Raw genomic sequence first — 72,089 nt, forward strand, 5'->3', positions numbered from 1 at the left:
CTACAATACTTTGTGCTTCTCTTTTGTCTTCTTATATGACAAATCCTTGATTAGGTAGATTGCTTGAGGAACTATAGTAGAGAATGGGATTTCCTGAGTCTGAAAGGGTGAATTTCTATAAGGATGCAAATACTTGAATGGAATTCCTATGAAGAATTTTATGTCACACACTCATTGGGATCATGACTCTATATGGGTGTCTCTTATGCTTAAAATGAGCTAAATTTGCTACATGTGGATATCTCATGATGCAAAGGAAAACCATACAAATAATTATTGAGTTGAATTTTCAATTGTTGAAATGCATGTTTATTTGGAGAAATTAATATCTCTTATTCAAACAAAGGTTAATGATTACATATGAAAATGTTTATCACATGTATGTTTTATCAGTTTCTTCATGTAGGTACTAGGTAAAATGCCACAAGTATGGAGGTGGCCAAACTATGAAGAAAAAATGACATTGCTAAAGCATTAGGAAGAAAAATGACACAAAATATGGTGTTCTTATACAAGAAAAATTATGTTGGTGCAATTGGAAGGAATAATATCACAAACTATTGCAAAGAATAAATGACACACGGAATAATGTGCTATTGAGGACAACACCTAAAATACTGTGAACATCGAGGATGATGTTCCTTTAAGGGGGAGAGTATTGTTACAACCCATCCTTTAAACCCCCAATATATATTTTATTTGTAATTATTTGTGTTAATGATGCATATATGGACATGTAAATTTAACTTAGTTAAAAGACCCAAAAATTATAATAATATTTTAAATAAAAATTGATGAAGAAGTGGATCCTTGATACAAACCATGACAGGCCAATGGAGGGGAGGGAAGCCAACAAAGGTGAGTACCATTGGCAAAACAAATATTTGGTTGAGCCAAATATTCATAAAGTGTAACATTTTCAACTTTCCCAAGAAAATATCTAATGGGAAGGACATGATAGTAACTTTCATATTTATGGATGTACTTAGGTTATACCCTAATTGTCTTATCCAAAGTGATGGATAGAGTAATATTAAAAGGCTTTTTGGGTCCATCCAAAATCTTTTTATTTGACCATGAATAATATTTTTGACACAAAAATCCATCAAAGAATAAATCTTCAAAAGAAGAGAAACCTCTGAATGAAGGGGGGGAATTGAGACTATAACTCATGGAGGTGCAAGAGATAGAGAAGAGAAGTATGCAGAGACAAAATAGTTTTTTCACCAATGAGTAGGATTGAAGGAGTATCTCATGTGGAAAGACAACTTATGAACCAAAGGAACCCATGGAAAAATAAATAGAGACAGATGAGGGTCTAAGACTGACTCTGAATAAAAGGTACCATAAAACATTCTTAGACATAGCAACTTGTTTACAACTATGATTCATCTATTTTTGTGAGATAAGTCAATGTTGAAGTATTTAATTGGAGTTAGAGGGCTAAGGATCATTAAGGAATCAATCTGCTAAGAAATAGAAGCACTGAGAAAAGGGAAGTTTTGAGAATTGTTGGATTAGATAAGGACTACATTTATGTTGAGTAGGACTATTGTGGCCATAATAGAAATGAAATAGGCCACGACTCAATTGGTTTAAATATACTATAATTATTTCTATGTGGAATAAGTAAAATGACCTTCATCATTACACCACTAGTAACCAGAGAGAGAAATTTTCCCTCCAAGTGCTTATTGTGTAGGCAACTAAGAAACCACCCAAAGAATTTGGGTTGGCATTAGGCTTAGTAAGACTTCAATAGAATTGGTAATATTTATTAATGAAGGACAATGGACTTCATGAAACCTTCCTATAATGATTTAGTGAGAACTTCCCTCACTACTTCATGATATGTATCGGGGGTGGCCAAATACAAAGAATAAAATAGAAAATTGATTTGATGGTGGGGTGGAACATGGATCACCATTCATCAATTGTAGGAAAACATTAATCTTAATTAGATAAGTTCCCTTGTGGAATTTAAACTAGTAATGTAAATCATATTTAATGAAACATAAATTGTGTTGATAAATTATGCATATTTATGTGATTTCATAGTGAATGGACATCTTGGTATATGTGATACATGTTTACTATATGAGATGGTAAATTTGGATATGATGCCTATGTAATATTCATATGGCTACTTTTTTATTTTAGTGTGCTATTATGAATTATTTTAATTATTTTTAGCATGGGGATGATAGATACTTAGTTATGGTTATCTTTAAATTTTATAGTTGTAATAATCCTATATGCTAGTAAGATGTTATGGCTGAGAAGGAGGGGTTGTTAACCCCTTAGTCTCATGGATAACTAGGATGGCTCGGGTTTTCTAATAATCTTATTGAGTCTCAAAGAAGTGAGATTTGATTACTCTAGGAAAGAAAGGGATGTTATACATTTGTTATTTATGATCAGAGGGTTTTATTGATGATGTTTACCTAGATGCAAAAGTAAAAGCCTTGAATGTAAAGTGGGGACTTAAAGGAAGGAGTCTTAATAAAACATATGAGGAAAAGTATTAAGGAGTTCACTAAAGAACTATTGAATTGGTGGAAATTTTGTTAAATGGATTGGAGTGGGATTATATGGCCTTTTAAGTGATTTATTTTTTCCTTACTATGGTAGTTGTGGGATTGAAAAACTATGTTCTATCCCTGCTTTATTTGTTGATCAATTGAAGGGTATCCCTTACTAGGATAAGAAGTATTGAAGGGATTAAATTGGGGGAGACAATAAACGCGGTCTTCCTTTGACTCCTTAGACGAAAATATTGGTAAATGTCTATGACATGAATGATTTTTGTATGCCTTTAAGGTAATTTAAGACCTTTGTAGCTTCAAGAGTCTGTTAGAAAAACTTCTCCCTCATTAAACTTTCAATCCTAAAGAGTAGGATGAAAAAATCTATTGGAATCCTACAAATATCCTTAAGTAAATTTTAGCATTAATTTTGGAATTTGGTGATTGGGGGTCTTTATCCCCAACCCCTAGTCACATGGACCAATAGGAACCATGAGTGGGAGCTTAGCCACAAGTGGCATTATGTGCAAAGATCATTAAATAGACTAGAATCAAGCCATCAAAGCCAATTCTTAAGTTCTCTCGGTGGTTGATGGCCTAATTAATAGAGTCATTAGTTGACAACCCCATTCTCATACTTTTCATTGGTTCAAATCCATTAACCAAACCAACCTCAATATTTCAACATCATTTCTTAGTTATCCTAGTGGTGGGTGAACTAGTTAACATAAACCTCAATTGAAAGATACAAATAGTTTTATTTTATCAAGTGTTAAAGGTGTGATCCTAATTCTATTAAGAGACGTAGAAGGTGTCAATTGAATATGTCAAGTGATAAGATTGAGGATCTAGATTTCATTAATATTTAAGTTATGTTAAGAGTTACAAATGGTGCAAGTGAGATATGTCATGTGACAAGACTAGGGATCTGGAGTCTAAGAATATCTAGATATCTAGTCATGTGAAAGAATTTCATAAATTGCATTTAAAAAAATAACATGGATGTGATATACATTTAATGGAGGAATCAGAAGTAGTGGAGCCCTGCACTGAGGAACCTTAACATTAAGGTTGTTGGGGATTTAGAGATCCATAAAGGCTACAAAGCTATACTTTTGGGATAACCTATATGCCAAATGCTAGCATAGCAGGCCACAAGGAGAATATGTGGAGTCCACATGAGCACTCCAAATACTATTGGTAGTGATGAGCCTTTCAATTACCACCTAGTTACTTTACATAATTGAGAATTTGTGTATTTAATTTTTAATCTGATGTTCGTATGGAACTTGCAAATGTTGTGCGCCATATAGGCTAATACAATTTGTTAATTGGAAGTGAGGTTGTAGTACTAATTAAGTATGACATAGTTGGACATTAATTTTTTCTCAGAGTTCATTGGACCACACTTTGCAAGGATTTAAATATCACACTTAACACTTGTAGGAATTGAAATATCACTCATCCAGGAATTGATTGAGTAACTACAACACTTTTATAGAAAGGTAAATCACTCTTTGTTGGAAAGTAAACACATAAACAAACAAATAAATCACTCGGTTGGAAAGAAAAGAAATAGGAAAGAAAGTAAATCACTCTAATACTAAGTAAATAGGTGACGTGATCAAGCTAACTACTCATTCTTAAAATCTGCAACTAAAATGATCATGAACTGATATAATAATCCATCATTGGCAGTTGTAATATAGGAGATATAATTCAACATGTTGAATCAATAATTTGGGAAAACATGATGAATTTCTACTTAAATTGATCAATACACACAACTTTATAAGATAGAGTAAATAACTTAATGAGTTGTAGCAGAACTAATAATTATGAAACAGGATAAATGCTTAATGAGTGGTGGAAAAACTATTAATTAGAAAATAGAGTAAATTCTTAGTGAGTTGCATCAACATGAATAATTAGGAAACATAGTATGTAATCATATTAACTAAACTATAATTGAAATGATAAACTAACTAAACTAAAATATAGGAAATGTTAGACTAAGGATGGGGCCCTACCTCCTTGGGCAAAGAACCGATTAAAGTTGCAAGAGAACACTTGTACTATCAACACATTGCATACACAAGAAATTAAATAGGAACCAACCAAAATTTTTATTAAGAATAATCAGAATTACAATAGCTTTTTCTTCACTTGCTTCGTATCCCTCCATTGTCTTTATACAATGTTTCAATCTCTTAAATTTATCATAAAATCGAGGGATAACCATGAGAACCTTTAATTCTGAATTTGTTCTCCTATGCTACAACAACATAACCAAAATATGGAAAACTCAAACATATATTGACTCACTCAGACACTGCGACATGAAGGAATTGTTTTCAAATATATTGTGGTCAAGCTCTCCACATTGGAAAACCAACTACCTTTTGTCCTTTCCTCTATTAGGTAATCTGATGGTTGACCCCTCCATTGGGAAACTAGCAGTGGTAGTTGTGCACCTAGTAGTTGATTGCAGTAGTGCTACTACAACTATCCATAGGGTTGTAGTAGGTAAGAAGTTGCAGTTATTGCTTATATGGTTGGTGTGATGAGGTGTTGTAGCATAAATAGGTGTCTTGCAACATCAATACTCCAACATGTTACAACATCAATACTCAACCAATGAATGGACACACTAACAAACCTTAAACCTTAATGTTCAAATGTATATGTGAAAAAGGGTGAAATGACATCTTCTTTTTTTTAAACCATGGTGAACTTGTTGGACTAATCACAAGGGGCCAAAGATGTTATCCAATAGGATTTGAAAGTGGGTGGAGGGGATAACATCCCATTGTGCCAACGACTCACTTATCCCATGAAGAGACACATTATTATATAACACTAATTTAAAGTTTAGTTTTGATGGGACACCACCTTTCCCCCTTTTCAAAAAAATGTTTAAACCAAACAAACTAATTTATAAATTGATTAATTTAATTTCTAAACAACCTATTATAACTAAGAATAATTAAAAAGTAATTAAAAAATAAATAAGAATAAATAGAGACAACTATTTTTTTATTATATCTCAATTAAATATAGTGTACATTAAAGAGGAGACTTATAGTATAAGAAGGAAAATGACAATATCACTATTAATAGCACAATCACATTAATAAATATGGTTGATATAGACCATAGATGTCAACTTAATATAAAGTTTAACATCTTGTATATAAGAATTACGCATCATTATAAATTCAATAATATTTTCAATTAAAACATATATATATATATATATATATATATATATATATATATATATATATATATATATATATATATATATATATATATATATATATATATATATCTATAGAAACATATCAACAAAAGATAGAAAGATTATTATTATTATTACTATTATTATCCAATTTTAAGGTCACATCCAAGCTAGACACCGAATTGGCATACATACTCTACCCCCTCTGGTTTTGAACTTGTGACCTCTTAGGAGGAAACACATGCTCTTAATCATTAGGCCCACTCAAGTTGTATCAAAAGGATAACACAACTAATGCATTGAAATTTTTTTTTGAAAGATTTCAATAAAAGTTGTGATGGTCGAAATACATAAAACAAATACATATATCATCTATCATTCATGTTTTTTGTATTCATATTTCTCATTGTCTTCATGAATAGATTGTTTCAAGATTTTTGTTAGTACATATCATATTGAAGATGAGATATTCTTAAGAAAAATATATATATCTCCAAACTTGTTGGGTGGATTTTTGTATGCAGCCTCCGGTCTCAATAAGAACCTCAACCTCAGTAATTAGGGTTTCTTCTAAATGATTTACCTATCACAAAGATGGCCTATCTTAATTTTCCACCTTTCCTAATGTCGCACAATCTCTCCATATTCAGGCACAGATGATTCAATCACATGCTTTACAAAAACATAAAAGTCATAGTTCAATAGTAAAAAACTTAGAAACCGGGTGTTAAATTCGTTATTACCAAATTGGGAATGCCCTATCTGTAAATCAATGGAAAGAAACAATGGATTAGATGAACGTTCAAAGATTGTACATATCTAGAGTTTCTCGTGTCGCCTTATCCCACAAAATTCAGAGGTTGTCTCGAAAATATAATTCATACTCTTTCTTAGAGTAATATTAACATCATACATCATTCCAAGAGAAATGTTAACATTGAAACAAAATCAAATGGTCAACCACATTAATAAATGATTACATTGAAATGAAACCAAATGATCAAATTCCAATCAAGTTAATGGTGATTTAACATATGGATAAATAAATCATATTTAAATTTAATAGGTTATTATTGGGTTTGAAATTGAAAATTTGGTCAAATAATTTTCATATCATTGGTTAGATGAAAAATATTCTTTTGAAATAAAATCTTGTCCACTCATTTATTTATATATCAAATTCCTCAAGCCTAATTCCAATATAAACCACGCCTAAATCTTAATGAACTACACTTACAAAACCATACAATTCACTTGAACACACTATCAATAACACTTTTGTTTTATTGGCAAGAGGTTATGGTGAAGGGGAAGTAGGGATCTGATCATGATAATGATGGAAAATCCCACTACTTCCCAAATAATGGTGGAGTGGATTGATGGGTTTGACCCTCAAAAATATAGTAGGGCGATCTCGTCGATGTTGAAGCCACAGTCAAATATGCCTGAGGCGACCCCTTCTCTGTTTAAGCAACTGCCAAAGTAGCTAGGTTATAAAATTATCAAATGCAAAAAAATCTTGTGAATAATAACCAAAACCCTAGTTATGGTTTCCTCCTCCCATATTAAATTCATATGAAGTCGTGTAGAAGAGTAGTAACTCTGATATGCCATTATCATATGAGTGTTTTTTGTGAGGATATAGGGTTTTTTTATCTTAACAATTCAAAGAACATACTGAAAATGAGTATGAAGGTTTTCCAATGCACTGGATACAATGTATTGTGCGTGAGTATAAGTGGCCACTATAGATTTTAATTGTATATTCAAACTGCAGATTGTGATATGCTAAAACAATTGACTTGAATATACTCTACTCATCAACAGAAACAAAAATTGATCGATGAAATCACAAAGTAGAAAAGAAAGAATTTCAATCACACATAACACAATAATTTATAACTAATTTAACTGAATTTAACTCACTTAAACTGAATTAAATAATTACAACTCAATAAAAACTCAACTTGGGCCCCTAAAATTTAGGGATCACTCTACATGACTCTAGATAGACTCCCTGTTGCACGTGAGAACACCCTAGGGTCTTGGGTTGAGAACCCAAACAGAGCAAAGGGAAAACCACAACAAGAAATGCTTATGAAATCAACCTAAATGCTTATTCTACTGAACTGTGTAAGAGTGTCCTTACCCAGAAGTCCTATGTTTGAGTAGATCCCTCAAGGTGCAAACCCTCAACTTCTCTTGATGTCTTCGAAACCTGAAAATTATTCAAATGAAACATATACAATAGTAGAAACATAAACCCTGCCAAGTCGGCGAAAGAGATTAGAAAGAAACTGTTCTCTGAGGTGGGCATACCCATGCTCAGAAATAGTAAAGCATGTCCGCATATCAAGTACAAAAGCAGATCCAATATGCATACAAGTATAAAGGAACTGGAAATACATAATAAAATCATCTGATAATAATCAAGAAAGTACATGTCTGAATATCACACATAAATAGATGATCAATGATGCTGAAGTATGAAGCTGATCATTGAAGTCAAGAAACTGATCCAAATAGTACCAAGTGAACATGATGGAATAAACAGTACTACACTGCAACTTAGGTGCCAACATATAAGACATAATTATAATGAACTACAATATATAAGGTGGATGGTATCAACTAGCAGAAACAAGATCAACTGACAAGTGAACAAAGACATGCTGATGCAAAACCGAGGGGTTCGCCAATAATGATGATGAGAGTCAAGGTACCTAGTAAAATATAACAAGTGCAAATAAATGAGTTGTAGTCGAACACTTGGAAGAATCTATCAATCAAGAGACAATGATGTTTTCCCAATATCGATAGCGAAGGAATCTGCCACTAATGACTGCAAACCCTAAGCTACTGCTAAATGGACTCTAGATCTCTTTCCTAGAGCAATGAGTTGAAGTCGATAGGAAAATATCTGCTAGAAGGAAGGCACTACGGCATCCTTCATCAATCTAGCGTGAGGGTAACCTGTAGGCCAATAATGTGGAAGGAATTGAACGAACAAAGATGTAGTAACCCAACCGAAGCACGTTTTCAGCTTACACAAGATGCGGCTAGCGCACGATAGAAACCCTCTGAACCAATCAATAATGAAAGTTGACACAGAGGTGAGGAATCCATCAATAGGGTCAAATGGAAACAAGGCACTGCATGAATCCCAATGTGTGGTAATAAAAGCTGATGTCGAACACAAGGGAAACCACTCAGTCAAAGACCCATGATACTGATTGATGCTGAGCACAAGGTGACCTATCAATAATGAAAATAGGGCCAGGGTGCGGCTCTAGATCTGCCCTCAGAGCAATTTTTTGTAGTCAATAAGAGCAAGGTCTGCCTGCAATAATTCAATGGAGACCTTCTCAAACCGGCATGAGAAAAGGACCAATATAGCTGATGCGATAACAAACATGATGCTGACAACTAGGGATGGCTGAAAAAATAGTTCAAGAGACACCGCAGAGAGGTCGACTCACGTTTACTTCCCTTGAACAAAATCATAACTCAATTTTGACTACATGGCAGCATATGATAACTTTGTATAAGTTCGTCATGTAGGAGGCATAAGCAAAATCTCCATATGATTGGAAGAGGTAACCAATCGGAGGAGTACTGACTCAATAACAAGGTTAAGGCTCTCCTAAGTCAAACTAAAGCACATCCAAATGGAGGAAAATACTTACTTTTGAGTGCTTTGTTCAAGGGCGACACAACTGACTCTCGCTACCATCAAATTTGGAAATAATGTCCCATTCCCACTCTTTTGTGGAATATATAATTTTTTTGTCTTTTTCTTTTATACGAAGCTTGAAAAAGAACAAAATAATTCTATAGTACAATGGAAAGAATGAGTGTCAAAAAAATAGATGCTCTAGTCCCTGGGAGGGGAACCTTCCTATGCTCAATGCAAGGTGTTGAAACTGGTCAAGGACACTCAAAGGAATGTTCTTTCCATGGGTAAAAGGGTGCGTCAAGTCGCAGAGGCTAAGTGATTTCAAGGTTGATTTTGCAGAAGACATGGTCGAAAAGTGGCTTAAACACGAGTCCAAGTGAAGTCAGCTTAAGGCCAAAAGGTGCAAATAGTCAATATGCAATCTAGTGGTACAACTCAACACAAAGGAGCTTCTAGGGTATAAGGCCAAAAAATAGCACAGAAGAATGAGCATGATTCTTCAATGCACAAGTCATGGCGGGACTAAAGAGGACTCCCGATCCTACTCAATATAGCAGCATGGGAAACAAAAGTCAGCGAGGATCTAACTAAGATGCCCATGTAAAGGTTGGCTCTACCATCGCGTCATGATTTTAAAGTCGGCGAGTGAAAATGGTTTGTGAACCAAGACACGATGGGGTCGACCCTATGGCAAACATATCGCAGTATGGAGGCTAGTATGAAAAATGCAGTGGAAAGTGGTATTCCCTAACCTATATTCTAGTAAGAAAATGATACCTACCATGATGGGTCTGTGGTCATGGGACCAAAACTCTTTCTCAAAGAAATCTCCAAAATTTCCTATAGAGACAACTCATTCCCGACACTCCAAGCCAAAAGGTCAAAAAGTCCATAAGATAAAAATCAACTTTTGAAAAAATAATTTTCATTTTGCAACCTATATAAGAACTTTTGGACTCACATTTTTGTCATTTGTGTTTTGAGCAAGGAGCTGTGGAGACAAACTCAAACAAACTTCTCCGTCTAATCCAACCGTTCAAATCACTCCAAAACTTCCAGAAAACCCTTTTATCATGCTTTTAATCATTTGTGATAGTTTTTAGATGTTTTTTTTCATAATTTGACCGTAGGAAAATATGTTTACAATTTCAATTCTGCGTACACGTGGGTTGAATACAAGTAACTCGCATATACAAGGGCACTACATGCGACTGTGTAAAAAGGGAACCAGTGTGTGTGCGAGTAAAAAATTTAAAACATAAATCTAATGATTTGAAACATCTTTTTTTGGAAGGATGACAATCACCTAGCAAGAAAGGGAGAATAGTGCCATTGATAACCAAGTAATGGAGGATCAAAATCCCTTAGATGCTTTGAGAGGTTGTGGCTTGTTAAAAATTTTAAAATGCCAAACATGAAGGGAAATACACAATTTCTTGAGTTGTTGATTCATTACTGGAGTGAAGAGGATGATGCATTCATGATCGATCAGATGCCCCTAAGGATTGAGATAGAAGACATTTACTTCATTAGCGGTCTTTCTTGAAGGGGAGAGATAGTGCATTCTACTAGCAGGACGAGAGGTAGTCTCAGTGTAGAATAATACGTCCACTTATACTGTCTTGGTCATCCTGAAAAGTTTGGAAGTTAGATTCCAATCAAGCACGTAGAGAGTTTATCCTTGAAGATCCTACTGTTTACCATCGCCAGGGTAAATGGTTATGTTTCTTTACATCAGGCCTCATGCGTATCCATGAGCATAGCAGTGGAATGCCTCACTACTATGTTTGATTGGTGTACACCTCTACTGGCCAACATGAAGAACCAACTCACTTCCATTGAGAAGGGTCAAACAAAGAATTTTGGATACGACACAGTCTTATGCTTGTTCTTCTTTGAGAAAGTACCTGGGATTAGACCCAAGGTATTATCGACCATCAACAGCCCAAGGGATCCACATATGGGCAGATGGGCTAACCTGATGAAATGCCTAGGGGTTGGTGATGTCCCTAGGATGACTTTTGATGACAAGTTTTTTGCATAGTGGGATCAAGAGGTCATCGCAGTTGACGACAACTCCTATGCCGAAATGGATTTCCGAGGAGATCCAGATTTAGTATTACCACCAGATGCAGCATGGGACGCCATAGGTAACAATTTTTTATTTTTTGAATTTCTTAAGATTTTTTTGGATTTTTAATATAAATGAACTTAAAAGTATTTTTATGAGACAAGAAACTTACAAAATATATGATCATGTTTTAGATGTGGTGCTAGTGAGACCTAACAGATTTCCCCGACATAGGCGTCGCGAAAGAGATGCCAAAGGGGTTGCAGTTGAGACAAAGAGAGTTCTCCATGTAGTTTAGAGGAACTTGGTGAGACAGAATCACCAAGTACCCATGATAGCCATAGAGGACTTACCTGAGGAGATGCAATGTCGTGTGGTAGGAGTACCATGGGACTAGATGTGACTATTTCGGCGTGTGGCCAATGTCATTGTTTATTTTCTAGCTGCTCATCCTGAGCCAGCTAGATAGATGATCAGATATTTTTATGATTAGATATGTTGATGGGAATAAGCCGAAATTTTGTAGGGCATTTTGTCCTAACTTTTGTATATTATTTTTGACACAGACACTATATCTATATATATGCAATTTTATGATGATCATATATACAGATGATACTTCATTTATTTTTTATGTTTTTTAATTTGATGAATGATATATATGCCAATCCAATGCTTGATTAGCAATAGAATCTGCTAAAGAATTTTATGATCATGGAATGTGAACAAATGTGATATAAACAAATTATCATTGCAACAATAGTACTCTCAGAAATTGGCGATACAAATAGGGATCCCGTACCTGATAAACATTATTCAGCTGAGATACCACCAGTTGTGAGTCTAAATAAACCAATATCAAGAGATATCGCTTCAGATAGAAAATTAATAACGCCAATATATTCAACAATATTATTCAAGGTAGGACCGATACATACTCCTCTCGAAACCATCAACTGGCCAGATGGATAATAAATCACCCAAGCTGCGGAAGAAAGGTTCCAAGTATGCCTACTCGCACCATCAGCGAATCCTAAATATATTGAATTGTCCATCAATACCTGCCAAAGCAAATAAAAAATATGGAAATCACTAAAACTAATAGATATATATGTACAAACATACAATATATACAAACAAGTAAGTGCTCAGTCGAAGCCTAAGAAAAGTACTTCTTAAGGTAGAGCCCATTTCTGGGCTTCGCCAACTTGTTTCCTTCAAAGTCAATTAATTCATAAGCTCCATTTTTCAAAACTCACTTGAATATAAAGGGACCGTACCACATAGGCTTAAACTTGCTTGCTCCTAAGGCGTCTTTGTCTTGATCATAGACCAGGACAAGGTCACCTTCAGAAAAATTTCTAGGACGGACAACTTTATCATATTGAGTTTTTACCCTTTTTTTTATGGGCTTCTTTTATTGTGGCGACATCTCGATGTTGCTCATCAAGATGCCCCAAATGAACGAGGTGCTCCTCGAGACTAGAAGTCTCTGGAAGAAGTTAAACAGCTAGTTTAAGGGAAGGAATTACACATTCAATAGGAAAGATATATTCCAACCCGTCAACCAGTTGAAAAGGAGTAAAACTAGTGGCAGTCTTAACTAACGTTCGATATGCCCAAAGTGTCGGATACAACATGATGTGCCAATTGGATATAGCCTTGTTAATCGTCCTTTGCATGACGATTTTAAGGGATTTGTTCATGGCTTCAACCTGCCCATTGGCCTAAGGATAATACGGAGATGAATGCTCCTGCTGGAAACCCAACTTGAGAGCCAATTCAGACATCAGTTGATTTTGGAAATGACTACCATGATCAGTGACAATCTCTTTAGGGATACCAAACCAGGAAATAACTTGATTGAAGAAGAAAAAGGTCATTATTTCACTGTCATTCTTAAATGTAGGTATGGCCTCAGCCCACTTCATAAAGTAGTCTACGGTCACTATGATGTACTTGTGATTTCCTGCCGAAGGTGGATTACAAGTAGTAAAATCAATGCCCCACTTTGTGAAAGGATCGATGGTGATAACAAGGAAAAGCGAAGCTAGATGTGTGCACATTTTCCGAGTATAGACCTGACAAGGATGGCATCTTTTGACCGCTTCAATACAATCTTTGAAGATCAAAGGCCAAAAGTAGCTTGCTCGCAAAAAAATTTGGGTTGTTGCAAGCCCGGATAGATGACCACCATAAGCTCCACTGTGGCAATCATTAAGAACTGACTCGGCTTCTTCCAAGGTTAAACAATGCCTAAGGATTGAATCAATCCCATGATGATATAATGTGTCACCTATAATAACATAATTCTTAGTGAGGTGACGCAACTTTCTACGCTCATCTTTGGAAAAATCGGGCAGAAACTTTGAAGTCGGGAGATCTATAATGATATCCCCATACCAAGGATCTTGTGAAGAAATAAGAAATAAGTGTTCATCAGGAAACCTTTCCTTGTGAATAGTTTCTTCCTCATAAGGCAGCTTTGATATCAACTCTGAAAATACTAAATATTTCTTACATTTAGCTGACATGAATTCGAGATCGCATTCTTGCAAAATGACAATCCATTTATTATATTTGCCCCCAATCACTCGCCTACTAAGAACAAACTGAAATGGATTGACAGCTACTAAGAGGAACGTTTTTCGAAGCAGAATGTAATGCTGAAGCTACTAGAAAGCATGGATAGCTACCAAAGCTAATTTCTCGATGGGAGAATAGCGTAGTTCAGGACCTACCAAACCTCAACTTAGATAGTAGATTACAGGCTCACTTAAGGCATCATCTTCCTGAACCAGAACCATACAATTGATTGATTCTACAACACTTAGATACAAGAGGAAATATTTGCTATAATAAGGTGGACTCAACAATGGAGCAGAGGTTAATGCTTTTTTCAAAGCATCAAAAGATCGTTGCACGAAATCATCCCATAAAAATGGGACTCTTTCTTAAGAAAACACATAAATCCTTTTGTGATCTCTACATAATTGGCTATAAATCTCCTCAAGAAATTTTCTTTTCTTTGGAGACTTTAAAGTTGATGTATGGAAGACATGGGAGGCAACTGAATTATTACCTCAACCTTGAAGGGATCAACACGAATCCCCTATGTTGACATAATTAATCCTAACAACCATGATCCGGATGTGACTGTGAAAACACACTTATTTGGATTCAACCGGATTTTATAAAAACGACACCGCTCAAAGATCAACTAAAGGTGTTTAGGATGATCAATTCTCTTTCGAGAACAAGTAGCTAAATCATCCAGATATTCTTCGATAATGTGCTTGATGTCATGAAAAGCTTAAGACATGGCTCGTTGAAATGTGGCTTTAGCATTTTTTAGGCCAAAAGTCATCTTTTTGTACGGAAACGTACCCCAAGGACAAATAAAGGTTGTCTTCTGTTGATCTTTTGGACAGAGAGTAATTTGATTGTATCCAGAGAATCCATCCATGAATGAAAAAATTTCATTACCTGCACATTCATCAATAATTTGATCAATAAAGGGCGTGGAGTAATTGTCTTTCAGAGAAGCCTTATTTAGGTCCCTAAAGCCAATACATACTCGAATTGTTCCTTTCTTTTTTTCTACGGGGATTGGATTAGAGACCCACTCAGTTAGAGGAACGGGGTATATGAAACCTGCCTTTAGCAGCTTTTCGAATTCAACTTTTATAGTTGCTGCTTTTCTAGGATTAACCGGTTGAATTTTTTGACGAATAAGTTTAACATTTTTGTATGTCTTGATCTAATGTTGGACAATAGATGGATGTATTCTAGGCATTTCCTCATAATACCAAGCAAACACATCACGAAACTCTTTGAAGAGATCGGTATAAGTTTGAATTTCTTCAGGGAACAGTCATCTCCAATGAAGACATTTTCGATTATGTTAGGATTCCTAGAGATGTTCACTGGTACAATTTGTGAGATAACAAACATGTTACCTTCAATAGAAAACTGTTCTGGGGCCAAAGGGTTTAAAATTGTATGAACATCACTAGTAGAAGGACTGGACAAACTTGACTCAATTTCTTGCAAATGAGGGAGGAAATATGAATGATGATGTAGATCATCCCATGGTCTATCAACACCCATCATTATTTCTAGGATTGCTTCCTCATATGGTAAGACTGTATCTAAGCAATCTTGAGCTGAAGTTGAATCGAGGGTACAGGCTGGATCCACATCTCCATCTAACTCCTCCGGTGAGAAAGGAATATGATGGAAGTTTGCAGAATTAATAATAGAATGATAAGCAATTTCTGCTACAAACATAGGACATGCCATTCCACCTACCTTCCCTCCATCTAATGTGATGTTAGACGAAGGTAAAGGCCAAGGGTCCGAAAAATAATGAGTTCGAAAGAACTGTCTTTGAGAAGGTCCGTTGGAGGATGAAATAGCGTTGATTCTAGTTGAAGGAGAATGAATATCAAAAATACCCATTAAAGAAGAGTACATCCCAACTCCTAAATTCTTTATAGGTTGCCTGGGATTTTCCACTAATGGAACTATAGAATCAGAAGATGTGTGGGATTCACCCAGAGAATAATCCATCTGATCAACTTTTACAATCCTCCCCTCATGAGGAAAACAAAGGATGCAAAATAATGATGACACTATGGCATCCATCTCGTAAATCCAATTCCTGCCTAAGAGGAGGTTGTAATCCAGATTCACATCGACTATTTCTACCTCAATATTTACCAATTTTCCCCCAACACGGATGGAAAAGGCTAGAATAATCCCATGCGGCCTATGAGAATGTCCATCAAATTTCGTCAATAGAGTCGGCGAAGGAACAACTTGAGGCGATCCAATGGCCTTCCAACATGACATGGACACCACACATGGAAGCTCCCTCATCAAGAATGGTTTGAAAGATGTTGGTCTTTTGATATGTAGACTTTATTTGAAAAGCCACATGATGGGGGAGTCTCTTTTTGACGTTTGACATATCAAAAGTGAGCACAAGAGAATTTTTTGGATCTACTGCTCTGATTGCCGAGAGTAATGCACTCCTCTGATTGGGGCACGACTGGAATACCTATTATGTTGACATAGTACAAGGAATCTGAGCCAAATCTTCTATAATCAAGTATTTCTGGGCTGCCCTAGCATTAGGGTTAATGGTCAAGCGCTTTGCGAAGCCTTTCGGCATCCGAGGTATAGACTCAATGAAGGGCCTATCAATATGGGGCAGCTTTGAGGCATCAGAAGTAAGCTTAGCCTTAGATGATTCTGATTCACCGTAATCACGTGATCGCATAGCGACGTTGATATCCAAACTCATCATGTAGACTCTGATGAATTATCCTCTTCCTGGTTGCCCCCTGTGGGGGTACCAGCATTAGAATTTGCACAAGCAGGTAAGTGTTGCCCTTGGGGAAAGGATTAGTGAGGACAACCTGGGAGCTAGAGGACCCTTACTACACTAACAAGCGTTGAGCATCTTGGATCTTAGGGCAAAGATGAGTCAAATGATCCCCATTGCATAACTTGCATGGAAATTTTACTTTTTTCTTGGACTCTTTCCTACCCCCTCCGGCATCATTGTCAGGTTTGTTTGCATTGCCCTTCCCATCCTAGCTCTTTTTCCTACCTCGTCCTTTCTTCTTCCCATCAGATTGTTGGTTTCCTTTGGGGTTAGAAGTTTGGATGGCATTTATAGACATCGGTTGGGAAGGTGTAGATACAGACGGCGATGCCTGCATAGAAGAAGCAGTTTGTAAAGACAACTGTTGCAATTGATTCAGCAGGTTAGCCATGTTGGCATAAATTGATCTGACTAGCCCGTCGACATGGGGACCTGGCTTCGGTTTGGCTATATCCACCTTGGATCTAGGAGCGTCAGGTAGAATTTTTTGAAGAACCCCAGACTGAGAATATATAAGTTCCAACTACTGGGCTCTGAAAATAGCTTGCTCTTTGGTGAAAACACCAAAGAGAGACACGTCCTTAGAGATCTCAGGCTGTAACAATTTAAGAAACCATTCAAGAAGGAATTCTTGTGGAATATCGGCTTTAATGAGCCTCTTACTTCTCCTCCATTCCTGGATATGATCCGAAATGTGAGTTGCCTAGTCCTATTGGAAATTAGTAGAAGCTCAGTTCCAGCATCATATTGGACAGGCAATTGAAAATGGTTCAAAAAGATAGTAGCCAAATCACCGAAAGAAGTGAAGGTGCCCCCTGGAATTTCTATGTACCACTTAGCCACATTTCAAGTTAGGGTATGTTTAAATAATCTCAACCTGATTGAATCACCTATCAGGGAGTTGGATGAACACCATAAGTGGAAAGTGGTTATGTGGTCACCAGAATCTTCATAGGTCTTCCCCTCGAATTTTGGTATATCTGAGGGAAGTTTGGTTGGGACCGGAGGCCAAATCAGGTTATACCTAATCAGATCATTAGTCAATTTAGAGAGATATGGCAAGTTTAACGTTGCCAGAAAAGGGATTCGTGGCGGACCCTAAGGATTCCACTCGGTGTGGGCAGAACTCCTAACATTCTAAAAAGAATGGCCTAGATTTGTGAAGGCACTAGGTTGCCTGAAGTAACTTGTAGACCCAACTGAACCATAAGGAGCTCCTTGTGGTCTAGAAAAAACTAGATTTTGACCAACTCCTACCGAAAAACCTCTGTAACTAGTAAAGTTTCCCCCTAGAGAAGTGTTAAAAGGAGTAGAGAGCCCTTGGTAAGGGTTCCATGCATTAGCATAGGGAGAAACATTTTGGAAAGAAATGACAGAAGAATATGGCATATTCCCTTGTTGGCTGAAATAAGATTGATTCTCGGCTCCTAACCCACTAACCACAGGGTTTTTCCAACTTTGAAACAGATTATAACTTTGACCCATAGAGGAAAAAGGCATTGATCCCAAAGTTGGATTGGAATGTGGTATATGACCACCCATAAATGGGAAACCTTGAAAAGAAGCTGATCCACTTTCCATGGATGTGGATAGCCAATGGAATACTTAAAGGAACCGAAGGAATCGCGCTGGTCGGCATTCCAAAAGGGAAAAATCCAATGCTAGAGGCAACAGCTTGAGAACTTCCACTCGAAGATGGAATGGAAGTAGAACCAAATATAATAGTGCTAGGAGTAATGGAAGGTATAGAAATGGTTCCTCCTCCTTGCAAGGATACTGAAGTTTTCATACTCGTAGCACTTGTCGTGGATGCCATGCTTCCAGTAGTGGTCATCAAAGGAAAATATCGATATAAACTAGGCTCGAAGCCCTGTTGGTTGGAGTCCCAACGTATAATAAAATGTCTAGATAATCAAGAGGAAGAGGAGAATTAGGAGCCGCAATAAACTAAGAAAGATCTTCAACCTCAATATTGTCTTCCGACTTGAAGAGGACTCGAGAAAGAATTGGAGTGTTCCTCTCTAACTCTCTACTTGTACCAGGTCTATCTTGCGAATCAATAAGTCCAACCGGAGGATCAATTTTCGATGCACCTGCTGCCACCAGTTGAAAACCACTAACAGGATTGCTCGTATGCCTTCGAGGAGAAGGCTCATGACTCATAGGTGATAGCCCAAAAAGTCTCCTAGACCGACGAGTCGTTGATCATCCACTTTGAATTATTTTAAAGAGATATACTTAAAGACTCAAAAAATTGTAAATCTAGGCTAGCTAGGAGCAAATAGCACTCTCTAAAAGTCCCTAAATATAAAAGAAATCAAACAAATTTCAACTATTTCTACTCTGGGTGATTAGGACCAGACACCAAAATACAATAAATTCAAAATCAAGGGCCTTCCGAAAATAGTCTGGGGTAATTACGCCCCAGGCCTACTAGCAAAGGTATCAGAAGCAGTTACGTTGACCTCCAGACAACAGCCTTTGTCGATGCAAGCACCCAAGCTTCGCAAGGGTACCCTAAAAAAGTACTGTTTAACATGATGCAATGTCAGCCTCAGGTGCCATGGGATTCCCCTTCGCAGCCACCTATGTGATCCCTAGGAAAGGCAACTATGGATACCAACTCGTATCAAAAGCCAGGAGGAACAGTCATGAAGTGGGATCCAATAAGTAGGAGAGGGGGTATCTCTCTTCCTTGTCTTCACTCTCCCTCATGCTTAACTCCCAGTCACAGAGCTTTCCTGGTCTTTCTAATGATATTGGGTTTCACTCTTTATTCAACTTCTAAGTTTTGTAATTTGAGCAGCCTTGGAGAGTTAACTCTCCACTCACCTATTCCAAGGCCCTAATGAACCTAAAATTGTTGGTGTTTATTAATGACAACAATAAAAGTTCTAGTTCATTTTATTAGATCGCTTGATTTTATATAGCTGTTCTTTACGTCAGGGGAAATTACGAGAGTGAAACTGATGATGTTTTATGATGCAAAAGAAACCAATAGAAAACTAACTATATGGATGCAGTCATTTTCTTCGATGAAGAGTGATTTCTACTTGGGTTCTATGAAAACCTATATATAAGAAAAATATTTTTCTTTTCTTTTCTGAAACAATCCACACACACCCAAAATCTAAAAAGACTAAGAATGCTTAAAATGCAAACTAACCTAATGCAAGTCAAAATGATGATGCAAGATCCTAAACAACACTCATAAGAAAATGCGGTTCTTTATAGAGACAATAAGCCAACTTGAAAATGAAGAGGAAAAAATTAAAAACAAATCTCTCTCCAAAGCAAGTAGAACAAATTGCAAAAGATCACAATTCACTTCTCAACAACAAAACAACAACAACAACAAAATGTAAACCAAAAGCTTGGAAAAAGAAAAAGAAAAGTGATGTTTTTGTGTTTTTTCTTTTAAGGAAACAAAAGCAACTTTTTGAGGTCACAAAAGTACAACTAACATTCGAAAGATTGAGAAATAAGTACAATGAGTCTTTAAATATTGCAAGTTATAAAACTCATAAATAAATGAAACTTGTAACAAGAAAGACTAGAAACTTGCACAAACTTATCCGAACAGCAGCAAAAGATTTCAACAAACTGACAAAATTTCAAGAAAGAAATACTTTCAAACTTGCCAGAAATACTCTCAAAGAAGCACGAAAAGCAACAAGGCCACCAAACAAGCAAAGAAAGGGAACTTGAAATCTGGGCTGAAAATGAAATCAAAATCAATTTCTTGTTCTGGAAAACCAGAACATCCAAGAACTTTAAAGATAAGCCTTAAACCCAAGACACAAACTACGAACTTGCTTAAAAAGAAATCCTAGGCCAATGAATACTTTTCAATGAGAAGGAGATTTTGCAAAAGAAATCTTGCAGGAAAACTAAGTTCTCCAGACAACAAATGACCATACAACAGCATAAATTACCATGGAGTATGTTAGCGCTTGAAATTTCACCTCAGGCTGAGAAAGGTAAACCTCAAGGCTACATCAAACCATTTAGCCTCGTAGCTAGCCCTACGGGGCTGGAGAGGGCTCTCTCTGGTCTATCTCAGTGAAATCTTCAATGGATGAGATGACCAATAGGGTGACACTTATTTTAGGCTAGTAAACTGATCAAAAAGGTTGATTTAGGGTTTTTAGGGTTTTTGGTGGCAAATTGAGGGGATGGCAATTTTGGGTGCGGGGATTGGACACAGTTTCTGCAGGGGGTTCTTTTGGGTGAGGTAGGAGACAGTATTGATGCTTTTGATTGAGGTGGATGGTCTGGAATGACAGGTGAGGAGCTAAGGAGAGCAAACAATAACTTTGAATTCTCCTTAAACAGTAGAAAACATTGAAATTAAACAAACTTAAAAGCAGAGCATGACAGTCATGAATTCTTACTTTAACACTTCGTTGGTTTAATGTGCAGAAGGAAAAGAAAGGAAATGATTCACATAACACACTTACAGGTACATAGAGAAACACACCATCAATACATGTAACCACAAGAATCCCAAAAAGGACTGCAAAACCCTGGTCTTCCTTAGCCAAAAATTGCAGAGATACAGTGAATAATACAATGATAGCTTATCCCTCAAGAGTCCAATCATGAAAATGAGAAAGAAAGTACATAATATAGATGATCTAACCTCTTTCCCTGCCTCCATGGGTCGAGCTCACTATCCTAGGAGCTGTTTCAACCACTTCTAAACTAAGCACTACAATCTAGGCAGTCAAAACAACTTGCTTCTATAAGCTAGGAAACCAATCCATTCATTAAATATTTACCCTTTACATGAATGAATCTTATAGAAGTGTTAAACAAGAGTAAAAGTGTCTTAGAGTTACAATAATTACATCAAAGATAATCATCTTCCACCCCAAAAAGTCAAACTGGGTCAAAACTGCGTTTTATGGGCTGTACAATGCAATCTGGCAAAAACTGCCTGACTGGTCGCGTGCCTTTGGAGCGATGTTTGAGGCACTTTCAGGTGGCCAAATTGCGCAAAAGTAGGCTTGTTTGAAAGGTCTGTGAGTCTACTTTCTAACCCAACTGGAATTTTTGAATTTGGAGGTCATTTGCCCTGTCAAAACTTAATTCTCCCAAGACTGGTTTCTGCAACTCAAAAAAGGGCCAGAAAGTCATTTTTTGGTAGTTTTTTTACCTTTTGGGGGACCAAAACTGCACAAAATCTCAAGTCCATCCATGGGCATATGTAACTTTGCATGAAAAATCTAGAAATGCTGAGTTTTTGCCAAAAAGAGTTGCCATGATGAAGGGTCGCGCGCGGGATGAGACCCGTTAATGGGAAAAACCTGCAAATTGCCTGAAAATGTCAAAATTCACCCAAAATTCTCAAAAAATTTTGGGTTTTGTGCTGTGGCTGGGATAATTAGTGCCTTGATCTTTGAGGGAAGCCTCAGCGAAGATACGGAGTGGATTGGTCCTCTTTTTCCGTTTAAGGGCCTCGGACAACCGCCTTTGAAACATTTTCATCTTGGCCTTGCACACATGCATTCTTGCCCAGTAATGGTTTTTCATGTTCTTCAGCAATTTCTTCTCTTGGTTAGCCTTAGCCAACAACCTCTCCAAGTGTGGGTTCTCCTGGATGAGCATGGATTCTCGGTCAGCGGGCAATGGATCACCGGGTCTTCTTCGGTTTAAGACTCGGTCACTACGAATCCTCCATAACTCATCAAGTGCCTGCTCATCTTCCAACTGTTTGTTGCGCTGCTCAAGGTAGGTGATGGTCCATTGTGCTCCCTCTAATCTCCTCTGCAAGGCATCATTTTCAGCTCTGAGATGCTGAATGATCTCTTTTGCCTCTTGGCTAGGAGAACTGGCCTCAAGGTCAACAAACTCAATATCGGGAACTCCTGATGGACCCTCATCAATCATGGGCTATTTTCCCCTCTCTGGTACCTGTGCTGGTGAAGAAAGTGAGGCCCCTTCCACCTGATGTGGAGATAACACTCGTTGAGCCGATGATGAAGGTGAGACCCCTTCCACCTGCTGTGGAGATAGTACTCGCTGAGCTGCTGCAAACAAGGCCCTCTGGCCTCTCTGATAAGTGAGCTGAGGTGAGGAACTAACATGTCGAGTGACCGGAATATCAGGCTGCTGAGATGGTCCTCCCTCCTCCTGAATGACCTCAGGATGTGGCTGGGGTGGTGCTGTGAAAAACTCACGGGAAATGAACTCCTCCCATGAGATGCCCTGCTGAGCCAACTGATGCAAGACCACGAGTTGAATCAAACCATAATGACATAGGCTCCTATACTGCTGGGCTGGGCTCTTCCTCTGCATGACGGAGACCATCCTCTCAATGTTCTGATAAAAGAAGACCGGGATGTTCATCATCCGCACTTGAGTGAAGTTCATCAAGAGGCGAATGTGATATGAGTATACCTGGGAAAATCTGCCCTCATAGGTGAAATAAAGCATAATGAGTCTCAACATGGGGGCATACTGACTCCGGAGGAACCTGAAAGGAAACACACCGGCCAAATGTCTCATGAATGGTGGCCGGACAAAAGGCTCAAAGTGAACTGTATCCAATACCTTACGCTTATTCCAAATTTCCCCGACATTTGGAATCCCTGTAGCCTGTGCAATGATCTCGGGTGTCAAAATGAAATCCACCCCAGTAAGGTTAACATGTCCCTCATGAAAGTGCAAGACAAAGAGGCGGGCCAACTCTCGGTGATGTTGAATCCGAGAGATCCTCTCACAAAACTCATAACAGGACATGTACTGAAAGCAAGAAACTGCCAAAGGACAAGCTTGTAGACCTGCCAAAGAAGTAGGCTCCTCTCTCCTGTGATGGCCACCTTTTCCACCTCTATGTGGCCTCCTCTGTACCTCAACCTCTGACACTGATGCTTGGTCATCACTCTGCTCATATGTTTCGGTTTCTAACATGTTTGAGGAGCAGAGTGGACAAAATGTACTGCTATTTCTGCTTGTAAAAGTGCTGAATTCTATGCTGTTTCAAGGGGACAATGACATGAGGGAAATGTTAGGGGAGGGACCTCTTGCACAAGGAATTGGGAATATATGAATAACAGGGAATTTAGGGAATACATTGCAAACAAATATTTGCATATATACAGGCATACATGTACATAACAAGGATGTAGGGAATCATTTACAAAATCACTGCATATAGGAATACATGTATAAACAATGAACATATGGGAATATGAATACATGCATTAACAGGGAAAGATAGGGAAACATATTTACAAAACTCTTTACATATTCACCAACAAATTCTTGTGTTTACACATGCATATGGTGCAGCACGATTAGGGTTTGAGTTTTTTGATGCTTTGGGAGAGGGGTAGGGTTTGTATTTTTAGTGATTAGGGAGGAGGGAGGGTTTGCATTTTATTTATAAAATAGTATGGGAAAATAGATATGAATGCAAATATGAGTAAAAAGGGAAGGAGGGAAACAATTTACCAAGGGAAATACCTTGAAACAACACAAACCCTAGCACATTTAAACATTAACAATGCAGCCATATAGTGTCTTTTCACTTGCATGATTTGAGGTTAAAACACAAGCATGAGGGCTTACATTCATAACCAACCACCAAAATGATGTGTAGAGAGCCTACCTTGAACAAATTCGATGACTTGGAGGAAGATTGAGCAAATTTGAAAGGAGATTGCAGAGAACAGGTTGACGGGTCGCGCGCACCTCCCAACGGGTCGCGCGCGCTTGACGGGTCGCGCCCGTTCAAAAACTGAACTGTTGGATGGCCTCTGACGGGTCGCGCGCACCTGACAGGTCGCGCGCCTGGCCTGACGGGTCGCGCGCCTGTCTTGAGCTCGAACCTTGACCAATTTTCGCCCAATGCTCTTGATGTTTGCTCACTCTCTCTCAACCATGCTTTGGATGCACAATGAGACTAATAGGAGGGAAATTGAACTTTTATAAACTCCATTTGAAAAAATTTAATGCTCAAACCCACTTTCTAAAGTTTATCTTTGACACTTTATAAAACTGACTTTTTGGCTTCCTTTTGCCCTGAAATCGACTCTTTTAGTGCTTTTTCTTGATTCTTTTTGCAGGTAGATCATCTGAGGGATATCGGCAAGGGGACCAGGGTTTTCATGATGTCCGCTGCAGTCTTTTGAAATTTCATCACTTTTTACAAAAATTTAAAAAAAAATGACCTTGGCTTTAAAAACAGAGTTTTTAAATCCAAGGTGAAAATTCACTGTACAAGATAAAAATATTGAAGAAACATGTTTACAATTACTCCCTCTGGCTTGCTGAGCACTCATGGACTTTCAGAGACATGACCTTGCAGAGATAAATGACCAAAACCCTAGACCTAGGACTTTGACCTCAAGACAAAACAAGACAAGCTTGAAAGAGCTTAATGACTGATATGACCTGATCCAGCAAAGCCAAGAGGGGTATAAATAGACCAGCTCCTCCATCAGGGTTATGGCATGCCTAACGGGATGCAAAACTTGACACTGATGAGACACCTACCTATGAAAATGCAAAGAGCTTTGATCGCTGATGGAGGGCTTCAAGACCGACACTAACAGAGTAGACCTAACTGGGCAAAAATATTTGAAAAAACAATTCAAAAAATTGCATACGCAACTATGTAAAGACACAGAAGCGTGCACACGCGTTTCTAATACAAGAAACTCACGTATACGTGAGTTTTCTTGAAGAAACTTGCGTGTATATGCGACTGTAACCCATGAAAATAGCGTATACAAAGCTTAATTAGGAAAAAAAAAAATCAAAGTCTGATCAAGAAGATCAGACTTGATGCCTGGGACACTAATGGATCAAACAACACTATAAAAGCAAGCAATCAAGAAATTGAACCCTGATTGAGAACAAACAAACCAAACCAGGAATAACAAGAATGTTATCTCGAGCAAAGTTGCCAGTTCTATTGCAGGTGAGAACACACTAGGGTCTTGGGATGAGAACCCCAATAGAGCGGAGGGCAAAACACAATAAGAAATGCTTGGGCAATCAACCTAAATTCTTATTCTATTGAACTGTGTAAGAGTGTCCTTACTCGGAAGTCCTATGTTTGAGTAGATCGCGCAAGGTGCAAACCCTCAACTTTTCTTGATGTCTTTGAAACCTGAAAATTATTCAAATGAAACATATACAACAGTAGAAACATAAAGCATGTTTATGATATTAACTTTAAATCATATAAATGAGTGAACAATTACGCATCAATGTAAGATTCATAAAAGAATTATAATATAAATTGATGCATAAACACATTTAATATCGGAAACAAAAAAGAATTCCTTTATTGAAGTTAGCTAGAAGTAAAGTGGAGAAATATGACTTGAGTCCTTCTCTAGCTCCAAGCGGAACCGTCCTCCAGATCCGTCCTTTCCCAGCCTCAGAAATCTTCCTCCAAGGATATCTCAAGAAAGATGAAGGATATCTCCAACAAGGAAACAAGGGTTTCTTGAAGCTTTGGGGAGTGCAGGAGACATAAGGATTTCGTCAAACTCGATCAAGGATAATCTCACTGTAGTATCAATATCTCATATCTTCTCCCTTAAGGCCTTCCCATGGAGGTTTACTTATACTTCTCCAAATTAGTTTTTTCAGTTGGGAAACAGTTGGGCCATAGGAAATAGGAGGTGAGTAACATGTAAAACCCATGAACTCCGCCCGAAATTAAGAAAATTTATTTTTTAAAGTGTTTTAACATATGTACATGGGTTGGGTATATGCTGACCCTCATGTACACGCTTTTATTATAGGGAAAAGTAGTGTATTAGGAATAAAACATTGTTTTTTGAATTTTGGACCAAGTCTGGAAGGAAGGGTTACTTTAGGCCATAATCAGAACATTAGATCTGCCAAGAGTGGTAAATGGTGCTATAACACTCCCAACTTGAATTTACTGAGCCAACTAAGTCAACTTAACTTAGTTAACTGTTACAAGTTGCTATGAGAATACAATTACAATTTAATTCCTAATTTAATTCAAGGCAAATTAAATTAGAACATTCTTCTTGCTATATTTAACACTCCCTCTCAACAAGAAAGGGATTATTTTCTACCCCAAACCTGCCTTTATGAAACTCGAATTTTCATGTTGACAATGCCTTTGTCAAAATATCTGCATCCTGCTCCTTTTTAGGAATGTAATCCAGCAGCATGATTCTCCTATGCATACAATCTCGTAGATGTTGATACGAGATGTCAATATGTTTGGACCAATCATAAAAAGTTGGATTCTTAGAGAGTTTGATACAACTTTGATTATCACAGGAAATCACCATTGGATCCATCTGTTGACCAAACAACCCAACAAGGGTCTTCCTCATCTAGATAGCCTCACAAGTTTCTTGAATAGCAACCATGTACTCTTCTTATACTAAATTGAATACAATTGATCTCTACTTCTTGTTGTACCAAGAAACTATTGCTCACCCAATATTGAAGATTCCCCTCATGTTCTCTTCCTGTCGAATGGACTCCCTACCCAATATGCATTTGCGAAGCCTTGAAGCATCACTCCATGTGTCCGTCTGTACCAAATACGAAACTTAGTGGTGCCTCTGAGGTATCTAAACACATGTTTAGCTGCCTTCCAATACAGTTTGTTTGGCTTAACCATGGCTTGACTAAGCTGGTTAAATACAAAACACATTTGTGGTCATGTGTTCACCAAATACATAAGTGAACCCACAAGCTATCTATAAATCGTAGTCTCCACTACTTCACCTGAAGTAGCATCCTCCTTCCTCCAGTTACCTGATAGAGGAGTCTCCATGGGTTTGCTACTCTCAATGTGGACCTTCTTTAGTATCTCATTGGCATACTTTACCTGAGAGACAAACAGTTCCTCGTCTCCTTACCATACTTCTGTACCAAGAAAGTAATGCATGAGCCCTAGGTCCTTCATCTCGAACTCTCTTACATGATCCTCTTTGAAATATTTAATTAACTTCTCACCACCTATCAGAATCAAATCATCAACATATAATATTATAATCAACAATTTACCTTCAACCACAATATGGTAAAGGTTCACATCTGCTTCACTTTTGGTGAAGCCCAACCCAATGAAGTAGTTGTCAATCCAGGTGTACCAAGTATGTGTTGCTTATTTCAATCCATACAACACTCACTTGAGTCTGCACACATGCGATTCTCTGTTGAAGGACTCAAATCCTTCCAGGTGCTCAAAATACACCTCTTCCTTAATCATGTTGTTGAGGAATGATGTATTTACATCCATCTATGTATCTTCCATCCCATCTATGATGACAATACTAGAATAGATCTAATTGATGAGTACCTTGCTATAGGAGAAAAGGTATCGCTGTAATCAATTCCCTCCACTTGAGATAATCCTCTGGCCACAAATCTAGCCTTGTGTTTCTCCACACTCCCAACTACTACTTACTTTAATTTGTAAAGACATTTGGAACTCACCACTGACTCGTCTTTTGGTCTTGGGACCACCTCCCAAACATTGTTTCTCATAATGGAGTCATTCTCTTCAACCATGGCATCAACCCACACTACTTGTTGCATTTCTTCGTCAAATGAGGATGGATCAATCTATACACTCTCACTCATTAGAGCCATGTAGCCAGTGTACTGCTCTTGTGACCTGCTCTGCATGCACTGCGATGTGGGTGCTCCCACATTCTCTCTAGCATCATGTAACAATTTGTCAACCTCTCTGGTGCACTTTCTCCCATCTATGAAGGTCTCTGCATGATTGGGTGTTTCCACTCTCTGCTCCTCTGCATGTGGCTGCTCCACATCATCATGAGGTTCCTCCTTTGGAGCTAAAATCTCCTCAACTGCATGTAACTGAAGCTCCCTCTCAAGGGAACATCTCATGGCATTCTCTTCATCAAACTTTACATCTGTACAAACCATTTTCATCCCGTTGGATAGTAAGTAGGTCCACTCAATAGTTGTGAGGTGTATCAGTGTACCCCACAAATATGCTAAACTCAGTTGTTGGCTCTAGCTCTTTCCGTGCATCCTTGGTAACATGACAGTAGACTGATGAATCAAAGATCCTGAAGTGCACCATATATGGTTTATTATCTAAAAAATCTTCTTCTGGTGTACTCATCCTGTGAATTTGATGAGGGCTTTTGTTGTGCAAATAAACAGTTGTGTTGCATGCTTCATTCCACAAGTGCAATGGTAGACCCTGATCATGTAACATCGCTCGTTCCGCTCCCACAATACTTTTGTTCTTCCTTTCATCCACCCAATTCTGATGTGGATTATGTGGTGCTATAAACTCCTGTCAAATTCCTTCTATTGCACATAAGTTATTGAATTCATTTGACACATATTCTCCATCGTTATCCCTTCTTAGAGCTTTAACTTTCCTGCCAGTATATTTCTCGACAGGTGCTTTAAATTCACAAAATTTAGTGAGCGTTTGATCTTTCTTCTGTATGAAGAAAGTATAGCCCTTACGAGAAAAATCATCAACAAATATTACATAATACATGTGATTGGCCATGGATGCTGTCGAGAATGGTCCACACACATCTGAGTGAACTCGATCAAGGATCACTTATGCTCGACTCTCTTTATCATACAAGGAAGATTTGGTGTAATTCCCCCATGTATACGCTTTGCATATGTCTCTCTGCTCTAGTGTACCCTTGGGAAGTCCTATAGAAATTTTTTGGATGATCTTCAAAGCACCATGGTGTAAGTGACCAAATCTTATATGCCACAACTCATTGATGTCTCATCTCTGCACCCTCTCTACTTTAGTGTTAAAAGTAGTGCAGTCTTCTACATCCAATTTGTAGAGGTTCTTCACCTGAACCCCAATTTGCTTCACCTATCATGAGGCTATGTGATGAAGGAAAGACTTTCCCGTACTAAATATCACATCGTAGCCTTGATCCTCCAACATGGAAATATAAACCAAGCTCTTCTTCAAACCCTAAAAATACATGACATCTTTCAATGTGAGGGGAGAACCAGACTCCCTCTGAAAGGTAACAATACAAATGTCGGTTGCACTATTCCTCCCATCATCTCCCATCTCAATGTGCATCTGGAGGTCCTTCTCCTCCAAGTTACTGAATATCTCTTTGTTACCGGTCATATGGAATGAGGCTCCACTATCCAGGTACCACACACTACCCATCACTGATGTCACCATGCAAGCGATGAGGGTGAAATCCAGTTTGAATTGTCAAGTAAGGGCTTCACCTTCCACTCCTCCTGAGAGATTCTTACCAGCCTTCTTGTGCAAACAGTTTGTGGCATAATGTCTTAGCTCATGACCGTGATCACCCTGAATGGAATCTGATTTGGAATGGGATGAATCCCCATTCCCTTTCCTCACCTTTCCAACTAAGGCACAATTCTCCTCATCATCATGCTTAGATGAGGATCCATCTCTAGTGTTAGACTGAATCTCTTCCTGTACCAAGTTGGACCACAACCGCTCCAACTCTGGTAGCTTCTCCCTCCCATTAACTAATTCCTAATAATTGTGTAAACTCTTGGGAAGTCGTAGAAGTGTTAGTCTCATTAGATCGTCTTCCGCAACAGTGACACCAAAACTTCCAAGCTCATCCCAACATTGGGCGAACTTGGTCAAGTACTTCGGAATTAAGTCTCCCTTCTCCATCTTGATCCTCTTGAGCTTGTCCTTCAATTCAAACTTCCTATGATCATTGTCGTTTTGAAATAGGACCGTCAATGCCTTCCACATTGCAAATGGAGTTTCCTTAACATGGATATTCAAGACAATATGATCTCGAACTCCTTCTAGGATAATCATTCTCACCTTTGCCACACACTTTCTCCATTCTGCCAAATCTTTAGCATTGTATGTTGGAGGCTTCAGGATATCATGATCTATGAATTCTTTTAGCCTGTTGTCTTCCAACATTACCTCCATCCTGTCCTTCCAATCTATGTAATTCAAGCTACCCTCAAGGGCATACTCAAGTCTCAATCTGTAGAATGACATCCTACTGGCTCTGAAGTATGAAACTGCAAATTCGATTTCACCTGCAAAAAAAACTCGTATTCTCCTCTTCTATAGTGATTTCAGCTATGATACCATGTATATTTGTATTATATATTCAAACTGCAGATTGTGATATGCTAAAAAAATTGACTTGAATCTACTCTACTCATCAGCGTAAACAAAAATTGATCGATGAAATCACAAAGCAGAAAAGGAAGAATTTCATTCACACATAACACGATAATTTTCTTGGGAAAGCCTTAGCTAAAAACCCATACTATCTGTTTATTTCATTAACCAAAAGATCTGAGAAGAAAATACAATGTTGGTTCAACCTGAACAATCTCTACACAAGTACAATCTATCTCACTACTTCACAAACTAGCTCAAGCCAATACTTAACCAAATATGTTGCCTACCAAGCTCCTACTTCCTTTCACAGTTTCCTAAGGAATTAGCCCATATTTAATTTGGAAATTCCTCATCCATAACTGTGCAATCCATCCATGGCGTTTCTCTGATTGCTTGCACCATCAGTTTAATTTAGATGATTTTACAATTGATAGTACAATGTCCCTGAACTCTAATATGAACTCGGTCTTTCTCTGAACTGACATGGATGAGTTATTTATGGGTCAATTATCAGTTATTTTATTGATCACTGCATTTGAATTAAATCTAATTTAATTCACTTGAACTCTCACTAGTTCCTCCAACAGTTAAAACTAGTTTAACTGAATTTAACTCAATTAAACTGAATTAAATAATTACAACTCTATAAGAACTCAACTTGGGCCCCTGAAATTTAGGGATCACTCTACATGACTCTAGATAGACTCCCAACTTGAATTTACTGAGTCAACTAAGTCAACTTAACTTAGTTAATTGTTACAAGTTGCTATCAAAATAGAATTACAATTTACTTCCTTATTTAATTCAAGGACAATTTAAACTAAAATTTTCTTGTTGCTATTTTTAACATTCACTACTCTAGAAAAAAAATAAGACTTTCTGAATTTTTACATAAATTCTCCTTAAAATTTCTTTGATGAAGAAAAGCCTACACAATCTTTGTAATCCATTGATATTTTTGTAACATTTCTGGATAGATTTTAGTATCCATTGACATTTTCTTTGTGACAAACAATGAATGAAATTATAAAAATAAAAAATAAAAAATTAAGAATTACAATATGTAATCGGCTTGGTTTTTGCAATAGTTGTAAGCTACAATTACTTTGTTTTAAGAGAAATAAGAGCTTTTGCTTGGGCGCTGCTCAAGTTTTGATTAGGCCATTGTTTTAGAAAGAGATTGAAGTTTTTGAAACCTTCTACAAGATTCTTGGAATCTATTAATCTCAATTAACCTAGTTCAATTCAAAAATATTCACTATTATTAAATATATTTAATTATTTATTAATATATTTAATTAATTACTAATTACGCCGTAAGGCATTTCCTTTGAAATAAACCCCCAAAATGCCTTTCTGTCCTAATAGTAGCCATCAGATCTATTGTTAGACGATTGAACAAAAATCAGTCGTCTAAGTTAATAAAAAATGTAATAAAACGTTAAAAAAACCTTAAAAAAAGTTAACGTATTAGTCATTAGTTAATATATCAGAATGAACCCTTCCTGCGCATGGATATCTGCGTTTGATGCAGAGGATGGCGGGGGTGTTGAGGATGGTGAGGCACCTGCAGAGAAGGGAGAAGGGTTTGGACGAGGGTTTGCACATTGCTAAGTTTCAGGCTGGAATCATCCCTGTTCAATACAGAGGGTTTGTGGATTTTGTCTGTATCTGCTAGCTTTAGCATTGTTTAGAGTTTCTTGATGTGGGTTTCTAAATACACCCTTGGAGTCCAGTCAAACAGAATAGTATTTGGGGCTTTTGTTATTAGTACACTAGATATGACCATCTCAAAACAATTGTCCTTGGGCCATTTACCTTTTTTTTCTTAATATTTTAACTTATCCATGTTGATTATAGTCTGCAGATAGAACTCTGGATTCACCAGACCTTGTGAATGATTATTACTTGAACCTATTGGACTGGAGTTTGAACAATGTGTTGTCCGTAGCCCTTGGCAATACTATATACCTATGGGATGCTTCAAATAGTTCTATATCAGAGCTTCTGATTGCAGACGATGAAGAAAGCCCTGTTTCTAGTGTTAGCTGGGCACCTGATGGGAGGCACATTGCCATTGGGTTGAATAATTTTGTTATACATCTATGGGACTCTTCAAGGTTTTTTCATTCCAATGTAATGGCAATCTCCAAATTTTGACATGGATAAAATTGCAGTTAAGGGCATTGAAAGGTCATCATGCACGTGTTGGTGCCCTTGCTTGGAATGGTCCTATTCTTACGACAGGAGGATGGGATGGGATCATAATCAATCATGATGTTCGTATGTGAGAGCACATTGTTTAAACATACAGAGGGCATGACCAGGAGGTTTGTGGATTGAAATGGTCTCTTTCTGGCCAACAACTTGCAAGTGGGGGGAATGACAATCTAATGTACATTTGGGATTAGCGCATGGCATCCCATAATTCTACCTCTCAATATCTCCACTGCTTAGATGAACACTATGCAGCAGTCAAGGCCTTGGCATGGTGCCCCTTCCAAAGCAATCTTTTAGCATCTGGTGGAGGGAGTGCAGACAGGTCTATAAAGTTTTGGAATATTGACACAGGTGCCTACTTAAATACTATAGACACTGATTCCCAATTTTTTTCATTACTCTGGAATAGGCATGAACGTGAGTTACTGAGTTCACATGGATTTAGTGAGAACCAGTTAACCTTATGGAAGTACCCATCTATGGTGAAGATTACTGAACTTATAGGTCATACTTCTCGAGTTCTTCATCTAGCACAGGTATGGAAATTGATTTATTTTTATGAGTACTTATGCATTCATCTTTCATTTTATGAATGGATTTGTCCTAATGATCCTTCTTATGCCTTACCTCTTCTGAGCCCTGATGGGTACATAGTTGCATCAACTGCAGCAGATGAAACACTCAGGTTTTGGCAAGTATTTGGAGTTCCTGATACCTCAAAAAGGGCAAAGAGTAAAGATGAAAATGGGGCTTTCAACAAGTGTCATACTTACATCCGCTAATAAGCATATTTCTATATTTATGAAATGAGGATGTTTAACTCAAGGTAGTAATTAAATGTTCTGTTTTCTATTTCACATAGCTCTTCTACAGTCTATTGGATTGCCATGGAGCGTGTTCCACTTTCTTCAATGTAATATGCTACAGTTTCTTCTTTCTTTCTTCTCGTATACCATGAACTTTGAATTTATCTTTTGTGAAACCTGATGGAACAATGTTGCAACAACTTTTTGAGACAAGAACCACTCCTTCAGTTGCATCGTAAAAATTAAAATGGTTTTGGCAAGTCTTTGGAGCCCCATATTCTTCAATGAAGGTTCTGAAAATGATACATTATGAGTGTAAGCAAGTATGTCATTCACATCAACAAAGAAACCTCCATGCCTCCTCCACTCTTGGAATGATTCACATTCTACAAAAAGCCTTCACGCCTCTACTCAATCTTATAGGTAATTCTTGAATGATTTATCTTCTTCATTTTGCTATGACACACTTATTATGTAATTTCTTACCTGAGATAAATTCTATATCTATATTGTTATAGAATTTTAGTTCTGTATTTATATTGTTATCTCATTTGTATAATTTTTTTGTAATATTTTACATTCTACCGTAGTTCAGTTCCTTAGGCTTGCAAAATTCATCTCTCACATATATTCATTCAAGAGATCAGTAAAGCATTTTTTAATAGACATTAATCAGAAAAATAGTCACATACATAGGTGCTTGAAACTTGAAAGAACTCCATGAATTACCCTGACTTGTGGCTACAAATCTCAACCTTACAAAAATATTGACTGCGACAGAAGAACTGAAAAACTGACTAAAGACATCCATGCATAAGAGGTATTGATGATATAGCCATGAATGAGTAGACACTAAATTGAGAGCTTCTAATGTGCTGCTAGGACAAGCGATATTCATCATCATTTGTTGTGCCCCTGTTGCAAGATCCTGTCTCATGGAACTGTTGGTCTGATCAGTTATCTTTGTCCTCTGACACCTTACATATTTTGAATGTTTGTTAAAGTTGTTCATTCTCATTGGTTCTATGATCTATCATGTCATTCCTCCCATTTTCTGGTATCTGTTATTGGTCTGTTGGACTGATCAACCATATTTATCTTTTTTTATTAAAACAACCATATTTATCCTATATTCATCTTATTCCAAAATTAGTTTAAGTTGTGGCTTTTTTGTTTTGTCTGATTTCCATCCGGTGCCTATACTTAGATTTGAAACTTCGCTGTTTGTGTTAATTGTTGTGACTGCTTTCTCTGGGACCCTTGTCAGATTTTTGCCTCTCATACTGTCTGCCCCACTAATTGATATTTTTTCTAGTACTAAAATTTAACATACCCACATGTATTTTCCAATACCTTTCTTTATGCCAAATAGTGTGGGTTTCAGTGCCAATAAAGTAGATTAAGTTCCATCATGGTTTCATCAAATTATTGCCACTTTCCAGTACATTTTGGTAATGAATTCATTTATTGATGAGTAAGAAATAACTAGATGAAAACCTTGTTTTCCCTATTCGTAAAGTTCTAAGGTAATTGAAAGGAGATACTTGTCAGGTTTCTTAAATTTAATGTGGCAGCATTTAGTCACTTAGTTTTATTCAGAGTTTGAAAATGATATGTAATTTATTATGCATGGCTGATTGATACTTAGCAAGTTAGCACTGCATTTTCCATATGTCTAACAAATGATTTTTGAAATTTTCATCCTTTTAGTCAACAATAAAGGGGATAATGAGGTATCAACAATGAATTCTGTTAAGGATCAATGGAAATCATTAAGATGAAATTCTAGTTTTGCCTCTTTTTAAAGGTACCTCCTTAGGCTATTTAAATGATATACTGTCAGGTATTTTAAGCTAATGTAGCAGAATTCAGTTAATCACAGAGGCTGAGTTTTCAGCTACTGTCTAATTTGTTATGCATGGTTATCTGATACTTAAGACTGCCATTTAATATGTGTCTAATGCTGATGAATTGCTTCTATTACTCAGTAATAATTGTTTTATTGCAGTGCATCCTTCTGAATCAAAATCCTAGGCAAGGCATAAGGAACATGGGATCGTGCCAACATTCTAAGATGCACATGGATGGATTCAAACTCTCAACAGAAGAATCATACAGAGAAGACTAGCATGGTCCCTCCATTGCATTTTGTATTATGGTGCGCTTGTTTGTTGGTTCTGTACTTAGCTAATCGCACTACAATTTTGCAGCACATTTGACTTTTTAAGTAGCCCTTGTTGATACATCTATGTGTCATCTTTATATTATTTTATCATTTATGGCATGAGTTGCCTTGCAACTTCAAGTTCTTGTATTGCATTCTTCCGTCACTGTTACCTGATTGTAGCTCTTCGTTTCTGGCATGAATGATCAATATTTATTGATGTCTGTCACATTATTTTTCTCGGCATTTATAAATGCCAATAGTAGAGTGGACATTTTTCCACCCTTCAACTTGACTGTTGGAAATCAACTTGACACTCTTCTACAATTAGTGTTTTAGAAATTGGCAATTACCAAGTGATCCATAAACGGTAGGCCTGCTTGTCTGTCTCGCCAACATGGTTCCTTCTTTGTGGAATTAAAAATGTACGTCTTTGTAATCACTATAAAACTAAGTTCAAGCTTCTTCCAGATCATCCCGTGATGAATAGCTCTGTTCCAGATCTGGTTTCAAGGCTACTTTTATTTTTTTATGGATTGAAATTTAAGGAAAATATGGGTTTACTGTAGCATATGAATGGGATGCATCCAAGCATTGAAATTTCAGAATTTGGGTTTATTGTGCATATGAAATGGAATGTGTTCATGCTTTTGAAATTTTACTTAGAGAAAAGAAAAGATGGATTTGGTATTGCACATGAATGAGATGTATTCTTCGTATATGCTTGGCCATCTATAGAGGTTTCTTGATTTTGGGTAATTAACTTAACCTCTTGATTTTGGGTAATTAACTTACTGTAAAATGAAATAAGACATTCAATGTGTTCCTCATCACCAACATTGGTGGAGCAGGCGACGTTGATAGCTGTAATCCGGATTGCCTAAAAAATTTGCAAAATTTTCTTAAAATTATGCCAGAATTTCTATTATTTTCTGGGCGAAACCCTAGCCTCGTTAGACTACGGAATTGTGGATATTACAAAGTGCACTTCTATGGCCTCTGCTTTTTTATTTGGCTTGGGATTCTAAATCAAGTGTGCAACGGAGTTCTTCCAAAAGGGTTGGATTTTCCATTCCTGGATAGTTTAACATTATGTTAAGTACGTGTGCAATAGAATTCTTCCAAAAGGGTTGGGTCATCCATTCTTGGATAGTTTAACATCGTGCCCAGTTCTCTCAAAGATTCAGGTTTTAAAGGCAGGTTCTATTGTTTATCCAGTGCAGCTTCATAGTTTTAGTTCCGTTTCTAAGGTGTCTTTCCACCTAATTTTATAAGTTCAGACCATGCCATGCTTCCTCTTTCCTTTAGCTGTCAAGCCCTAGGCTTTGTGGTTTTATTTGATTGCTTGAGCCTTGTCCTGAGTATAAGAGGGAAAACCTCTTTATATCTATTTGGCATCTACGAGAAAGGAAAATGTGTAGGGCTTGACACTTTCATCCTCAAAGGGTAGCAAAGATCTCCTCCAAAAGAGGAAGATATGAGGAGCAACCTACCAAGCAAGAGGAAGATATGAGGAGCAAACCAAAGAAGCATGTGGTAGACAGAATGGGCACCTTGCTCAAAACTGGAGGCAGAGTGGGAACCCAAAATAAAGAATAGGAGAATCCCCAATGTATCCCCCACAGACCCATTCCCCTGAAACTTAAAACAGAGAATTGGGACGTATTTTAACTAGGCTGCATTGGACTCTCATTCACATTCATGATGACCAAGCTAGCCAGTCTATACTTGGTTGAAAATGTGTTATGAGGCAAAACACAAGCACACTGAATGGACCATCAATCCTGCAAATGAAATTTTGGAGAATGGAGCTCTAATGAAAGACTAGAAGGAAGAAGTGGAATTAAGGGTGTACAACTTGAGGAATCTCATCATGCGTGTATCCCACTGAGATGAGAAAGACAAAGAAGCCATCCTACAAATAGAGACAAAACAGAGTACATACATTGCAAACACAGCACTGATAGAGAGAGAAGAATGAAGCAAAAAGGACCGAGGCAATGGGAAGGTTTTGCAGCCATTTAAGAAGGTTTTCTTATGTTATCAAAATATTTATCATGGGTTGCAAGATGGGGCCATCCAAGGTATTAAAATCTTAAAGGCTATCAATCTGATCTCTAGAAAGAAAATCAGTCCAACCATAAGGAGGCCAATTTTATTACAGGGCAAAAATATATATTGGAGAAATTCATATCATGCCATTGTAAAGATGGCTAGAATATCATGCATAAAAGCTTTAAAAGCCACTTCCAAACCACAACAAGGGGATTGGCTCTGGCCACCCCATTTTTGTAATAAAATTTTTAGATCAGTAATAAGTATTAAGAACATCTTTTAATTACCAAAATAAAACAAGTTCGTATGACTATTGATATCAAAGAACATTGCAGAGCAAGGCAACTTTGCAGAGAAAAATGTAGATGTGAATAAGAGAGAAATCATGTTTAAAATGTTAGAAGATGGTGATGTGAAAGGAAAAGGAATGCATACCAGGCTTCACAGAACCCTCATGTCTGGCCTTAGTTCAAAGGCCATAGCACTGCCTTTCCATAAAGTGCAACAATGGAAATTACATTTTGAACTCCATATAATAAAAAAAAATTGTTGATTTCTAACAGGCGGGTGCTAAAAAAGTTGTTATCTCAGCGCCGAGCAAGGATGTGCCTATGTTTGTTGGTGGGGTTAATGAGCACCAATACAAATCTGATTTGAACATTGTTTCAAATGCAGGCTATACTATACAGAACCCAACTGTGCCACAGTTGTGTAACAAAAATGCTTAGCCAGGTGGATGGGATTAAAACAAAATTGAAAAAGCCAACTCATGTTTGTTCTCACTTTCTTTGGAGAACAATCTATTCTATGATTTTTTTTGTGGTGCATGCAAAAATATTTGAAAGGCTATTAACATATCTAATTTTGTAAATTTCAAACGGTATAATGTGCAACAATGGAAATTACAATTTGAACTCCATATAATAATTTTTTTTTGTTGATTTCTAATAGGTAGGTGCTAAAAAAGTTGTTATCTCAGCTCCAAGCAAGGATGTGCCTATGTTTTCTGTTGGGGTTAATGAGCACCAATACAAATCTGATTTGAACATTGTTTCAAATGCAAGCTATACTATACAGAACCCAAGTGTGCCATAGTTGTGTAACAAAAATGCTTAGCCAGGTCAAAAAGCAATAAATTGGATGTCACAAAATGAAAGCTAAAGATAAGACAAAAGAATACTAATATGGAATGGAATTTCAACAAAGGGATATGCCATTTTGGAAACATACCCTATAACATCACATAGGTCACAATCAAAAGTTGAAGATGGTCCATGAGGCATGCCACTAAAGCCACCAGAAATGATGACACTGCAGAAAGGAAGTTTGTGCAAGGAGGCTATCACATCAACCCAGGAACTTGCACTCCAAAGCCAGCTTCCACCTTTTTATATCTATTTGGCATGTACGAGAAAGGAAAATGTGTAGGGCCAGACACTTTCATCCTCAAAGCGTAGCAAAGGTCTCCTCCAACAGAGGAAGATATGAGGAGCAACCTACCAAGCAAGAGGAAGATATGAGGAGCAACCAAAGAAGCGAGTGGTAGACAGAATGAGCACCTTGCTCAAAACTGGGGGCAAAGTGGGAAACCAAAATAAAGAACAGGAAACTCCCCAATGTATCCCCCACAGACCCATGCCCTTGAAACTTAAAACAGACAATTGGGGTGTATTTTTACTAGGCTGCATTGGACTCTAATTCACATTCATGATGACCAAGCTAGCTCGTCTATACTTGGCAAAAAATGTGTTGTGAGGCACAACACAAGCACACTGAATGGACCATCAATCCTGCAAATGAAATGTTGGAGAATGGAGCTCTAATGAAGGACTAGAAGGAAGAGGTGGAATTAAGGTTGTACAACTTGAGGAATCCCATCATGTGTGTATCCCACTGAGATGAGAAAGACAAAGAAACCATCCTACCAATAGAAACAAAACAGAGTACATACATTGCAAACACAACACTGATAGAGAGAGAAGAATGAAGCAAAAAGGACCGAGGCATTGGGAAGGTTTTGCAACCATTTAAGAAGGTTTTCTTATGTTATCAAAATATTTATCATGGGTTGCAAGATGGGGCCATCCAAGGTATTAAAATCTTAAAGGTTATCAATCTGATCTCTAGAAAGCAAATCAGTCCAACCATTACGAGGTCAATTTTGTTACAAGGCAAAAATATATATTGGAGAAGTTCATATCATGCCATTGTAAAGATGGCTAGAATATCATGCATAAAAGCTTTAAAAGCCACTTCCAAACCACAACAAGGGGATTGGCTCTAGCCACCCTAGTTTTGTAATAAATTTTTTAGATCAGTAATAAGTATTAAGAACATCTTTTAATTACCAAAATAAAACAAGTTCATATCATTATTGATATCAAAGAACATTGCAGAGCAAGGCAACTTTGCAGAGAAAAATGTAGATGTAAATAAGAGAGAAATCATGTTTAAAATGTTAGAAGGTGGTGATGTGAAAGGAAAAGGAATGCATACTAGGCCTCACAGAACCCTCATGTCTGGCCTTGGTTCAAAGGCCATAGCATTGCCTTTCCATAAAGTGCAACAATGGAAATTACAATTTGAACTCCATATAATAAATTTTTTTTGTTGATTTCTAACAGGCATGTGCTAAAAAAGTTGTTATCTCGGCTCCAAGCAAGGATGTGCCTATGTTTGTTGTTGGGGTTAATGAGCACCAATACAAATCTGATTTGAACATTGTTTCAAATGCAAGTTCTACTATACAGAACCCAACTGTACCACAGTTGTATAACAAAATGCTCAGCCAGGTGGATGGGATTAAAACAAAATTGAAAAGGCCAACTCATGTTTGTTTTCACTTTCTTTGGAGAACAATCTATTCTATGATTTTTTTGTGGTGCATGAAAAAATATTTGAAAGGCTATTAACATATTTAATTTAGTAAATTTCAAACGGTATAATAATACAGAACCGAAGTGTGCCACAGTTGTGTAACAAAAATGCTTAGCCAGGTCAAAAAGCAATAAATTGGATGTCACAAGATTAAAGCTAAAGATAAGACAGAAGAATACTAATATGGAATGGAATTTCAACAAAGTGATATGCCATTTTGGAAACATACCCTATAACATCACATAGGTCACAATCAAAAGCTGAAGATGGTCCATGAGGCATGCCATTAAAGCCGCCAGTAATGATGGCACTGCACAAAGGAAGTTTGTGTAAGGAGGCTATCACATCAACCTAGGAACTTGCACTCCAAAGCCAGCTTCCAATTGGTAAATCTTTATGTGCCAGAAATGCTTTATGAACCATCTCAAATACTGAGATTCAAATGTATTGATGCCTTATTGGATTAATCTGTACATTCTTTCTACAAAGGCAATGATCACTAAATTGAGAATTTATATCAACACAACAATGTGTTGCAGGTAGAAATTTTTCCACAAGGAGAAGTTTGTGTAAAATGGATCTTAACATGTCAATTAAGGTTCTCGCACCTTTTTCCACAAAACATACACATTCATCACTACATTGAGAATTAATTTCAGTACAACAATGTGTCACCAGAGCAAGGTTGAGTTTGGTTTAGGGCTTGGTTTAAGGCCAATAAAGGAGATCGAGCCATGTTGATGTAACCCTTGAAGGAGGTTGAGTGCCTCAGCATGTGTGAATAGAGTGCACAAGGGCAATATTGAAGGGTTTACATGAGTGAGAACAGAACCAAAATAGCAACTCATATGTGTCTACATTAGCTCAAGAAGGAGATGCAGAATCTTAAGAGCAACTACAGCAAGAAGAAGCATAAGTTTATGGTATGTTTTTTGGCTCTACAATCTAGCAGCTCCACAATTAATCAAACTCACCTCAGAAACAGATCTGCACAAAAACAACTTATGGTATGTTTTTTGGCTCTACAATCTAGCAGCTCCACAATTAATCAAACTCACCTCAGAAACAGATCTGCACAAAAACCGAGAAGAAACAACCTACAAGGAAAACTGTATAGCCTACTATATGGTCTGTTGTAGTACACCATGATGTTGTACAGATTTGTACAACCAAGGTATTAAAATCTTAAAGGCTATCAATCTAATCTCTAGAAAGCAAATTAGTCCAACCATTAGGAGGCCAATTTTGTTACAGGGCAGAAATATATATTGGTGAAATTCATAACATGCCATTGTAAATATGGCTAGAATATCATGCATAAAAGCTTTAAAAGCCACTTCCAAACCACAACCAGGGGATTGGCTCTGGCCACCCCAGTTTTGTAATAAATTTTTTAGATCAGTAATAAGTATTAAGAACATCTTTTAATTACCAAAATAAAACAAGTTCATATAATTTCAACAAAGGGATATGCCATTTTGGAAACATACCCTATAACATCACATAGGTCACAATCAAAAGCTGAAGATGGTCCATGAGGCATGCCATTAAAGCCGCTAGCAATGATGACACTGCACAAAGGAAGTTTGTGCAAGGAGACTATCACATCAACCCAGGAACTTGCACTCCAAAGCTAGCTTCCAATTGGTAAAGCTTTCTGTGCTAGCAATGCTTTATGAATCGTCTCAAATACTGAGATTCAAACTTATTGATGCCTTATTGGATTAATCCGTACATTCTTTCTACAAAGGAAATGATCACTAAATTGAGAATTTATATCAACACAACAATGTGTCACAGGTACACATTTTTCCAAAAGGAGCAGTTTGTGTAAAATGGATCTTAACATGTCAATTAAGGTTCTCGTATATTTTTCCACAAAACATACACATTCATCACTACATTGAGATTTAATTTCAATACAACAATGTGTCACCAGAGCAAGGTTGAGTTTGGTTTAGGGCTTGGTCTAAGGCCAATAAAGGAGATCGAGCCATGTTGATGTAACCCTTGAAGGAGGTTGAGTGCCTCAGCATGCGTGAATAGAGTGCACAAGGGCAAGATTGAAGGGTTTACATGAGTGAGAACAGAACCAAAATAGCAACTCATTTGTGTCTACATTAGCCCAAGAAGGAGATGCAGAATCTTAAGAGTAACTGCAGCAAGAAGAAGCATAAGTTTATGGTATGTTTTTTGGCTCTACAATCTAGCAGCTCCACAATTAATCAAACTCACCTCAGAAACAGATATGCACAAAAACCAAGAAGAAACAACCTACAGGGAAAACTGTATAGCCTGCTATATGGTCTGTTGTAGTACACCATACTGTTGTACAGATCGAAGGTTGGGAAACACTATGAGCTCTCTATCACAGTACTTGGACAGCAGTTCTGTCCCGCCTTCCCACTCCTGGACTGTTTAATGATTAGCTTTTGCTGCTTATGAATCTCGGCGCTGATTTCCATTTCTGACTCTGATTTCTTTCTTGACAGGTAATTCGAATTGGGTATGGGATGTTACACCATACTAATTCCCTGAATGCTTTTCAAAAGATGCAGAAATGTCCACAAGGTGTCGGGTGGTGTTGACTTCATGGGCAGCAAAGCATTGTACTAATTCCATTAATGGCTTTCACAAATGCAGAAATCTCCACAATGTTCGAGAGATGGATATAAAAAAATACTGCGCCTCCTGGGATTGACTTAATGGACAACAATACTATGTGCAGTGACGCCGATGGCTATGCAACAAGTAATCAATAAAACCGTTGAATTGCGAATCAATTTTACAGAAATATTCTTCAACCAGTGGCTCTCACCAGGCCTCTCCGAGTTGCAATCTGCCTAGATTTAATTCACAGAGGCATAAATTCCATTCACATAGATCCTCTGCTGCCAATCTCACTGTTGGATCTGGGCGATGACCATCTCATCTCTGTGATAGAAAATGCCAACAATGGTTGAATAGTGGCCACTGGGAGTGACACTGCTGCAGCAAAGGTGGCAGATTTTGGCAAATTCTTCGGAGAGATATCAAAAGCAGCTTTGATTACAGCTGGGCATGTAGCTTGCAACACAGGAACAGCAGCTGTCAACAGCAGTTATTTTGCAACAGGAGCACTGATGGTTGTTGGGGTTCTTGATAGGGCAGCCAAAGCTGCTGCTAATTTTGGTAATAGGAATAATGCAGCAAAGAAGTAGACTTGAAGTATTATGGCACTATCAAGTTAGAACTGTAATGTAGTGGTGTTGGCCTTCAGGTTTATCTGTCTCATAATTAAGTATGTATGTAATGTTGTAAGTTCTTGTCCATAAGGACATGTGAGTGTGTAAGAAACTGCTAAAAATATTTGAAAGCATCTTCTGTAATCATGACCATGCAGCTATGTGGGGTAGAGTCAAAGTCGTTGGTGGGAATGTGTGATATTGTGTAGAATCAAAGTCATTGGTGAGAATATGTGATATTGTGGAATATCTACGACCTGCAAATAATATGTCATAAATAAGGATGGTTCAAATGGAAAGATCACATAGATTAAGGATTCTCTTTAAATTATTTAGGTAGTGTAAATGAAATTTATTAAAAAAAATTGGTTTCAAATATATGTTATGGAAATGAAATTTAAGAAACAGGGAAAATAAAACCGTGCAAATATCGCCTCTGTGGATTCATCTATCAGAGGTAAGCATTTTCTTCAATGACTATGCTAAGCTTGCAGGGTGTTATACAATTATTGTTGATTGCATATTCTTTATCAAAGTATTCTTTTGTTGTATTTGTGTTCTTCAATTTATGCATTACGTCATTTCCTTTTCACATCTAGTTCAAATGCTAGTTATCATTAATCTATTAATCTCAATTAAAAAAGATTCACTATTATTAAATATATTTAATTAATTATTAATTATTATTAATATGATTATGGATGCCTATCGGTATCTCAACCACGGTTGTGCTCATATATATAATATCCTACTTTTCTATTGACTTGCGTATGGTGTCATTTGAACAGTCGTATGTATATCTTAATTTGATTATTAACTTACATCATACTTTAAAAGCTAGTTTTTTTTTTTTTTTTTTTTTTTTTGGGTTTTTTGGAGTATATATTTTATTTAACTTATATTCAAAAATATTTACGGCTACATAATTTTGTTTAAAATTTGAGAAATACCATTAAAATTTTGAGTCAGGTAATTTATATCATTTAAATGTTTTAGGATGTTAAATTTATTTATACATTTTAAAATATATTTATTTTACACATTTGAGTTATATAATATACACAATTTAAGTGTTTTGGAAAGCTTTTTAGAATACGAAAATTATTTATACATTTTAAACCATATTTTAAATAATAAAAAATTACAATTTTACTTAAAATTATATCTTTAAATTTAAATTTAAGAATTTAAAATATAAGAAAAATTAATAACATTTTAAAATCACATATGTTTTTATTTACTTGTATCATAATTTAAAAATCTCATTCATATATATAAACAAGTGTAATATGTAGGATTGTTGCTTAGTATTTGCCTTTTATGCAAAAAGTATTTGATAGCAAAATGATCCTGTGAGAATAATTATAAAGTAGTAAAAAATTGTCTATATTGACTTGTCTACATGACAAAATGATATCCTTATTTATTTCATTCATAAGAGGAAGTAGACAAATTTTTAAATAAGTTTCCGCTTAGTAAGGTGGCAATTGAAAATGAAATAGTTAAATTTGAAGATTTTGATATTTGTATTATTGGTTTAAGAAAAAAAAATAATAGATTTCTACTTTTAGGCCAAATGACATTGTGTTGTGCAAAGATTGCAATAAAAATAATGGCCATGATCACTATAACTTTATTTAAAACTTTGCATATCTCGATTTTATGTAACTCACATACTTATTCATAAAATTAAGGCAAGAAGGCACATCTTCGTGTATTTCCTAGATTTTTGCTTTTAGTATTAAATATAAGTCTTATTAATATATATTTTCAATTTAAATGTGATACAAATTAATATATGTTTTTCAATTTCTCTAAAGGAAAAGTTGTCAATGCCAAAGCAGTGAGGAAGATTAGATGTGTATTTAAAATGGAAAAATATCATTTCTTAAGTCACTAGTATCACACTTAGCAAAACAACTCTAGGTAATTAATATGTGAAAAAAGTGATTATTTATTTATTTCATCTGGTATATTGGATTTTTATATAAATTAAGATAAGGATTAACTTGTATTTATATAAAATTTATTTTATTGAAATAAATTTTGATTTACTAGAAATTAAAAAATGTAAATAATTGTACTTGATTTTCTTTGAAATTTTATTGTTTTATTAAAACTTTAAAGAGTAATATATCACCATAGTTTTGATATGCTAAAGGATTAAAAAGGTTAATATTGTAACAAATATTTTGAATTTATGATATAATGTGAGTGTACTAAAGATAGTTAAAGAAAAAAATGCAACTTCTTATAAATGAAAATTTCTTTCTATCCACAATATTTTGGAGATTGTCCAATGCCATATTTTACTATGTGATTAGTGGAGATTTATTCAAATATTAAAAGTGTTGGAATTCTTCTATGAGTTAGTAAAAATATATTCTCATGATTTTTCCAATGATCTCTTCCAAAAGATGTTATAGCTTTAGAATTCATAACTATATAAGATAGTAAAAGTGACAAGAGTCTCAAATATCCTATAGTCAAGGATGTTATTATTAAATCCATAATAAATTTTATGTCTTTCATTTTTTTTTTAATATTAAATTTTCAATTTGTCAAGTCTCATTAGCACAACCAGTTGAGGATGGGCCTCGTTAGCAAGGCGACCCAGGATCAAACTTCATGGGGGTGGTTGTGCCATGTGTTAGGGAGAGGAGACATGTTAAAAAATCTAGTCAGCTTAGGGTTGGTGTGGCCCGGGGTGGGTGTAATCCCCAAGTGAATTCGATGGATTAAATGCCCCTAGGTCGCGACTCCTCAAGCCAAAGGTCAAGCTTGGAGGATCACAGGCAACTTGACAAACAAACAAACAAAATATTAAATTTTCAATTTGAAAATCTATTTTGAAATATTTATATAAAAATTACATCCTTCGAAATTTCAATTGGTTTAAATAATCCTTTTAAATTTAACAAGGAACTGCACCAAGAGGTGCAAAGGAATGCCGATAAGAGGAGTCGAGAAATTTGGAAGGAAATAATCAAGCGAAATATATGGAAAATTAAATACAATCAAAATTTGAGTTTATATAGTAGCAGTTGATTAAATTTAAGAAAAAAGTTACATTAGCATATATGTCCTAGAACAATTGCATAGTAATGATGGTATCCTTCCCCTTCCTACTCCCTCCACATCCTATGCTTTACTATATTACATTTGAGAAATGGAGGAAGTATCAAGGTGGAATAGGAATCAATCAATGGCAAACATGAAGAGAGAAAATGAAGGAAAGGAAACCCTTTGCACTCAATAAGTATAGAAAATGCATCCATGAACTCCCCCATACACTAGATCAAATAAAAAAATCATCAAGCTCCTTGCCAATAATGAGAAAGAAAAGAAAATTGGAGAAGAAAAAAATTGAGAAAGAGATGCTTATTTGAATATAACATTAGGCTCACAAGCATCTCTAGCCAAATTTAGCAACTATGTGAAGTTCCTTTGAAATTTAGGTATCCTTTTTCATTGTATAAATACAATTTATCAAGCAGTGCTCAAGTCATTTCATAGGTTGAAACAAGAAGCTAATGAAAGTAATATTCTTTAAGCATCTAATGATATTTTTAATGGCCATTATATACCATGAATATATCTATAGATGGGGGGTCACATTAATATTTACAGAGTAATGAAAAGACACAAAAAGTAGATTGCACATAGTTCAGGTGCTTGTAAGAAATTACCATGATTAAAGTTCTACATAATATCAAGTTGACCAATCATCCAATTAACTGCTCAGAAGTGGTCAAAAAAATTAATATACAATATTTGACACTCTTTTATTATCAGTAGGCTTCATTCAAAGTGAGCACTTGGAACATATATAAATTGATATTAAAACATCTCTAGAATGAGTAGATAATAGTGAAGGCTAGTTTGTGTACAAGCTACACGATTCAAAGGTGTAGGAGAGTATAGTGGGAACAAAATCCCATATCAAGAGAATGTCATTATAAGGACATACTTTGCAATTTACGATTAAAAAAATGTCAATACAAAGGCATAAAGTTGTTATCAATTCACTAATAAAAACAATATATAAACGTGAACATAAACTTTTCCTTGTTACTTTTCCTCAATATTCCTTCCACTGCATTACAAAATCTAAGCTTACAAATTTTCCAATCATTATCAATTAGTGTCATTAGAATATGTGGAAGAAATATCAAGTTTCTAATATAAAATAGATTTGAGATATGTAGTGTCATCATGTTAGTTACAATGAGAAAAATATGTACTCTAATTTTAATACAAAATGAAATGAGATTATAAAACATATGCATTAAAGTGAAAATTTGCACATTGCTACTCTAGAATAGTTGAAACTTGCATTATGAATAAATAAATTATCTTAAAAGGCTATTTTTAATTAAAATGGGGACTAAACTGCACCCTCAAGTTAACAATGAGTGGTCTCCATAGGAAATAGAAGATTTCTTCCTATAGATATAGGAATAAAGCAGATGGAGAGAAGGTTAAGCATGTCATGGATTCTGCACTTGAATATGAATCTCAACATAATAATGAGTCAAAAGTTGGGAGCAATAACTCCCATAAAATATGAACAAGTTGTATATCTTGGTAGCCTTTTCAATTTTGTGATGAAACTCAGTTGCTTCAAGAGAATCAAATATATTCCTCATCTTGGGTCGCAATTCAAGATTTGCTTCTACACATGCAACAACAATATAGAATACATAAAGTACTTATTTTAGCATGGAGTGATGGATCCACAATTTTTGATAGTGGGTGTGATGCAACCAAAATGAACTTGGCACCAACTACCCGGCACCATTAACCTATGTGAATTCACATTCACATTTCAATTCATTCATTAATGATTCACAACACTTCATAATCATCTAGATAAAAAAACTCACCCAATAAAATATAATATAATTCATGGGAAGCACTCACTATCTCACCACACATTCTCACTCCTTCCACTAAACATATCTTCTTCCATAAGCATCTACTTATGTTTCAATTCAACCTAGAATAATACCACTTGCTTTCTCAAGAAATAGACACTCAATGTATTTCTTTGATAAACCCATTTTCACATTCCTTTTATTACTAAAGGATGTCTCCCCTAATTTCCATGCTTAATGTATTTTCATCCAATGAAATTTCCCATGCTACACTAAAGGTCTACCATACACCGGACCGAAGATCCGTGCTATTTTCAGAGATTGCAGGGTCAAGTTTGCCCAATTCAACTTAACGCAGGTTCAATTCAAACTATAGCAATAAAACCACAAATATCATGATTTACCATAAGCAGGTTGTTTGTCAGTGGCTGGGTGTATTTACATTCAGTATCGATTGCCAAGACACAATTCTTAAGGAATTTAATCCAACTTCATATTGTTCACACCTCTTTTTAAGTTCAACGAAGGTTGACTTTCATATATGCACCACCATACCGAAAATAACATGCACAATCATTTGACCAAGAGCTAAATGATTCACTGAAGGCCTAAATTCTAATTCAAATGAGAATTCTAACTAGAATCAATTCCAACCAATTTCACGACTCCGGTGCTTAATTTCATCTCTTCAATGAAATTTTCTCACACTTTCCAACAAAGAGAGCCAATTAAATCTTTTGCGCATTTGAGAGGAGCATCGTCCATGGCACCCTTTCAATTCTCAAACAGAGCTTCGAACCTTCCTATGACATGTAGTCTATAAGGTAGATAAAATGACAATCATGCAACTATGGACAGATTCAAAAGACAGTTTTGACGGGAAATATGCATCACATAATACACATATAATTTCAACCAGTGATTCTTACGGATGCAAACAAAATTATTCATACAAGACAATACAGTGAAAATAATTATACGAGGCTTACCGAGAGTTCGAAGGATTGGAATCGAAAGCCTTGATCAAGGGCTTTCGGAAATCGATTTTTATCTTCTGATCTTTTTCAGAAAACGATTTTTTTAGCTATGCAAGGCATTTAGAATTTCAAAGACGATTAATCTTTAATTGTCTGATAAGATGTTTAGCAATAAACACAATCTCAGGAAACTATGTTCTTTGAAGTGTTCTGATAGGCTAGTCATACGACCATACCTCCAACATCAACTTGCGGAGGATATAAGTTGAGAATAATAAGTCCGTAGGGATTCATAAGTAATTTTTTAAAAAGATGAGTGGAGTACATATTTTGAGATAGCAAAGCATCAATGGAATAAAATGGTTTATTACTACATTTTTTTTTTCATTTTGTGATCACTGGTTTTGTTAGATAGGTTAAATGGAATAGATAACTTCCAGTCACACCATTTTGGCAGATGCAAAAAGAAGATATTTATACTTGTTTTAGTTGTTTTAACAATGATTTCGAAACCATGGCTTGTACATGAATCGAATAATCTGTGTACCAATGGGCCACAAATAAACGTTAATGCAACAAATTTCTATTTACCTGTGATGAGTTTGCTTTAGCCTTCTCATGGAGATGCAGGCACCACCAATCTCATTCCCACCACGTATTCATAAACACTACTCTCATTGAAATCAAATCATGGGCAATATTCCCTTCTTTTCATGCTTGGCACATGTTTACAAAAAAAAAAATATAACAAAGCCCTCGTGGTAAGATCACCTGCATTTTGTAGGCAAACTCTAACCATACCAACAAAATGTACCAATTCCATTCATTCTCAGAGTAGAAAATAAATATTAGAATTCTCTTTAAATGTTTGAAAATTTCCAAATTCTCAAGATTTATCACTAGTAAAAGATAATTCGCTTCGCTTGCGAAGAATACAACTGCTCTAGAAAAATAATGAGAAACAAGTACCTAGACAAGCTCTCCTATTTTGATTTTTTAATTAAACAAAATCTCATTGAAAGGATCCTCTGCAGTTACAAATACTTTACAAGATTTACTATCTATTTTGGTTCGTGAAAGTCTTAAGAACCAGTAAATTCATAATTAACCATCAACGAGAAATTTGATACAGAAAGAAAGAAAGAAAGAAAGAAAAACCTACTTAGAAACCATAGGTATGATTATCAAGAGCAGAAGCAACAGATTCAACATGTCGAAGCAGAAAACAATAATTTTTTCTCTTCAAACGATCAATATTATCTACCAACTTCGTGTCTCGCATATCTTCCTTTTTATGCCCAAGTTGATCTAGCGAGTCGTTAACCTTTTTAAGTTGAGATAGCATTCCTGCAATTTGGTTGCTATCTTGCTGCAATTGATTTTTGGTTGTAGAGGCATTGTCAGAATCTGTGTTTTCCACATGAAACCCAACATCCAATACATCCTCTATATATTTCAAAAACCGGCTCTGTGCTTCTTGTTGGAGATGCCTAGCGAGACCCATTGCCTCATTTACTCCATTTCATCCATCCAATGGCAGTACCTTTTAAATGTGCTTCTAAAGAAACTTACAACTTTTATGTTGTTGGGATTTACAGGTGTGCCAAGAGATTGGCACTTCATTGCACTGGTCACCAAAGGAACAACTGATCTAAAATCTCCTTTATCAGAAATACTACGCCTTCTATCACTATTTTCCTGAGATACAGATGACAATGCAACCCTTGCCTAAAATTTGTTATCAGGGGATACAGGAGTGGACCTTTTGGAAGACAAAGAGTACGGGAAATCTTGATTCTTGAATCACTAGGTAGCAGAAGGATCTTCTGATGTTATAGTATGTTGGTTGTTTTGAAGGACAACATTTTACATCCCTTTGTTTGGGGAGTTCTTGAAAGAATAGTTAAATCCATATTTGTTGAATTTGGATATGGATGCCAAGTCCATTGCTAATGTAATACCAATCCATTGAACTACACTCTTTGCTTTTTTCATTGAAATATTAAGGAGGTCATTGGCCAATCCATCAGTATGTGGAATGTCCTTATCTTTATCTGTAGTCCTACTTGTAGCTAGGGATTCAACAACAGACACTGATTGTAAAAGCGTTGGATGGATCTCAAAGAGATGATCAATTGAAGGATAGGGATTATTCGTCTTAACATAAGAGCATAGCTCAGAAAACATACTCAATCCTTGAATTACAATTTCAGTCGTAGAGGCTTCTTGCAACACTTCTGTTACAGTGATTGTGATATTCCCACTTAGCAATATTATTAAGGGAAATATCAATCTTGCCCAATTTTGTCTTATTTCATGTTTGCACTTAGGAGATGTGGGTTCAGAGGTCCCACATGAATTTGGGATTAAGTGGGGCCCCAAACATTAGGAAGGAATGGAAATATTGTGGCTCTAGTGGAGCGTGGGGGCCACCCCATGGAGAATTACAACCCACATGTGGAAGACACTCTCATTGGAGCGAAGTTGGTGGGGAAAGTCGAGTTGGGCCCACATGGGAATCTTGGAGGCTATTTGATAAATAGATCAAGAGGCACTCATTTTGGTCATTCAATCATCTATTCAGAAATTGTGTCTTTGACATAGCACTCTTAACCTGAAGCCAAGTCTATAGTGTTGTTTAGCACACGAGTGTCTCCAAGCAAAGATCTCAACCCTTGCTTCAGTGGACTTCGAGTATGAGCCCAAGGAGGGAGTGTGAGTTTGTGGAGAGAGTTGGAAGAAACAACACAAGGACTGTGCAATTCTTGGAGGAGGCATGCTTGGAGGTCTAGGAGTGAATGGAGTTAGGGGTTGAAACTTGAGGTGGAGTCTGGGGAAGTGTTGTGGGGGATTTTCCAACATTTTGGAGAAGCAACAAATGTAGCATTTGTTATAGGTTACATCTTCTTCTTGTGGAGGAGGGCCAAGCATTTGGGGGTCCATTTTGGAGCGTCAAAACAAGGACAAACCATTTCTAGGTTTATTGAGGAGAGGCCAAGATTAATTTGGCATAATTTTTTGGGCAGATTTGAGGGGTCAAACAGGGGCCCCAACTCAGCCAACAACATATTTTCTGGGTAGTTTCATCGCAGAGCTAGGAGAGAGCAACAATAGATTTGAGAAGGATTTCTTATTGTTCATTTGGGCTTAGTTAGCTTGCCTTGAGAAAGCCTAGGTGCACTCTTTCCAACACCACATTGTACCCTCTTATGTATTAAAAAAATGGTTCAGATCAACATAGTTCATGGAGATTTCTGGTTGCTAAATGTGTTGTCAATTTTTGTATGTGTTTCTACTATGTTTGATTTATTTGACATTGTATATTTCCATTAGGAATATTACAGTGGTATCAAAGAGTGACTTTGGCCAACTGTGGGTCTAAATGATGCAAATGCTCAAGTGTTATTGTGGACTAGAATTCCAAAGGTTAAAACACTAGTCCCACATTATTCTCCAGATTGAACTTATGCCCAACAATGTCTTAGCAGGAGAAATTTGAAAATGTTACTATGAGAATCGAGAGACTGGTGGGGCATCTTGAAGAGTGGTTATCAGCAATGGAAGCAAGAAGAAACAGTAGTTTCCAAGCCGCATATGAAGAAAATAAGAGTAGCCTGATTGTTGAACAAAACACCAGTAGTAATATTGCAAAGACGAAGACGAAAGGCAGAGGTAAAGACGAGATGAGAGAGAATATACCCATGGAGGAGGGAGTTCATCTAGATGCGTTCCAACTGGTTGAGCATGAGGCTAATCGCATGCAGGAGGAGCAAGACGATACACCTAGTGTAACGCAGGAGTCACCCCTGTTGGAGTTTCCTTTGGTAGCCCCAGTAGATAGATTGGAGGAGGCAGTTGAGCACACATCCATTGATGAGGTATCCATTGATGAGGCATCCCGATCTATTACAGAGCTTCAGAATGACAACCATCTACAACTAACTCATGAGCATGTCTATCATTTTGTGTTGTTAATGGAGGAGTAGTTGGAGGCACATGTCGAGCCCATGATGGAGGAGGATGTGCAACCAACCCTTGGGCTAGCCATTGATAAAGGGCATCTTAGAGACCACACATTGGGATTCCAACACAGTTCATTTCAGGGGTGCACTAATAGGATCTACAACGTTATCATCCCACCCCTACGCATTGGATTGAGAGAGGTAGAGTTGTGTAGACATACCAAAAGGGATGACCACATTATAAACACTATTGGGTCACCTTTTCCCATTGGAGAGAGGGAGTCAAAGCTACCTAGTCAGATCTCATGCGTTGACCTGGATAGCGGGATGAGACGATTAGAGTTGCATAAGGTGCAACATCTGCATATCGAGGTTGTTCTATGTGCAGGAGTGTATGCATTCGATCCCTCTCTTGGGTTGAATGACTAGATATTCTGAGTTGGTACCTGGTGGAGTGGACTGGTCTCATGGAGATGGTCATAGTCTAGAGTAATGCTCAGTGGGAACTCTTAGGCAATGAGGGCATTGAAGGCCTAGGTTGGAATTGGGATCTAGGTGGAGCTCCCTATCCGATATCAGACATGCAGGATGGATATGGCATTGATGAGGTAGTCGAACCAGTGACTGAGCACATACATTCCCTAGGGGAGTTCCAGTCGGCATTAGAGGATAAACGGTTTGTGAGTAGGATCCATGTATTGTATTGGCATGTTGGCTATGCATGGGGTTGCAAGATGAATAAAATTCCCTAGCAGGAGCTGGTGGGAGTAGGTGGCATGGGTAGGCCACCAGACCAAGCATTATATGGAGACAATGTTCTCCTTTTCGGGTATTGGGAACAAGAGTCACTGAGGATTAGCATAGCAGAGATATCTCCTCTAGCAGGTGTGGAGTTAGGCCACTCAAGTACACCAGGACAGATGAGGAGGTGTAGATCACTTCATGGCAGGTGTACTAGCAACGTGGTGGTTTCATGGGCACATATGGGATTCCCTATCGTACATGGGGGTATGACATTAAGCATTGGTATGCACGGGTGCATGGAGTTGTGCCACAAAGTTCAATGCTATGTAGAGGGGTGTAGAGGTACATACTTGTGTGCAGGCGAGAAAGATGATGCACAACAGCCTGTGAGATTGTTTCTGCCAGAGAGATATCCCGACGAGGGCATCAAGCACACCATTGGGTTTGGCACACTCAAATTTGGAGAGCGAGTTGATCACAGGGCCAACTGTGAGCTTCCATTTATCACTCTCCAACATTGCACACTAACACAGGGGACTTGGATTTCATATCTTAATGCTCTCATCACGAGAAACAAGACCCATGAGTTTCAGCTGAGACAGTCGGACAGGACATAATGAATTGAGAGAGGCGCTTTCCAGTTGTGGCATATGGTCAAGATGCGAGTTGGTGGATGCAGGCTTTGGGGTTGTCCGATCTCCTGCAAAGGTAGAACTTGCACCACCCTTGAGACCACACTCAGGGTGATACATGATCCCCTTTTGGTGAGACATTATGAGGTGTCTTTGTAGCATCTACAGTAGTTGGTGGACCTTGCTTACAAGCGGATGTTTAGACTCCAGACAACATTGGGGAGCATTTTTAGAGGGTAGGACTTCTGATCCCACATTGTGGTATGGTCGGCACAGGACTATATCACATGCATGAGATTGGTTCATGATGTATGGAGTTCATATATTGATTGCACACAGGGACCTAAGACGTGGTACATGTTGGTTTCATTTTCTGTCAGGACTATGCCACAGTTGTTCTGGTTGTGGGATTCAGGGGTTTGGTTGGTCGATTGGACACTCTGCTTCGTGGTGAGTGGGATCAGGATGGGGGATGACCCAACTCACCCTTTGTTTGACATGTTGGGGAGTATTGAGGCCTTGATTGCATGGAAAGGTTGGTTTTCCTTTTTATCGCTACGGATCTGGGTGAGTGTTGGATGGGTAGGAGGTGACATCATCGAGGTGCTTGGTCTAGATGTGTTGGGAATCCATAGATGTTTTTTCATCAAGTCTCAAGAGAGGTGGATACAAATTGAGCATGAGGGGAAAACTGTCATGATCAGAGTTGCGCAGCGGCAACATAGTGGCACCCTTTTTAGGCTAGCATGGGATCCAGGCATCATAGGACTTGGAAGTACAACTACCCTTGGGGATGAGCTAATTTCTATAGGGGAATATCATTCATATCTTCCATTGGGCTTTGGTGACACACTGATGGCATGGGAGACTTCATTAGCATGGCAGGTGGGCTAGCAGGATGATATCAAGAGAAGCTCACATGAGTGAGATGATATCTTTGCAGGGATTGGGTGGTATCTTCAAGAGTATACTCCTAGAGTGCATGGGAAGGCCTACATGGTGGGACAAATTCACGAGGAGCTGGGCATAGTGCCACATTATCATGATCCTCTACTCATTGATGGTATATAGGGGAATTCAGGTATACTAGGAAGGATAGTGAGCAGAGCGAGGCGGGCTTTAGGTGGGGAAGGATGACTTGGGATCTTGGTATTGACAGGTTCTTTTAATTAGGACAGTGCAGAGGTCAGGGAAGAATCAGTGGCACATCTGGATGAATGAGTGGCACATCTAGGACGCTGGCACATTTTTGTAGTGACAATGTTGCTTGAGGACAGGCAACATTTTGGCAAGGAGGACTATGATATTCCCACTTAGCAATATTGCTAAGGGAAATATCAATCTTGCCCAATTTTTTCTTATTTCATGTTTGTACTTAGGAGATGTGGTTTTAAAGGTCCCACATGAATTTTGAGATTAAGTGGGGGCCCAAACATTAGGAAGGACGGGAAATATTGCCGATCTAGTGTAGCATGGGGGCCACCTCATGGAGAATTATGACCTGCATGTGGAAGATGCTCTCATTAGAGATAAGTTGGTGGGGAAAGTTGAGTTGGGCCCACATGGAAATCTTGGAGGCTCTTTGATAAATAGAGCAAGACACACAAATTTTGGTTATTTAATAATCTATTCAGAAATTATGTCTTTGACATAGCTCGATTGACTTGAAGCGAAGTCTGTAGTGTTGTTTAGCACATGAGTGTCTCCGATTGGAGATCTCAACCCTTGCTTCGGTGGACTTCGAGTGCCAGCCCAAGGAGGGAGTCCTACCTATACTAGTTTGCACCAGTAGTAGGGAGTGAAAGTTTGTGGAGAGGTTTGGTAGCAACAACACAGGGATTGCATAGTTCTTGGATGAGGCACACTTGTAGGTTGAGGAGTGCAGGGAGTTAGGGGTTGAAACTTGAGGTAGAGTCCAAGGAAGTGTTGTTGGGGATTTTCTAGCATTTTGGAGCAGAAGCAAACACAACATTTGCTACAAGTTAAATCTTCTGCTTGTGGAGGAGGGCCAAGCATTTTCGGGTCCAATTGGAGCATCAAAACTGGGACAAACCCTTTCTAGGTTTTTCTAAGTTTATTGAGGAGAGGTCAAGACTAATTTGACAGAATTATATGGGTAGATTTGAGGGGTCAAACAGAGGCGCCAACTTAGCCAACAACTAGAGGACCTAGAGGAAAATTGGGCCAAAATTTTAAGGTCAACATTTGGCCAATTCCTTCGTGGGTTTTTGTGGGTTATTGGTGGAGAGACCAAGGTTAATTTATCGGAATTTTCTGAGCATCCAAGGAGGCCCTAGCAACAGTTCTTTGCAACCATCAGCATATTTTCTAAGTAGTTTTAGCACAGAGCCAAGAGAGAGAAGCAACAGGTTTGAGATGGATTTCTTATTGTTCATTGGGCTTAGCTAGCTTTCCTTGAGAAAGCCCAGGTGCACTCCTTCTAGCACCACATTGTACCCTCTTATTTATTAATAAAATGGCTCAAATTAGCGCAGTTCATGGAGAGTTCTGGTTGCTAAATGTGTTGTAAATTTTTGTATGTGTTTCTGTTATGTTTTCTTTGTTTAACATTGTATATTTCCATTAGGAATATTACATCTATGTAAGCAATGTTCTGTCTTTTCAGAGCCTCTTGTCCAAGTTCAGAAAGGGTCATAAAAATAGAATCCCAAGGGACACTTCCATCTGTCCATTTCTTATCATGAATTGTAATTTGTGGTATATTGTGGCTTGACTTATCGACTAAAGATCTCTTGGTTGGTGATACACTGGAAGCTTTGTCTACAACTACAACCTTAGAATTTTCAAATGCATCCTTTGTACCAATATCTTCTTGCTTCAACCGTGTTTCTCCTTTAGCATTGCTTAACCAACGAGAGAGAGAAACACGAGTGTGCAATGTTGATTTAAGGTCCACTTTGTTCTTGGTGGAACACTTCTCCTTCTACTCCTTCGGTGCCAGGATGGGCTCTTCCCAGCTTTTATGCAAGGCCCTAAAATTCTCAGGCTGGTCCGTCATCGCCCTTGATCCATTAACCACTGATTTCTTCTTACCGCAATCCTTGATAGCTGGAGACAATTTACCAGCAGAAAGCCTTCTCCCAGGAGATATCAAAGTCCTCCTACCAACAGGCGAGGGCTGAAGAGCTCTCCTCCCGGGAGAAGGCTGAGGCATTTTCCTCCCTGCATTCGGCGAAGGCTGCCTATACCTAGATGGAACAACATATGCGCCTTCTCTCACAAGAGCCCTGTTCTCTTCTTGAGCCTTCAAGAGACTTGGAACAACGCACTTGGAGGGTATTGGAGACGATGCCCTTGAATTAGCCCTGGTTGTAGGGGAATTATCTAGAATAACCTTGTTCTTGCTTGAATTCTTGGCAGACAGAGACTACTTCTCGATCTTTCCGACCTCCATTTTACTTCCATCTGATGACAAATTTTCTGAAGAAGAAAAAATTTCCCTGGTTTGCTTCCCACAAGAAAAAGCATTCAGATTCAAAGCAGACCTCTCAAAACCTTTATCATTGACCATCTCGATGTCGAAAGTGGGTAGCTTAAAAGGTCTAGTATTGTCAACAGACTGTGGCCTTCAGGCCATAACCTGGAAGCTAGAAACCCTTTCCATTTCATTCGAACCGTGCCGCTTGGATTCACGTTTGAATTCAAGGTCAGGTCCACAAACTATATAACAAAACTGTTCTACACCGAAGGCACAACCCTAGCCACCAGATCCTTTGGGTTATCTATACAAGGGTTCCTACCTAACAAAGGCTAAACATAGCACAGATGTGGAATAGGGGAACCCGACTTAAGCGGTCCACGTAGAAGAAATGTTTGAGCTGCAACTTGTTTGTCAAAATAAGATCGTTATCTTCATCCAACAAGGAAACATAAGTAGAATGAGCTGAGTTAGAGACCTTGATGTAAAAATCCTTGTTCGGCCAAATCTTGCTCTCGTCCAATGCCAAAATAACGTCGATCACTTGTAGAAGTAAGAAACAATATTCTCCAATGACCTTCACATCAGAATTCATGCACTGTAGCAAATTCAACAGGATCCTCAATGTCAAACATGCCATTAAAGCTGTAAAATCAACCAAAAAAAATGAAAATCTTTTGCTTCAACACTACAAAATCCCTAGATATTCAACAGAGATTTACAGGCACTACCTTATGGAGATTCCCTTGTTATGCAAAATCAGTTGGGTCATTTCACCATTATCTCCTGAACCTAAGTACCACTCACGAAAGCCATGAAACTAGAAGCTGCATCAAGACACAATCTCATATAATCAAAGAGTTTTCCCCTACAACTCAAAAATGTTTTCATAAACACCACTCTATCTGCCCACGAGACCGCTACCATGGGCTCCCGTAGAAGCAACGCCCACTGCAGAGACATAGTTCCAGTAAATCATGGCGGGAAGAGCTAGACCTTCTTTCACAGCTTCCTTCATAACATCCCTCATCATTGCGCTGCCTTGGACCGTAATTTTCATTGCGCTTTTGTTGACTCCAATAACATATGCATAATTTTCAGTTGAGATAATCAATTTGTTGAAAATAGCAACAAGAAATGATAAAAATAGAATCTAGAATATTCCAATTTTAATTTGTCCTTGAATTAAAATTGAATTTAGTCTCACCAGCTGCTTGGAAATAATTAATTAATTCATTATGGATTAATTAGTTGGAGAAATTCAAGTTAGAAGTCTTTCTAAAGTCATGCAATAGTTATCCCTTAAATTAAGGAGATAAGATTGAGTTATATTTGAGTTGTAATTAGTTAACTCAGTTTATTGAGTTAAGTCTAGTTAAATTATTTCCAAACTATTTGAGGAACTAATTGTGAGTTATTAGTCAGTTGATGCATGCATGCACTCAACCAGTGTACTCCAGATAACTGAAGATTCCCTCATCAGAAACTCATGCATGTATATTCTGAGAAAGACCCGGTTGACCTAAATGTCAAGGACAGCGTACTATCAGTTGCATGTGTTTTCCTATAAAGGAAACTCACGCATGTAGTCAAGGCAAGGTTCCTTGAGGATTGCGGAGTTTTGATAGGGTGTAGGATCAATGTGAGTGATCAATCTTCCACTTGGTAACAGGAGGATCACCCAGGAGAAACTGCACAAGGAAATAGGAGCTTGGAGGGCAAAGAGGAAGGCTTGTGAGAAGCTTTGATTGCTTGTGAGCATCCAGGAGGATTGTACTGAGAGCTGGCTAGCTGTGAGAGCTAAGTCTTTGTATAATTCTGATGTATTCCCACCTTGTATGATAATATAGATAGTGGGGTTTTTAGCTGAGGCTTTCCCCAAAATATTTTCATGTGTATTGTGCATTTATTCTTCTTCTTCTAGTTACGTGTGTTCACCTCGATCTTGCTTAATCTTTAAGCTTCTGCAAAGTTTGATAGTAGAAGTAGATTATAGTATTTTGCTTTGGTTATATTGCATTATCGGGTTAATCTACATTCAAATTTTCTACATGGTATCAAAGCTAGCTGATCTATAGAGAAATTTCTACATGGTATCAGAGGTAGCTAATTTATAAAGAAATTTCTACATGGTATCGGAGCCAATTTTATCAGAGCTAAGTTTATCAGAGCTGTGAATAGTATACAGAGAAGAGAATTTGAAGTTTGAAGTTCAGGGTTGCATGTGCAATCGAATTCTTATCATACTTCAAGGTTGGCCATTGGCGTTCTATGGCTTGAGATTCTAGTATGCCTTGGAAGGCAGCTCGAATTACATAGCATGGAAATATCGCATGGAGGTTGTATTAGAATACAACAGCTTGAAGGATTTCATTGATCAAGAAATCCAAAAGCCAACTTCAACTAATGCACAAGAGTTCGCTGAGTTGAAGAAGTGTGTGGTGAGGGTGAGATGGATCATCCTTGAGGGAGTTTGAGACCATATTGTCTTGAGTCTCCATGGGAAGGATACTCCATATTCAATGTGGAAGACATTAAAGGACCTCTACCAAAACAATAGCGACCAAAGGAAATTGGCACTCAAGGATAAGCTTCAAAGAATCAAGATGGAGAACATCGATATTATTTCTACATATCTAAACAAGATCACCACTTGCAGAGATGAGCTTAGTAGTGTGGGAATAACTACTATCGATGATGATATGGTGAGCCTCGCTCTCCTTGGCCTTCCAAAGAGCTAGAATAGCTACCGAGACTCTATGAATGGAAGGGAGAAACTATCAGATTGGGAACGATTGTGGTCGGATCTCATGCAGGAGGAGATCAGGAGGAGCACACGAGATGGTTCTTCATCCAAGGATGATGATGAATAAAATCTAGCCTTAGTAAGTGAGGCAAGGAAAGGGAAGGGGAAGGATTCCCATTCCAAATCGAATTTTTCTCATGGAGGGAAGAAGGGTGACAAGTCTAAAGTGAGATGCTTTAATTGTCACGATATGGTTCATTATGCAACTAATTTCCCATCGAAGAAGTCCAAGAAGGGATCCTCGGAAGGATCGGAAGGTGAGGCATTAGCCTCTCAGTTCAAAATGGACTTTACCCTCATCGCATGCATGGTATCATCGATGATGGGTTGTGGTTGGTATCTTGACAGTGGAGCCTCATTCCACATGACTGGTGATAAAAGTTTATTCGGTACCTTGGAGGAGAAAGACCTCAAGATGCGCATATAGATGTGTGACGAAGAAAGGTATAGTGTTTCAGGAGTGGGCACAATTTTTTTTCAGAGGGAGCATGGAGCTCCTATCACCTTGACAGATGTGAAGTATGTGCCTGGACTAAAGAAGTACTTGGTATCGATCGCGATGTTGGAGGACAAAGTCTATGATGTTGTCTTCAGTAAAGGAAAGGCGTTCCTTAGACACATCACCATGAGACAGGTGAAATAGATCGGTTCACGAGTCAAGAACCTGTATGCTCTTGAGGTTCAAGATGCATGCAAAGCCTTGAGGAGCAAGGAAAATGTTAGAGACCTGGTGGTAGAGAGGGAGAGTAAATTACCTCTCAACATGCAGTCCCAGAAGAAGTATTAGACAATTGTGGAGGAGCCAAATTGGAGAAGTGGGTAGAGGGATCACATGTAGCCATACCTCCAGGTGTGACGTGGGGCGATGTGAAGTGACAGTCCCATGAAGGCTAAAATTGGGCAGGGTCCATTGAGAGGTTTTATCTCATGGATCGTACCTTGCTACGGGAGCCCAAAGTACATAGTAGCGAGAGGAATTAGTGGGAATGATGCTGTCAGAGATCAAAGTGACAGAGGCTAGAAGAAGGATTGACAATAGTGCAAAAAGGCAGAGCCAAAAGAAGCGCAAAGTTTTTAGTTGATAGAGGAAATAGCAATCAGAGACTTTGATGACAGATGCATCATACTGATTCAGGTTGGATGTTTTTTTTTTTTTTTTTTCCGAAGTTGCTAGAGCAACAACACTTGAGAGAAGTGTTGCATGCATAACATTCCAAAGGCTCACGATCAGGATCTACTTGAATTCCTTTGTTGTTGAGAGGGAGTGTTGAAAATAGAAATAAGAAATGATAAAAATAGAATCTAGAATATTCCAATTTTAATTTGTCCTTGAATTAAAATTGTGAATTAAAATTGAATTAATTCTCACCAGCTGCTTGGAAATAATTAATTAATTCATTATGGATTAATTAGTTGGAGAAATTCAAGTTAGAAGTCTTTCTAAAGTCATGCAATAGTTATCCCTTAAATTAAGGAGATAAGATTGAGTTATATTTGAGTTGTAATTAGTTAACTCAGTTTATTGAGTTAAGTCCAGTTAAATTATTTCCAAACTGTTTGAGGAACTAATTGTGAGTTATTAGTCAGTTGATGCATGCATGCACTTAACCAGTGTACTCCAGATAATTGAAGATTCCCTCATCAGAAACTCATGCATGTATATTCTGAGAAAGACCCGGTTGACCTAAATGTCAAGGACAGTGTACTATCAGTTGCATGTGTTTTCCTATAAAGGAAGCTCACGCATGTAGTCAAGGCATGTTATATACCTAGGGGGGATAATATGGGGTACCAAGGGCGGTACCCAAGGTAATAAGGTAATAATGGGATGGGCCATAGTAATAAATAAGGTGGTTAACCCATGTCATGTAAGGGACCACAAGTAGTTAATGGGCCCATGGTATTAGTTGATGGTATGAGGGAACCATGGTAATGACCCATGGTATTGTATGTATGAGGCCTATATAAAGGCTAGAGACTCCACATGGGAGATGAAGAGAAGTATTATTGTATGAACAGGCATATGGCTTGTGGAGTGTTCTCCTTCCTTAAGGAGTGAATGTATGGTGTTGCCCTACCGTAAGGGTTTTGATAATAAAGAAGCATTTCTATCTATTTCTATCTTGTTATTTCTTGGGTTTAGTCTGTTATCATATATCTTTGGGTTAGATCTACAACAAGGCAAGGTTCCTTGAGGATTGCGGAGTTTTGATAGGGTGTAGGATTAGTGTGAGTGATCAATCTTCCACTTGGTAACAGGAGGATCACCTAGGAGAAACTGTGCAAGGAAATAGGAGCTTGGAGGGTAAAGAGGAAGGCTTGTGAGAAGCTTTGATTGCCTGTGAGCATCCAGGAGGATTGTACTGAGAGCTGGCTAGCTGTGAGAGCTAAGTTTTTGTATAATTCTGATGTATTCCCACCTTGTATGATAATATAGATAGTGGGGTTTTTAGCTGAGGCTTTCCCCAAAGTATTTTCATGTGTATTGTGCATTTATTCTTCTTCTTCTAGTTACGTGTGTTCACCTCAATCTTGCTTAATCTTTAAGCTTCTGCAAAGTTTGATAGTAGAAGTAGATTATAGTATTTTGCTTTGGTTATATTGCATTATCGGGTTAATCTACATTCAAATTTTCTACATGGTATCAGAGCTAGCTGATCTATAGAGAAATTTCTACATTGTATCAAAGGTAGCTAATTTATAGAGAAATTTCTACATGGTATCGGAGCCAATTTTATCAGAGCTAAGTTTATCGGAGCTATGAATAGTATACAGAGAAGAGAATTTGAAGTTTGAAGTTTGGGGTTGCATGTGCAATCGAATTCTTATCATACTTCAAGGTTGGACATTGGCGTTCTATGGCTTGAGACTCTAGTATGCCTTGGAAGGCAGCTCGAATTACATAGCATGGAAATATCGCATGGAGGTTGTATTAGAATACAACAGCTTGAAGGATTTCATTGATCAAGAAATCCAAAAGCCAACTTCAACTAATGCACAAGATTTCGCTGAGTTGAAGAAGTGTGTGGTGAGGGTGAGATGGATCATCCTTGAGGGAGTTTGAGACCATATTGTCTTGAGTCTCCATGGGAAGGATACTCCATATTCAATGTGGAAGACATTAAAGGACCTCTACCAAAACAGTAGCGACTAGAGGTAATTGGCACTCAAGGATAAGCTTCGAAGAATCAAGATGGAGAACATCGATATTATTTCTACATATCTAAACAAGATCACCACCTGTAGAGATGAGCTTAGCAGTGTGGGAATAACTACTATCGATGATGATATGGTGAGCCTCGCTCTCCTTGGCCTTTCAAAGAGCTGGAATAGCTACCGAGACTCTATGAATGGAAGGGTGAAACTATCGGATTGGGAACGACTGTGGTCAGATCTCATGCAGGAGGAGATCAGGAGGAGCACATGAGATGGTTCTTCATCCAAGGATGATGATGAATAAAATCTAGCCTTAGTAAGTGAGGCAAGGAAAGGGAAGGGGAAGGATTCCCATTCCAAATCGAATTCTTCTCATGGAGGGAAGAAGGGTGACAAGTCTAAAGTGAGATGCTTTAATTGTCATGATATGGGTCATTATGCAACTAATTGCCCATCGAAGAAGTCCAAGAAGGGATCCTCGGAAGGATCGGAAGGTGAGGCATTAGCCTCTCAGTTCGAAATGGACTTTACCCTCATCGCATGCATGGTGTCATCGATGATGGGTTGTGGTTGGTATCTTGACAGTGGAGCCTCATTCCACATGACTGGTGATAAAAGTTTATTCGGTACCTTGCAGGAGAAAGACCTCAAGATGGGCATACAGATGTGTGACGAAGAAAGGTATAGTGTTTCAGGAGTGGGCACAGTTTTTTTTCAGAGGGAGCATGGAGCTCCTATCACCTTGACAGATGTGAAGTATGTGCCTGGACTAAAGAAGAACTTGGTATCGGTCGCGATGTTGGAGGACAAAGGCTATGATGTTGTCTTCAATAAAGGAAAGGCATTCCTTAGACACATCACCATGAGACAGGTGAAATAGATTGGTTCACGAGTCAAGAACCTGTATGCTCTTGAGGTTCAAGATGCATGCAAAGCCTTGAGGAGCAAGGCAAATGTTAGAGACTTGGTGGTTGAGAGGGAGAGTAAATTATCTCTCAACATGCAGTCCGAGAAGAAGTATTCGACAATTGTGGAGGAGCCACAATTGGAGAAGTGGGTAGAGGGATCACATGTAGCCATACCTCCAAGTGTGAGGTGGGGCGATGTGAAGTGATAGTCCCATGAAGGCTAAAATTGGGCAGGGTCCATTGAGAGGTTTTATCTCATGGATCGTACCTTGCTACGGGAACCCAAAGTACATAGTAGCGGGAGGAATCAGTGGGAATGACGCAGTGAGAGATCAAAGTGACAGAGGCTAGAAGAAGGATTGACAATAGTGCAGAAAGGCAGAGCCAAAAGAAGCGCAAAGTTTTTAGTTGACAGAGGAAATAGCAATCAGAGACTTTGATGACAAATGCATCATACTGATTCAGGTTGGATGTTTTTTTTTTTTTTTGAAGTTGCTAGAGCAACAACACTTGAGAGAAGTGTTGCATGCATAACATTGCAAAGGCTCATGATCGGGATCTACTTGAATTCCTTTGTTGTTGAGACGGAGTGTTGAAAATAGAAACAAGAAATGATAAAAATAGAATCCAGAATATTCCAATTTTAATTTGTCCTTGGAATTAAAATTGTGAATTAAAATCAAATTTAGTCTCACCAGCTGCTTGGAAATAATTAATTAATTCATTATGGATTAATTAGTTGGAGAAATTCAAGTTAGAAGTCTTTCCGAAGTCATGCAATAGTTATCCCTTAAATTAAGGAGGTTATCCCTTAATTAAGGAGATAAGATTGAGTTATATTTGAGTTGTAATTAGTTAACTCAGTTTACTGAGTTAAGTCCAGTTAAATTAGTTCCAAGCTATTTGAGGAACTAATTGTGAGTTATCAGTGAATTGATGCATGCATGCACTCAACCAGTGTACTCCAGATAACTGAAGATTCCCTCATCAGAAACTCATGCATGTCTATTTTGAGAAAGACCCAGTTGAGCTAAATGTCAAGGACAGTGTAGTATCAGTTTCATGTGTTTCCTATAAAGGAAACTCATGCATGCAGTCAAGGAAAAGTTCCTTGAGGATTGCGCGGTTCTGACAGGGTGTAGGATCAGTGTGAGTTATTAGTCTTCCACTTGGTAACAGATAGATCACCTAGGAGAAACTACGCAAGGAAATAGGAGCTTGGAGGGCAGAAAGGAAGGCTCATGAGAAGCTTTGATTGCCTGTGAGCATCCAGGCGGATTGTACTGAGAGCTTGGTAGCTATGAGAGCTAAGGCTTTGTATAATTCTGATGTATTTGCACCTTGTATGATAATACAGATAGTGGGGTTTTTAACTGAGGCTTTCCCCAAAGTATTTTCATGTGTATTGTGCATTAATTCTTCTTCTTCTCGTTATATGTGTTCAGCTCAATTTTGCTAAACCTTTAAGCTTCCGCAAAGTTTGATAGTAGAAGTAGATTATAGTATTTTGCTTTGGTTATATTGCAATATCAGGTTAATCTACAGTCAGATTTTCTACACAATCCATGGTCTCCAACGCACACTAGCCTTGAGAGGCTATGAGCTAGAGTGCTTATCACTTTGATCTTTTGCTTCTTTTTCACAGCCTAGGCTACAACATATAAGATGTTGCCTTTTGTTTTTGGTGACACAGCCTCTGCAACTTTGCAAATGTTGTGATCATCCCAAATGCCTTGATAATTAAATATCCGGCATCCTCTTCCATTGTTTTTGCATTTGACTAAGGGAGGAGGTGAGCAAAATGCCTCAAGGCATAATGGAAAAGCAACGAGAAATATAATATTAAGAAGGGAAACTTTGTGGCCCATCGTTACACGAATTATTCGAGCCCTTCAGATTGGAAAATCAGTTTCAAGATTTGATCTTAGTGCATGCCTAACACTACCACACCACCACGCCTGCTTCAAAGTCAATGGCGTCCCATTCAGAGCGGCGGGTTTTTGAGGGCGAGCTTGCATGCTGAAGTCTCCACTTCAAGACTTTGCCCTCAAAGTCGACATTCTCTAGTGGGTAAAGAAGGAGATTGTCAACCTAGGTAATTGTGACGAAGCACTGGTCATGATAGGCTTGTAGCTCTGAGTGCTTCAAATGTTACTACCAGCCTTAAGTGCTTGAGACAGATGTTAATTTTTAAGTGGAAAGAGACACAAATAAACACTTTTGATTAACTAGAGTGAATATAGTATAATTGAAAAAACAATTGCCTTTCAACATAATTACATAACCTTCTTATATCAATCTTAATAAAGATATCCATACTAATAAACATAACCCTACTAAATTAAAAATGGTTAAAACTATTTTAATTATTGTGAGAGATGATAAAATCTATCACCATAAAAACAATCACATTGAAAAATAATATGTATGTGAAAACTAAATAAAATTACGTGCATATCGAGATTAAAAAGATAAATCCAGATTAGAAAGGATAAATATTTTCTCTGATTACTATACACTTGGAAATCATCTTTTGCATGGCAACTCCAATGATAGTGTAATCAATTGGTAAAAAAAATGATTATTTATTTAATTTAATTTAACATATTAAATTATGTGCATAATTTAAAAATGAATGAATTTTATATCGAAAATTTTGTTTATTTAAATAAATTTATCAGAGTCACTTTTATTAAGTATGTGGATATGTCATATAGTACTATGTGGCAGAACCTAGGAGAGTGCGTTGTGCGTGGAGTGTGACCGGGCAGAGTGCGGATGACTTGGCGGAGTGCTTGGCCTATCAGAGTTGCGTGGGACCACAAGTTGATTGGACGTGGTTAATAGTATAGAGGTGGTTTTGGAAACCATCCGACACCACGCACTGGTGGTATTTGAAATATGCTATGTCCCACCATATTGAATCACAGCCACACAATATCAGAGTTGCGTGGGACCACAAGTTGATTGGACGTGGTTAATAGTATAGAGGTGGTTTTGGAAACCATCCGACACCACGCACTGGTGGTATTTGAAATATGCTATGTCCCACCATATTGAATCACAGCCACACAATTTTATGTTGAAGGATTTTTCCAAACTGCCACCCGGGACCACAGTGCACGTTGAATCTCAGTGAGTGAAGTGATGTCGGATACCAATAGATTTGTGTGGACATGTGCGATAGATAACTATCTTCTGGGACCACTCATTGAGTTAAATACACATTATTGATCGTCGTTGATCACTGTCGATTAATATTTACTATTGGTTCAGTCGTATGTTGGACGTGACCACCGTGACTTACGCCTTTGACCAGTCGTTAATCGTGCCATGGAGGTTATTCACCATTTGATTTATTGTATTATGGTGTGTTTATTATCGTTATTATTAACCTGTAAGTAGATTTTGTGCCTGTGCCATGGAGGTTATTCACCATTTGATTTATTGTATTATGGTGTGTTTATTATGGTTATTATTAACCTGTAAGTAGATTTTGTGCCTGGTCGAGACAGAAAATAATTAAAAAAAAAAGAAAGAGAAAAAGAACTTTGTATAATCATATTTTTTTGGCTTCTTAGTTTATTTGCAAAAATTAATTCTTTGGTCTCTTTAATTCATGTTGTACTTTATGGAAAGGGAATTACTAGGAGTGTACAAAATAATAAAAAACTACATTTATTTTTAATGATCTTTGGGATGGAGTTTGTGAAGTAAAAGGAGATAATGCACCAAAACCACATGATGAGGAAAAATAGTTAGCAATCTGGGAGAGTGACGATAAAAAGGCCTATGTTTTAATTTCCACTTCAGTGGAAGAAGAGGTAAGTATATACATTATTCAAAGTAAAACAACATATGATGCAATAACAAAATTGAAAGATCTTTATGATTCACATTTTGAATTGGAGATAATTAAGTTATTATTGAGGTTGTTTAATTCAAAAATGAAAGATAAAGATTCATGGAAAATTGCTTCTAAAAATAAATCCATCAATCATGAAATTGAATCTAATGGAGTTAAAGTTGATCAACAACTTACTTTCTTTATAAAATCTATTTATCCTCATTATTCAAACTACATGGAATCTCTCCAAGCTAGTGGGCAGTTAAAAGATTTAGATTTTGACAGATTAGTAGGAAAAATTGTAGAACGAGAGAATACTTTTGGAAAGAAAGAAACTTTACACAATACTAATACAAAAACACTATGTCTTGCTCAAAAATACCAAAAACCTCAAGAATAATCAGTCAAAAATACAATATTAAGGGTAGAAAAGGATGAGGTAGGAGGAGTTATAGAGGCAGGTGGGAAAATTAATCAGGGAGATATACAACAAAAGTATAAACCAAAAAATATTTCTGATAAAACAACTATAAAATGCTTCAGATGTGGTAAAATTAATCATACTTTTATAAAATTGTAGAATTCCATGGGAGAAAATTAATGAAAGAAGAGAACAAATGTTTGAAAGGAAAGAATGCACATTGTGTTGTTGCCCATTGTAATTTTAATATGGAATATATATTTAATACTTCTTTTTCTTCATGGCATGAGAGTTGGATTCTAGACATAGGTGCCATTTGCCATATGACCTTTAAAAGAGATTTGTTTGAAACATTCAGTGATAATATTGATGGAGTAGTGTATTTTGTTGATAAGTCTCAAATCAAACCATCTTGTATTGGTTCTATTCAATTAAAATTCTCGGACTTGTAGATTATACATTAAATGATGTTCTTTCGATTCCATAGTTCCAAAGGAATTTATTATCTCTTGTACAGATAAGACAACGGGGACATTCCATACACATATTTGATGGAAAAATGGAAATTCGAAGAGCAACTGACAATGAAATTGTAATGACTTGTGTGGAAGAAGATAAATTAATAAAGTTGAAAGGTATGCCATCTGTTGCATTAAATTCTAATCATTTGGTCTAGCAATAATTTTTCATCATCTTTATTGTGGCATGCTCATTTCATTCATATCAATTATGAAAGTATTAGAATTATGAGATAGGAGGGGATTAATGGACTTCCAACAATTCCAAAAAAATTGACTCCATGTAATTCTTGTATATTGGGGAAACTTTAAAGACAATCGTTTTAGAGCTCTACTTCTAGGGCTTCGAGGAAATTAATTCTCATACACTCAAATTTATGCGGACCTATGGCTATACCAACTTCTAATGGAAATAAATACATACTCACTTTTATTAATGATAATTTGAGCATGTGTTGGGTATATCTCCTTAAAGAAAAATTACAAGTTTTTGATGTGTTTAAAAATTTTCATCTCTTCATTACAAATGGAGCTCAACATAATACTGGTACTATAAGAACTGATAATGGGGGAGAATATACTTCACATGTTTTTGTAATATATTTGCAAGAGAATGGAATCAAACACAAATCCACAATACCTTATAATCCACAATAACATGGTGTTGCAAAACAAATGAACAGAACACTACTTAATATGGTTAGATCAATGATGTTTTTTAAGAGTATAATATTAATTTTTTGGGGAGAAGCAGTGCTCTATGCAGCTTATATTAGAAATTAGTGTCCTTCCTCTATCATCAACATTAAAACTCCATGTGAAATGTGGTATAATCGTCTTCTTGTTGTTCAACATTTCATAATTTTTGGGTCTCAATGTTATGCTTTGATTCTTAAACAACAAAGAAATAAGTTGAGTGAAAGAAGTAGAAAAATTATATTTTTGGGGTATCCAGTGACTTTTAAGGCATATACATTATCTGACATAGAGAATAAGAAGTTTAATTTTTCAAGAGATGTATTTTTTCTTGAATCTGATAAATATACACTCACTATTGATATGAAACTTAATCAGTTAGAGAAGTTTGTGCCTAAGAAGTTTTATTATGAATCAAATAATATTCTTCTACATCCTTAAGGGGCGATTCCCATATCTGATTAGTCTGTGGATTTTCTGTCTCAAAATGATGATAATAATTCTACTGCTGACAAATTGGGTGATAAAAGTCTTTCTGTAGGGACAACAGGGACAAAGGAAACAAGAACTTAGAGCAGGAAATAAAGTAATGAAGAATCTATTTCACAAGATGAGAAAATTCCTTCACAAACTTTACGAAGGTCAACTCGTATTAGAACATTCTTGAGAAAATATGATGAATTTGAGATAGACTGTTGGGAACGGGTCCCCTGGGGTAAATTTTTGGGTTAAAAGCCCA

The 72,089-nt window shown here is 37.3% G+C and overlaps 1 long non-coding RNA gene and 1 pseudogene across 1 annotated transcript; both read left to right on the forward strand.

The window, feature by feature from the left end:
- Positions 1–32,558: 32,558 nt before the first annotated feature.
- Positions 32,559–34,023, forward strand: LOC149142765 (cell division cycle 20.2, cofactor of APC complex-like; annotated as a pseudogene).
- A 265-nt stretch (positions 34,024–34,288) lies between these two features.
- LOC149142766 (uncharacterized) lies at positions 34,289–36,096 on the forward strand. The gene is made up of 2 exons (XR_016265028.1): positions 34,289–34,470; positions 36,056–36,096. It is a non-coding gene; the product is annotated as an uncharacterized LOC149142766 (long non-coding RNA).
- Positions 36,097–72,089: the final 35,993 nt, after the last annotated feature.

Source organism: Pinus tabuliformis, chromosome X (genome assembly GCF_031772625.1).
Source record: "Pinus tabuliformis cultivar Carrire ecotype Pingquan chromosome X, CPIR1, whole genome shotgun sequence".
NCBI lineage: Eukaryota > Viridiplantae > Streptophyta > Pinopsida > Pinales > Pinaceae > Pinus > Pinus tabuliformis.